This window comes from Dromaius novaehollandiae, chromosome 1 (genome assembly GCF_036370855.1).
Source record: "Dromaius novaehollandiae isolate bDroNov1 chromosome 1, bDroNov1.hap1, whole genome shotgun sequence".
Taxonomy (NCBI): domain Eukaryota; kingdom Metazoa; phylum Chordata; class Aves; order Casuariiformes; family Dromaiidae; genus Dromaius; species Dromaius novaehollandiae.
The window spans coordinates 133,357,025-133,420,398 of NC_088098.1; the positions used below are offsets into that span (position 1 = coordinate 133,357,025).

Consider the following 63,374-nt stretch of genomic DNA (forward strand, 5'->3'; position numbering starts at 1 on the left):
GCTTCCCCCAGCAAAGCTCACTGTCAGGTCCATTTTGGGGCTCCAGCAGTGGCTGTGGAGCTATATGTGGAAGGCCTTGCATCTGCTGGAAGCTTTACAGCATCAGCAAGTTGAGCTTGCCTCAGGCAGAGGCTTGTCTTATGCCTTAGTGTATGGAAGATGGTCAGAAAAACGTGAATGAAAGATCTTTGCAGTGGTAGGGTAAAAGCAGATTGTGGGAGCATTTTAGTGATAAGGGAATAAGATGACCCCCTTTAACCACTAAAATTTCTCCTGAAATAAGTTTAGCACTGATTTCATGACAGAACATAGTGGTTTCATGAGGCTTGGTGTAAAAGTTCCTTTTAGGCAAACACTCTCCAGGTCATCGTGTTTCCTTCCCAGTCCATTATTATACTAATTCTCTGACTTTATGCCCCTTTTGGTCTCCCTCTTTCTTCTCTGGCATGTCTCACTGTTACTAGAAGTAGGACAATGTATTTTAGTTGCCATGAGGTCACTAATCGTGAGACTTGATTTCTCAGGCTCTTTCTAAGCTAAAACACTTTCACTCAGAGCTTGAGCACTGAAACCAAACAAGCACACGTATTTTGCAAAGGTTAAAGAAGAGTAGTATTTATTTACCTAAAGAAACTATGTGAATTGAAACCAAACAAATACATGCATTATCATGTACTGAGTTTTCTCATTATTTCCAAAGATTTTTCAGGAATCAAGTTAGCAGTGGTGAGGGGGCTTTCTGCGGCTTATGGTTTCCAGTCCACCTTTTTCCTTGGTCTCAGTTTGTCAGAAATTACTCAGAAGGACTCCTCTGTACTAAAAAAGCTTATTCCTTCCTTTCATTAGCTCTTATGTGTTAGTCTCTGGATTCAGAGATGGTTCTTCCAAAAGCAGTGATTGGACAAAGAGAAGTGATTGGGCAAAGCTGGAACTACCGTTAAGAGGAATGTTTGAAGAACCACAGCCTTTCTTTTCCACATGCAAAGCTGCCTAGAAGTTGTGTTTTTAAAGACCTATATCAACATGTGGGCTTTGAATCAAAAATTATGTCAATCCCTCTTTTTGCTAGAATTTAAATTTTTAACACTTTTTTTAGTTGCTTTTCAGATTTTTCAACTCTTAATTTGTCCCACATATCCTTCTTTATCCTCATGTTCTTCCCAGATCTGTTGCTGGAAGTTCTCCTAATGCTACCAATAGGAAGAAGAAAGTCTCAGCTCTGAACTTCACAGCTCCCCTCCACTGAAAAATGCTAATATGGAATTGCTGAGGAGAAGCCGGAATAAAGGGCTGTATGCCAAAAGATGAGTAAATCAAGCAAGCAACTAAGGGAGAGGGAATCTAGATTTTATTGCATCTTTATAAGATGGACTTCATGCCTGGCCAATCCCTCATGATTGGCTGTTGGAGGGGGAAAGGTAAGAACTGGTAATATTTTACCTGGTTTCTTTTGCTCTCCGTTTGGTGAATTTCATTGGCTCTCATCTCAAGTTGGAGACATTTTTCTCCCCAAGCTTCAGATCTTCCATTGCCCTCAAGTCCTTACACTTTGATGGGAGCTGCTCAGGTTAACTGATGCCTTATGACAACTTTGGAAAGAGTTTCTTTCCAACATAAAAGCAGAAGAATTAAGAAAATGTATCCAGACCTGCCAATGATCTGAATAGAGTTTGCACACCAACACAGACAAGTTCGACACATCCCCACCATCAAACAAAATTCATAAACAGAGTCCCGGGATAATCAGATCTTGCTATGGCTTCTCTGCAGTGGTTCCCGATCTACCGTATTCAATTGAAAATCATTGAGCAACCCTGCAAAGGTGTTTAATTCTACACTTTATTCATTGAAAATTCAAGTTGCTCCATGCACCAAGATGCACTTAGTGTAAAGATACAAAATGTATTCTAACGCTAGTCTTCGGCAGTAATAAGGGGCAATCTCATTCAAACATTTAGGAACATGAGTACATTTACTAGCAACACAGTCCTGCTAAAATCAACCGTAGTAAAACGAGCACTGTGCCTTGCTGTTTAGAGGATCCAGTGGATAAATGGTGTCTGAACATTATTATATTTTTCTTTGATGTTCATTTAGTAAACCATATATAGAACCAAATTGAATTTGATTTAATTGGCATAGAAATTAGCAGTGCGGATAAAAAGGAATGCAACTAAAATACACATTCTGTATTTTATTGCTAGAAAGTCCAACACAAGGAAACAAAAATACCAAAATCAGAGTTTTCTAGAATGCAGAAGTAGACATCAGAGTGAACTGGAACACTGTTAGCCCCATTCTTTCTGCTTAGTTAACTAGTAGATGTTGCTCATGATAGGCAAAATTGATCCTTGTCACAGAATGACACTGTTATAGAGTAGTCATTATGGAAGAGATTGCATTGAGTATTTTAGAAGTTATGGTATCCAAGATTAAAGATGTCCATTTTAAATTAGTTCAGGAGCTAGTACATGTACACAATTTTTAATACCGCTTGTTTTTCCTTACAGCTGCATATTAAGCTAAAGCAGTGACTAAAGCAAAATATCATATAGTAATTAGATCAGTGGACAGTATCCATAAATTTTGCAGAGCAGTCTATCATAGTTTTAGAAGTCACGGCTGAGCTCTGGGTTAATGGAAGAGCACAGGTGGACCTCAAAAGGGCAAATGTCTAAGAACGTTAGAAAAGGATATGTATCAGTCATCATGCAAGAATATCTAAATCCATGTAAAATCTTAAGACAGAAGAAGAAGAATCTTAATAAGAGTATTCTTAATATTCTTAAATACTAATAGAATAATATTAATTAAATATAATTTGGCAAGTAAATACCAAACAATGTGTTAATAATACATGAATTAAGATATTATAAAATTAAATTGGTGGCTTAATATTCTAAACATCTCTTTCTAGAAAATGAAACAGCATATACATTTCTCTTAAGATTAATTATTAACATGTCTAATAATTATTCTCTTCAGCTTTGATCTATTACTGAAATAGATTTATGGTTATTCAGATATTACCATACACGTTCATGATACATTGCAAAATAAAAGAAAGAGCAGTCTTAACAATGCTGTCAAAGGCCCAAATGTTAGAAAGGTTTGCAAGGCTTCAGGGAAATGCTTGCTCACAGTTCATTGTGGGCTCAGACCGAAAACCAGCTAAGAGGTGGATTTTGACATGGAGATGTTGTAAATTATGCTAGTTTGAAGACAAATGCAGTCAGAACAGGACTTGGTTTAATAACTGCTTGAAAATAGAGGATTGCAAATGGGTTTTTAGTTGTGTTTTGAGTAGTATTTGTTACTAAATTGTTGGGTTTTGAGAAATAGCTAAACAGAGGAAAGGAAAGCTGGACCAAAATATTACTTTGATTCTGCCAAAGTTTATGTGCATGCTTAGCTTGAAACAAAGGGTTGCTTCCTTGGAATACATGAATGTTTGCAGAACAAAGGCCCAAATCCAAAACAGAATTTCAAGCATAAAGTTACATGAAAGAAGAAATGGATGGTTGATGATGAAATGGATGGTCAACTGAACAGTTATGCGTGTCAGGATATTGCTACTGGAGGAAATAAAAAGATCAGAGTAAAGAAGAAGTCTGAAACACAAGAGAGGTACAGGGAGTGGCACACTACAGAGATGTATATAAAGTTGATTGTAAATGTCTGAAAGACAATACCATCTTTCCATTTACCTTACTAAAATTATTATCTAAAAATGTCAGTATATGGGAGAAGTTCAGGTAATGAGAATTATGCAGACAGGTAATTTGTCTGGTCTTTTAAACTGAAATCCAAACAAAAACAAACAAACCTTGGATCTTTTGCTGCACTTAGAAAACAGAAGAGCAACATGTGATACAATTTCCTCAAGAGTTTTTTATGTCCCTCTTACAGTTCAAAACAGTTTTGTGTTATTTAAATACAAATGCGGTCAAAGTATTCTGTTAAGTTTCAGGATTTGCTTGCAGTAGTTAACCTGGTCACCAAAAATACATGGTGGAGAGGGGGGTTTTGACTTTTAAGACAAATGAAATTTGTTGTTAAGCCACTGTTCATATGAACAATGTAAATAAAATAAGTTCCCAAGCATTCATACAAACATGCCTTTACTAGGTTCATCTGCTACAAAGAATAGTTGTACATAATTTTTCAAAAGTTATTAATTGCCAGTGCTGTAATAAAATAGGGGTCTTTCTGAATAGCTATTATCACTTTTCAGTATTTTCCCATCTATCCTAATTCTGCTAGGCATATCACAACTGAGATTATGTCTAAAAGAAGGCCTTCCAAAGCTGTTGCACTCCAAGGAAAAATGGGTATAAAACTAAAGAAAAACAAAGGAAAAGAAGAAACTTGAGAGACAGTTGTGGCTCAAATATTCTAGAATCCGGTTCTGTGAGAATATATTTTCTGCACTTCTACTCATTTTAGCTGACAGTCTGGAAGCTTGCTTTCTTGCTGGGCTTTGTATCCTTTGTAATCATTGACAGTACACGAGAAAAAGCATGGAATATCTAATGCGGAGTAGCTATGCCACATGAGCTCCTCTGCTGGAATGCTTTTACACCACTAAAAGCCTCTCTCTGAAAATGGATTTACGTAAACTTCAGGAAAAAAAAAAAAAGACTCAGGCAGTGAAGGAGGAGAGCACACGAGAGAAGCTAACGATGAATAGCTGTTGTGCTTTGTTGTGTTTTAATTTTCTCATGAAGTCCCTAGGTACACTAACTCCTATTCTACTGCAAAATAAATACGAAATAGTTCCATTCTAATGGATATTGTTTCATGCTTACTATAACCTGTAATACACATGATAGCATTAGACCTATCTATATTGAACCTCAAAACCTGTAGGGAAACCTGAACCCTAGGAGAAAAGTGCACTTAGTTTGAGTGAGTCAAAATGAGATAACACTCCAAAGACGTCAAAACAGTTTAGCAGACTGTAGCACTTACATTCACCTAAGCATATATGGCATTTAACTCTTCTGACTAGTAGGGATGTCTTGCACAGGAACAACTAATGAGGTTATCAGCATAACTGTCTACCTTGACTGTACAGATGGTTGAAGCAGCTCTTGAATTGCTCCAGCACATAGCATAGCACTTGGTGAACCAGCACTGATTTTGTTTTGCCTCAAGGACCAAGCTGTAAGGAGTAGCTTCATGACAGCTTGGCCATCCGTGCAGGAGATCAACTGAAATCCTGACGGATGTCCCTATACAACCCCTGCACACACTTGTGAGTCAGAACTCCTATAAATTATCCGTGGTAAAACCAGGGTTTTACCTTATACAGATTAATTTATGTCAGGAACCTTAGCTAACAACATGTCCTTTTTCCTTATAAAAATAAATTCTCAGTATGAAAGTTGGCTGCAATAAGGGTGTGAACATCTTCACGTGTGCTGTAATCAGAGTATGAAGATTATGCTCTAGCACCTCACTGCTAGTTGATAGGCACAGGAAACACAGATGGAGCAGCCTGCAGTTCTCAAAAGTCATTTTCAGGAAAGATGATTTTCAAGCACCACTTTTGATTCCAGCTTTTGAGAACTGAACTGTACTTCAGAGGGCAACCCCCTGTGTTACACAGACTAATGTGATTGCATGGAGCAGCTTAATATTTATAGTTTCTTTTTCAGATTCGTTATTATCCTTGGACAGAAGATATTGCCAGTCCACAACCCAACTTCGTGTGGGTGTAAAATAAGATGTAAAGATTGTAAAAAACCTTTGTATAATTTCCTAAGAGAAACTGTTTATACTATTTTTAGCACTTGAGATTTGATTTTGTATTGAGAAACATCATTCAGAAGTTATCAGCTGGAGGATTGTGCTGGTCTTCCTGTGCTGACACTGATTTCTTTTATCAATTTATCTCTAAATCGACACAATATTTATATGGCAGGAAACCACAAATGATGGAAGAATGTTCCTGTAGCAGATCTGATTCAAAAAAAGTAAGGGTTGATAAAAACCATGTTTGACTATTTGATAGATGAATATGACTGGTAGATTTATTTGTATCTTCACCATAGAAAGCATTCATGCTTAATTGTTTGATTTTTTAGAATGCTGGAAGTATGAGAGGCTAAGGATTTTTCTCCTTATGACTCATGGGAATGAAGATGAGTTTCCTGATGCTGTTTCAAACTTTAAAAAACTTTACACTCATAGTTTATTAATCTTCAGCTTTTATTTTCTCTGTAGCAGATACAATCCAAAGATAGCAATTGGTCAATCATGTGTGATTCAGAACATTGGTGCAGCTGTCCTAGAATTTGCCTTTTTTTTTTAATCTAAAAGCATTAATTTCTTTAAGGTGTCCTTGACCTTCTGCTTCTTCCAATCCATTGATCATCTTCTTTCTGGGTCCATCTTTCTAACTGGGCAGATTTTTCATGTCTCAATCAGGTCTTCATTCCATGCCATTTTGATGAAGAAGCATTGGAAATTATTCTTTGTTCTCTTTTTTAGACTGGATGATTGCTCTACTCACGTTTACTACATTTGTTCCCACGGCTGGATGACAGCTAGATAGAAACTGTGGATATGTGAGACCTGCACAGCTACAGTTTCTTTTCATGCTTTATCATAAGGGATAAGCACTTCATTTTGTGCAGCGCTGAGCCCCCAGTACCTAGTTCTTGCATATATTTGGTCAGATGGATCCCACAGCAAAATTCATTCCTGTACTACCTGAGGCCTCCTAATCTGATCATTGAAGACAAGAGCTAATATTGTTCAGCAGATGTAATCAGCTGATGGGGATGGCCTTCATCAAAAAAAGTCTGTTATGGGATTGAAAAAGCAGTAGGTGTTTATTTGAATTATCCTGATTTGTGAAAATTATGAGCAGTCTTTCTGTTCAAAATTTCTCTGACAATTCAGGTGGTTCCTATTTTGTCAAACTTGTTTGTGCAGAACAAAATGTGATGGTGCAATGTCATATTGTTTGTTTCTTTTCCAAATGATGCTGAATCATTATAGCAGATAGGATGTTTATAAAATCAGCATGTTGTTTAAAATTCATATTCCCTTCAAAATCTGCCAGTACCCTTGCTCACTGTTATGGTACTTGCCAGCTTCGCCAGGTATAGTGGCTCCAATTTCCCAGAAGGAAATTGGAAACAAATTTGTTGTTTGTACATCATCACATTTCAGTTGCTCAAAACGTTTTGGTAAAGTGATAATTTGATTGCTGTGTGCACAGACTACAAAGCAACAGAGAATATGGCTTTTGGGTAATGCAGTGGTCAAAGCTATAATGTTCTAACATTTGTGTGGGTTATATTCATAATGCAATTTTTAGAGCTTAATAAAAATTCTTAGAACTCAGATGATGCTAACAGAACTATTAAAAGATGCTGGAACTCTGGAATTTAGAACAAGGTCACTGGCAGCCTCTAATGAGACCATCTTCTTAATACAAGGCTAATTATTTCTTGATGGAACAGTCTGTGATAATAATCACCATGCTTTTATATGGAAAAGAAAGAGAGCATGCAAGAGTTGAATTAATACTTAGCAGCTCAGAAATGTCACAGAAACAGAATCAGCCAATTTAGATATGTTTGTTGATTTCCTGTCCATTAGATAATAGCAAACATTTTTGCATGCTATTTTCTGCCATTCATTATTTAAATAGCCTGATGTCATTGTTATTGGCATAGCTGTACAAGTAGAAATTCAGGAAAAAGTGCTTGGATTTTTCTTCATATTAACAAGCATTCATATAGATTGGGGAAAACTGGGAGAAATAATCACCTATGTTTTACATGATACTTCCTCAAACAGCATTTCTTTTGACAATAAAAGCTGAGGTCTGATGTTCTTCCAACACTCTAGGATTTAAGGTTATTTTCAGTTTAAAGCAAGAGTAAGAATGGCCTCTGGTGCCCTGGTAATTGCTACTTCCAGTGTATTTTAAATTTCTGTAGTCTGACTAATCTCATATGACTGGGTACCACTACTAACATTTTATCTCTTTCATTGAGTGTAGCAGCCAAATCGTTGTTAGATGGAGTAGAAACATCTTTACTAATAGAAATGAGCCCAAATAAAATATATGTGAGTTGGAAAATGGATGGCGTTCTTTACTTTCCAAGATCCTCTAATCTTAGTCCTTTGATAATCTCTCTGATAGCAGATTTCTTATTTTTTAATCTTAATTACAATTGTGATTTTTTTAAATGTCAGTAACTCTTTCAAACATAAATGTGTTGAATGAAGTGAATAGTTTATCTTGCACTGCAACTTAAATTTCCATCTTCTTTGCAAAACAATTCAAGTGATAATAGTGATAGGAATTAATTAACCAAACACTTAATATTCTGAGGCTACTCTTTTTACCCGGTAATAAACTATAATTTAATGAGCTAAAATTAGGACAGGAAAGCAAGGTTTGCATTGCCAAAGATCTGTAATATGGTGCTATTACCTGGTAACTTGAAGCAAAACTCCAGGAATATATTTTTTAACCTTTTATTTTAAAGAAATATTATTTCAAGTGAGCTGAGATTGTGACTACTCCTTTGTTGACTTGGTTTTTCAGTTGTATTACATTGCTTTCATTACACTAAAACATTTTGGGCTATAATAGAAAAATCATTTTTCTTTTGGGAGCCTCAGGAAAGTGGTGACTGGGCCCATGAGGATTCTCAAAAAGAAAACATTTGAGCATATTAAATAGTGACAACTGGGAATGTAACAACAATATGTTTTGAACTATAGAGGGATTTTCCTACTTCAAATAAATATGTTGTTACTATCTTCTTCAGATCTCAGTCCATTTATACAACATGTAAATGTACTGTTTTTGGCCCTAACAGGCCAGGCTTTGAATCCTTCACCTGAAACGCACATATGCCTCACTACTTACTTATTAAATCATCTGCTGTTGTATTTAGTAGATGAATCTATAGGTCATGAGGCTGTGCATACCAGTGGCTATCCAAGGACAATGATACTCTGCAAAATAATTGTAAAAATGTCTATTTTTCTCTTAACGAATGTACTCAGTGCTACATTTTCTGATATTAAATAATAAAATCTGAGTTTATTCCTTTTGTCCCAACAATTTAATACAGTTTAGGTGTGATACTTTATGGATGTTAGGTGTGGGACACAGGTAGATTCTCTTCGTATTTAGGCATCAATAAGTTTATCTGTTAGATCACTTGTCACTGCCATGAAAATCTGTTGAAGGAGACTGTTGAGCAGGTATTACTCAGGCATATTTGCAAGACAGTGGGATTATAAGTGTAAACAATGGCCTAATTTGAACTGCAGAACCCTTATTGAGTTAATCGCACATGAAAGAAAGAACTGTGTATGCTTCTCATATCCCAAAGTTGATTTGTAATATAGCTATTGTAATATAAATTGAAATAAATCCATTTACAAGACCATGTTACAAATGTATCTCATCTATTTTCTTTCGTTCTCCCCTAAAACTTTTGATGTAAATATGAGCCTTCAAAAGGGAGTATATGAAGTCACTCATCTGACCCCAGCTTTAAGGTAGTCTCAATCACCTGGAAAGCACGACCTTAGACCATAACAAGGCAAACTCCTCCATTCTAGGCAAAACACAGGTCTGTGAGCCCTGTTAAGAGGTCATCTTCCTCCTTGAGATATTTGAAATGAAAAGAGTGATGGGACAAATAACTTGACATCCAGGGAAGTCATCCCTGAAAACGTTATCCCAACTGTTAGTTGTTATAAGTATCTTTGGCACTAATTTTGAAAATTGCTGATCTCTTAAAAATACCGCTGAAACAGACAGACCTGTCCTTGTCCAGTAAGCAGTGCAGCAAGTAGCCCATATGGTGTCACCAATAATGACACTGCTGCTGTCACCATGAGCATCATGGGTCACATGGAGAACAGTTTCAGCAGAGGAAGGACTGAAGAGTAAAGCCCACTTCTCTGAAGTGGCAGCGAACTGGAAGCTGCATTTCTGGGAACAGGAACCAGAGACCGTGTCCAACCCTAGACTTGTGCCATGCCCCACACGAGACTTGCAATAGCTGCTTTCCTTCAGTAGCCCACACCAGAGAGACAGCTCACAGCGTGTGCAGCACAACTGTATAATTATGGTTCACTTCCCGTATTAACTATAGCAGCTTCCACCACACACACTTGCTTAAGCTTTTCCTCACCCACATCCCCTAACATTCAGGTAATAGCAATTATGGCCTCACATTTTCAGGACTCCTCCCTATGAGCATGGCTGTCCTGCACAAAGGACACTACGCCAAGACCCTGGGGCTGCCGCTGAGCAAGTTCGCTCCCAACCCAGCAGCGAGACAGTTGCATCAGTGTGGCATTCGCCTTGCTAGTTAGTCCCACCGAGGTGAGTTCTTCATAATTACGTCTTCGTAATTACTTCCTTTGCCAGCGTGGCAGTAGGGAGGTACGCTCTGCCCCAAACAGTGCAGGAAAAGTTTCAGGTTATCCATTACCTTCTACCATCATATGCTTTACTCTTGTGAAAAGCCCCAGAACTGCAGGGAGAGGGAGGGCAGGAAAAGGACCCAAAGGTGTGTTTCTTCAACACCTACTGCTTGACACTTGAGCCCTGGTTTTACGATGGTCAAGTGTCACAGGGGACCAAGTTACAGGGCGAATCAAAGGCTATATTTAGGAAGAACAACTGGAAGCTATGACAGGAATTCTCTTTTACACTTTGCTTCTAAACTGAGTTCCCCTCCAGCCTGGAGCAGCTCTCAGTGCCATCCAGGCTGAAAGCATCGGAGCTATTTCAGACACATTAAAAGGATCACAGTCAATATCTCAGCTGATAGAAGAAGGTACCTCTTTCAGCATCAAAAGGAGGTGTATATACTTGCTTGACGGTTTGGAACTTTTCTTATATAAGTAAATAAGTAAGCTAATCTTGAAGGGGTCGATTACAAACTTGAAAGACTCTTATGAAAATTCTTTAATAACTGGCTGTGAGGTGACTGCGGTAGTTATGAGTTTCTGCTTATTTTAATGTCGTGTGTTCAGAGCAGATTGTTATAGTTATTGCTTTATAGTCTGTGGGGATCTTAAAAGATTTAAAGCAGGAAGCGACTTAAATACCTAGTGACTCATAAGAAGCATAACTGCGTATTAGCTTGAGTACTGTAGTACATACATATATGCTTAGTGTTTTCTGTATGTTTGTTATAGCTAGTGAAATATTACGTTGGGGTTTTGGTGGTGAGAGGTGTTCTTTCACTGTAAGCTTAACATGTAACTGTAAGGGAGACAACTACGATTTAGAAAATAGTATTGCATTTGCCTAGAGCATGTAGTAAGTTTTTGTATGACAGTCTGGAAGCTGCAAAGTGGGGGCTTCTCTTCCTTCTTCGTAATAGCTGGGTTTCACAGTAGTGCAGTTCCTGTCAAAGCCTTTTTATAAGATAATACACTGCAGTTCTTTGTCCAAAATACCCATTGTGCTTGATGCCGTAAGTACAGCAGTGGGGGAAAGGACAGCTTTCAGCTGGGGAGAGGGCTCTTTCTGTTGCCTATATACTAGTGTACATCTTTTGTACAGATTACAAAAGATGGTATTGTGGTATCACATTGAATTTAAAGCAAATTGAATAAGCGTATTATCTTTCTGCACCCTTTTCAGAAATTATTTTTAGCAGAGGGAGAGAAGATAGGTTCTTTGTTTTTTAAGGGTTCTTCTCAAAACACTGATTTCTTTCAGTCTGTCAAGTAGTCCTGTTCATGTGTATTTTCACTATGAAGTAAAGAAAGCAAGTGCATTTGCATTGGAAGTCCAGCATTAAATAGCTCCAAACTGAAATAACATTGCCATTGCTTTCTAAGTTTGGCTCTGCATGCAGACCATAAAAGGTAAGAGGTCAGGTGTGGGGAGGCCAAAAAGACACTGGGGAATAAAGCTCTGTGTGTATGCATTTCTGTGAGTGTGTACATGTGAAATTCTGAGGTGGAAATTACTGTGAGAAGTAATTTCTTCAAGTTTGCAGACCTGATTGGGATGCCAGAAATAATATAAGCAGCGTCGTGCTCTTGACTCTCTCTGAGATGTGGTGAAAGAAAAAAGGTATTTAGAAAAATGAAGCAATAGGTGCATTTGTAATCTAAGGTTTATTTTCCTATGATTGATGGTCAGTGCTGTTCTAGAGGGAACCTCAGGAAATGGAGAGAAGGGAACAGAGCCAGAGAAGATTGTCTATTTTTACTCAGTAGCGTGCTGTTGTCCTGATTTCTGTGGCAGTAATGAGGACAGCATGAACCGGTAGGAAAATCACCTCCTCCAAAAGCAGTCCTACACAATTGTATCATACATCTGTCTTTAGGAACCAGTGTCTGATTGCAATCATTTCGAACACAGCCTTCGTGTGAACTCTGAGCAGCTCACTGAGGAATGCTATCACTGTGCTTGTTTTAAAGCTGGGATTCGATGTAAATCCTTGCCCATCTAGCTCTAGGTGGCCAAAGAAGCATGTATCAGTTTTCTGAAATGCATAAACACAGAAGACGGAGGAGTACATTAAGCACATAGTAGAAATCTTAGCTCGAATTTCTTTGTGGCAGTGTTTATAAAGCAGATCCACTGTGTTTTAAAATGTTTTATGTTAATTTCCTGTGCTTTTGTTTCCATTCTTCATTCTGATTAGAAAGAGGAAAAGATTATAAGAAAAATTAATTAAACTTTTCTGTATCATGAGTCCTATCTTTCCAATAAACTGGGGGATTGTTTTGTATTTAACCTTGGAATACAACCACTGATTGGAAGCACCACGCATGAGTATAAGCAGTGTAGCAATCATGAGAAAATGCTTATTTCTATGCATATTAGAATTTTTAAAAAGGAAAGAAAGAGAGGGCAATAAATACTTTTGCTGAAATTTTGGCTTATTGAAATCCACGTGAGTTTTGTCATGAACTTCAGAGGCCAGGATTTCAGCCCCAGAACTGAATTCTGAAGTTGTTTAAACTGCCTCTAGTTTTTGGTTATTACTACAATGTAAAACTCACCAGAACCATGCTGTTTTTGTTTTGTATGGTGGGATTTTGTGCCGATTTACTGATTTAGCTGAACCAATTTAAACCTGAAGGCACCTGTGAAGACCATGTCCTCTGCCTTACGCTGTTGTGGTTTGGACAGCAAGCCGAGAGTACGATCAGAGAGAGACCTCTAATGGCAGGCCATTTTTACTTAAAGTTCTCCTGTTCAGAATCATGCACAGCTTTAAAGCTCTTGTACAAAGCTGAGAATAGAGAAGGACATATCTTCCATGCAGCTGGAGAGATACCATTTCAGACTGTTATTCCAGGCTGAAGCCATCCTGCAACAAACAGATCTATACTCTTCTTTGACACTGCTTCAGTATACTTTGCTGTACCAAAGTCTTTGACCCAATTTTGATTTCTCAGTATATTTCTGCTGTTCTCTCCTATGTCATTTTTTGCTTTTCTCAGACATCTTTCTGATCTCAGGTAAAATATTGTAGCCAAAATATGCTATATTGTCGTCAGTGAATTCTCTGGTGAACATATTTCTCACCTTTTAATATTACTATCTTGTTTTTCATTATAGTGAGATGGGTTAGATACCCAGACTTTGATGAAAGGCTAGTCCAGTTAAAGTCTTAAATCTCAGTGGAAGACAGTAAAAGGCCCAGGGGATATTTCAATTAAGCTGCTAGTAAAATCTTGTGCTTGCTTTTTATTTGACCTTTATGGAATCCTTTGACTTTGGTGTGTTTGCCTTTGTTAATGTATATTAATTCTGTATCAGTCTATAGTTTTACCTGCATAAAGTGTTATGACAAATTTTGTTATTTTTTATCTTATTGCAAAAGAAAATTAATGACTCTATATGATAAACTTTGAAGAGAGGCTACTTTGTGCCCTAGCAACTGTCAAGGAGAACTTTAGAGTTTAACCATCTTAATCATTTTCAGTCTGTACAGATTAGAGATATTCAGGGATCTGTGAGTCAGAAGATGGTTATGTCTGCATTTATCAAGGTACTTTGTAGTGAGTTACATTTCATTTGAAAGAAGGTTTAGAGTTCTAATAATTCCCAAATGCGTGGTGTGACAGAGTCATACATTGTTTATCCTCAAATATTTCCTTTAATTCTTGCTCATTTTACAACACTATTAATATTTGAAAGATTTCTTATCTCTACTCATTATTGTTTTTAATGTGAAAGGTATAGCTCCATTTGTGGCTATGAAAGATTAATTGGGGAAGCTCAGGTGTTCTGTCCCCTTCAGGTATTCAGGAGGAATTACTAAGCAACTCTGAAACTGAGCCTGAAACAGGAGATGGGCAGGTGAAATGGAAGCCTCTCAAGAAGCGGCATGGGTTAAGTTCTAGCTTATCTCCCTTAGCTATCAGAATGTCATAGCCTGTAACACTTTCCCATTTTGCTTGCAGGGATACGACTCTCTCTTAAAAATGTCAAAACAGCCAGCATCACATGTCAAAGCCATTCAGGTAAGAGACAGTGTTTATGTTTCTAAAGTAAGAAAATAATAAACCTCAGCCTCTGTTGCTTGACAAACTGCATTCTGTTTGTGTAAAACAGCACAGAAATGCTAACTGGACATTATTAAGTGAAAAAGCTGGGTAGATGTGAAAGCACTCAAAAATGTTTATCTGAAGACTGTCCTATAATCTGAGCTGAGAAAAGAATGGGTCAGTTAGGTTGTTTGCTTGCTTGTTTGCTCATATGGTGTCTCCCATGTTAAGTTATGTTTGTTCATGGATGGACTAAGTAAGACGTACATCTGCATAGCCATTCAGCATTATGAGTAATACTTATTCCTGCAACTACTGGATTTTCTACAGAATTAATATAATTTTACTGGAACTATAGGCTAAAAAGATGGCATATCTATTAATATTTTTTATGTCTACATCTCTTTGGGAATAAATATATATCTCCAGTATTTGCTTAATAAAGCATTTTATGTAGAAGCCAAAATAAAATGTTGATATTTTGATAAAAAAAAATTGTATGTCTCATATCCCCTCAAATGATGTATGCTTATATGGATGAAGTTGGTTGTTATACATCTGTAAAAGGAACAGTTGGAGAATTTTCCCAGCATCATTTTGAAATAGCTAAACAATGTATTAAACTCATCCCATCACTGATTCTTGTCAAAAGGACAAAATAACTCCTGAATTTTACAGTGTTTTTATGTATTTTGCTAAATTCATTTGCAATCCAATTTTCCCATGAGTTCAAGTTCCCTTGAAATTACATAAGAACCACAAAACAGAATTTCTGAAGTCTGATCTGCCCTCTGTTACCGCAAGATAATGTCAACTTAATGGATTGGGGTATCAAGAAGATTGATTACCTAGTATGTTAGACAGCATACTGAAGTTGCAGAGCACTCTATAAATGCTAATTCTGATTGTAATCATCAAGTGTACTGGAACAGGCGTGCAAGCTACTGCACTCCAATTCTATCGAAATTAGTGAAAGTTTGCCATTGATTTCACTCAGTTCAAAATTTTGTCGCTCTTATATACTGACTTTGGAAACATTTGTATGATTAGTGAAAAACTGTAGATAATTTATAACTCAGAAGTATTTACATTTTACGTCTAAGGTTCATGGACACATACAACCATTTTTAAGGAATGAATTTGGTTTGCTTTTTTACATAGAAAAAAGAAATAGATATTGACTCCTTTCTCAGATTTATGATGACTTTCCGACTTCTAAATGTAAAAAATGCTTCTAGTTTGTCCATTAAGAAAGGTGCTTTTAAAGCATGAAGTTTAAGCATGAAGCTGGCTATTTTAAGAAACTTAAAATTTTTCAATGAAAACTTTTTCATTGGAAAATAAATTACTTCACAGATTTGAAAATAAATCTATTAAACTCTGTGTCAGAGGTTGCTCCAGCAGGGACACTTGCACTTGAATAGATGCCTATTGCACTCTAAGTATTCTCAGAACCATGACTCAAAATGTCAGATTACTTTTGTACGTTGTGAGTCATATATTATGATCCTTTGCTGTTATGTGCTATTACAGTAGGACCTACATCCCCTGGAGAATATACATCGTGCTACAACAATGGAAATATAATGAATCCTTATTGACTGAAGTATCTCTGGGTAGTCTGTGTCAGAAGTGGCTCCTTTCTGACCCTATGAGATAGACACGAACATCTTCACGTGCCGACAGCCGCTAGATACAAACATGGGAGAGTTAAGGGTAGCGACTGGTTCCCAGGAGTAGCTCCTGGGTGATAAATAATCAAAGTAGTACTGAGTCCTGGTAATACTCATTGCTGCTCACACAACACTGGAGCCACACCTGAACTGCCCTCTCCCCCTCAGGGGGTGAAGGGTCTGTATAGCTCCAGCTGACAGTTATTCTCCCTACACACGCCACTCTCATCTTTCCCCACAGATAAGGGTGAGGGGCTTCTTTGTTTTTTCTCTGAATTATACTCGGAGCTCTCTGTAGTTCCCTGTTTTCCCTACTTTGGACATGATTATACTCAAGTAGCTTTCCAGCTTACTCCGTCTGCCTTGTGGACAGTTAGGAATGGCTGTGACTGACGCTGAGAAGATTTTATCTGTAACAGTCCTAAACTTATGCATGGCTGCTGGTAATACAGCACACAACAGTTCCTAGTATAGGTGTCTTGTGTCTATTAAACAGAAGGAAGAACTTAAACAAATCTCTAAATAACCCTTTAATAAGTCAAGCCAGCAATATATATTGTATTTCATGCTGACAAATATTTTTCCTTCAGTCCATTCAGGAAGATCTTAGTACAATATATCACTTCCACTCATGCAAAACTGCAGTGACATCCAAAATATGGTAGGCACTGTCCAAAACCAAAGGAAGATGCAAAAGCGATAATTTTAATAATTAAAAATAATAATAATAATTAAAAACAATAATCACACCTACAAAATCTGTCTAAAGCAATCATAATTTACATCTTCAGAAGTCCGGAACAAAAAATTTCCTGTTTAGCATTTCACTGGGTCAGGGAAGAAGGGAGAGATCACTGAGACTTGTATCCCCATCCCAGCAGACAAGTGACGAGGACGCCAAAGAGGATTTTAAAAATAGAATTGTAAGCTTGTGCTGGTCTCAGCACGACACAGTCTTTACAAAGCTACATTTGCCAGCAGGATTTGGTGCAGTATTCACCCATTGCATGGCTGCTTATCCACAGAAAAGGAAGAGCAGCAGATTAAGAGGGAGAGTTATAGCTCAGGACTCTAGTATCTCTTTTTTGTAACTCTTAGGAAATTAGTCACACTTTTATGTCATACTAGAAATATTTTATCATATAGCATGTGTTATCAGATCCAGACAGTGTGAAACTGTGTTTTAAAGGCTGCTCGTTTTACCAAGTTAATATTTAGCATCTGTGTACATCTTGTCCAAACTCGGAAGTGAATGCACTTAGAGCAGACAAAATACTTCAAACCACTTTAGTGTGACACAGATTGCTGTGAAAATGCTGAAGCAGACCAAAGAATTAATTTAATTAGCAGTCTGGCACTTAGTGGCTCATTTTTGTTTGCTGGACCCTTCTTAGTCACAGTTGGTCTGTCAATCACAGTAGTAAATGCAAGGAATAGGTATCAGAATTACAGTTTTGAGTTATGTCCTGGGTGGCTGTGGGAAGCTGACTTCTACTACTGACTCCAAGGGGATGGAAAGCCTGAATTCAAAAGGAGCACCAAGAGGAGAGATGTTGCTCAGAAATAACTTCAATGTCTCAAGTCTGCAAGCTTGTACAACCACACTAGCTGTAAGGTGCATAAAAGTTTCTTATTCCAGAAAAAGTAGCTGAGTCAATGTACAGAACCTGCCTGGGTATAAATTAAGAATAGCAAAGCTGGTTTTTTTCCACTGGAAAATGAACTAATGGGTTAAGTACTGTGATGCTGAAAATGCCCCATCTCCTGGGAATTTAAAAAGTGCAGATGAAAGGTTTCATAGTACCTAAACTAATGCTCAGTGAAAAAGCATATGAAATGAATACCCGGGTTGTGTATAAAATACTTGATCTTACAGATAATAGTCAGGCCCACTGAAATAGCAACATTACCTTGCATTAATATTAGTGAAAAGAAAAGGAAAGGTGCATATTTCTCAGCAAATAGTTTATTTTATTTGTGTTTGATTACAGCTTTCAGAACATTTGTTGCTACTAAAAACAGGAGCTGTTTTTACTGTGGTTACCCAACATGGGGCGCGATCTGCAGGACCATGATTTAAACAGAAGGATGGGATTATTCATCTTCATTTTATGCGAATCAGTCAGATGGCAAACTACAATAAAACAGCTCACTGTTTGAAGTTTCTCTGTTTCCGCTCAATAAGATTACCAATTCACCCGCTGGTTTTACAAGTGGGAGTCATGACATTTTGATGACATTTCCTAGGAACAGCCTCTTCTGAGATCACGAGATAAGAATAGGTATAAATTGTGCATTTAGTTGATCATGCCATTTGACTTTTAAAATAATCCAGGCTAGGTCACATCAGGAAATAGATACATTTTGACTGCTCTTTCATAAGTAATGCTTTCTGTCATTCTTTTTTCTTTCAAATATTTTCTTTGAAGATATCTATTCTAAACCCCATTCTTGTTAGGGCTACTGGCTGACCTCCCACAAAGACAACAAGTTTACCCCATTCAGTCATACTGATATCATTCTGGAGAGAGTTTGTTAAGACCCAAAGGGCTAATGATCTGTCAGGTTTTTGACCAGGATCAGCCTGCTTTGACTAGTGACCCCCATGGGACTCCTGCTGCAGATGGGGCCGAGGTGGCGGGGCAAAACCCAGCCGAACCTGGAGCTTCGGAGAGCCTCCCTGCCTTTTCCCACTGAGGGATCCTCTCTGCAATGGAGAGACATTGCTAGGACAAAGTGATTTGTACTTTGTAGCTCCTGTGGGTCAATTTTGCCCATAAAATCACATTTTAAACACTACTAGCTTAAGCTGGCTCAGTACAGCTTTCCTTCCCAACTACTTATGATTAAATGAAGTCCAAACTCGTGTCACTGCTGAGGAAGAGTGTTCCAGTGGTTTGGATGTTACTGTGGGATTTGGGTGATTTATACTTAAATCTCCATTTTGCTACTCACTTTCTTTTTGACGTTGACCAGATCAAGTAGGCTCAGACCCCTAAAGACACTTTGCTGTCCAGCACTCACTTATTTAAAGTCCAATGAAGTCAGGGAGCATTAGGCTAAAAGGCAGAATTTCAAAAGCTTTCTAGGTAGCTTTGTTTTTTCACTTTGCATCTTTAAAGTGGAGATGAAAGCATTTCCCTTTCCCATGGGAGTGTTGTGATGATGCATACACTGAAGGCATAAGTTCTCAGGAACTATGATAATATCTATACTCTTTGTGCATCCCTTAAAAGTTTTGTCAGTTACCAACTATACACTTATTTGTCGGTCACTATTATGTGTATCATAATTTCCTTCTCACAGGCTAATATTAACATTCCAATGGGAGCATTTCGACCTGGTGCAGGTCACCCTCATAAAAGAAAAGAATTTACACCTGAAGTGGAGGAGGTAAGAAAAGACTTTTTTTTAATTTTTTTTTCAGGAGAATCCCTGAAGTTGATGTACGAAAGCCTTTTAAATCAATCTTATAGCACAATATACCAGTCCTAAGTACCACAGCTATTCATGCACTGATGACTCATGGAAATAACTGGCCACCTACAAAACACTTTGTATATACATAGTTCTGTTTCTGAAGCCAGAGCATCTATAGCAATTTAAACCGTTTCAAGGATGTGTAGCTCCACTTACTAACAGGGTGGTAACTACTGTCAGGAAAGAGAGCCAGGTATTTACCAGCATTATTTATCTATACTGGAGTTGATGAAATACAGAAGGAAAAGATATAGCAAGGCATCTGAAGAATCCTTTGCTGCCTGCTGCCCTGTGGTGTAGTTTCTTATTACAGATTACCAATATTGCAACAGGTTTTCAAAACCTGACATTTGGAGAGCTTTTTGGAATATGTATCAGCAAGTAGAGTGTGATGGCTGTAAATTTGCAAATTAAAAATAGAAATTGCAAAACCATTTACCTGCATAGGTGTGAAAATACTCATTTTGTAGATTGAATTCTGTGTTTTCATGACTGTATTTTATAGGGAGTACTGAATACAAAGCTGAATTTATGCCTGAGCACTTACTCCCATTGATTACAAAGGCTGTTATTAAACACAGATATCATATTTCTAGATGATTTAAAGCATCTTATTCACCATGGACTTTTATAATAAATAAGAACCAAAACCAACTGTGGAGAAACACAGTAGAGGCATACTCTAACTAAAGAACACCCCCAGGTTAGCATGGGTGCTCAGTTAGCTTAGTTCGGGCAGCCCTTGTAATCTCCAATTCAGAAGAGGTCCTGCTGGGCCAGAGGTGCCTTGCACATCTCCCATGGTGCTCCTTGGAGCCAAGTGCAGGGAGCAGTCAAACTGATCCCGTACAGCCAGGCTGGCTCTGGCAAGACTCGGTTGTGTGGACTCATGGCCATGCAGATGAAGCTAAACAGACTTGGTTGGAGGGGAGCCAGCCCCGACGCAGAGCGGAGCCACAAAGACCAAGAAGGAGGTTGTAATTAGCCACTTTTCTCCAGCCACGCAGCAGCAATGCTGGTGATTCAGCCCCAGATAAGGAACAGCCAGATTAATTTTGGACAAATCATTGGCTCCTTCCCACCTGTTACAACACTTAACATGTGCAGTCTTAGTTACACAATAGCTAATTCTTCCTTTGCTGTCTAAATAAGACAGAATTTTTCTGAAATTGAATATACTTCTTATAAATAGTACTCTGTTTACAGAGACATTTTCTGGACAAATCAAAACCAGACAGATTTAACTATTTTCTTAAGAAGATATTTTTTGAAGAAAGAGCTTACAAAGTGACCTTTAACACATATTGTGGCTTTTTCCCCTGGAAAGAAATCAAAGCGTATTCTCTCTGCAGTAATTAAACTGGTGAAGGAATGCATGTTATTAAGCAGAAATTAATATAGTATGTGTGAAGTCTGGTGGTATTTGAGAAATAAAATAAATGACTAGTGAAATGAAAGGTCCTGGATTTTATAGCCAATATTCATTCAAAGCAATGGGAGTAAAGACTACAGAATAAGATCTTATAACAGAAATAGAATAAAAATGCTACCAGCAGACTTGTCTTTTCAGCTTCATCATGTTAAATTTTTGCAATATAGCCCATGATTCTTTAGATCAGCTTTTGACAAACATACCTTGCTAACAGTCCTTAGCATTTTTCACTGCATCTTAAAACCTTGGCAAAGGAAATGAGGGAAATGCAGGTCTTATTCAAAGGTCTGGTGTAGTCAGAGGGAATGCATATATCTGAAGATCAAGGGAGAGGACATATTAACACGTAAAAGAAATGGGAGGGGGGAATTTCAGAAAATAACACTCCTTGTTCCATCAAAGCATTTCCTTGCATGTATTTGCTTATTCTTGTCACATATCTAAGTCCCTCTTCAGACTTCCTTCAGTACAACTGAAGGCCAAGTTCTAACCTCAATTGTGCATTGCACACATAGTGGGGGACATATGCAGGGGCACAGTTTTAAGTCCCACACATCTGAGATTAAAGCAGAAAGCTAACATGAATTTATGGAGTGTAAGGTCTCCAAAACATGGCCAAAGTTGAAACCATTTGTACTACAGGAAGGAAAGGTATAGTAGATGACTTGAAGCAGTATTTTTAACCAGGAATCTGCTATGTGTTAATGAGAAGAATGGGGTTTTCAGGTTGATTGGTTTTCCTGATTATTCAGATTACCAAGCTGTGCAAGAAAACTGTGGAAGGAAACAATACAAGCTCATGGCATCTTTGACTACCGATACCATTTTGTGCATTTCTCCAAATGCATTCTGTGTCAGTTTGCTTACTCTCCTGCTAGGCTTTGCTACCATTCCAGCTTGTTAGCTCATTAAGCCAGATATTAGACTATATATAGTATACATGATATATATATATATATTTATACACGCACACACTATATATATATATATATATACACACATATAGTATTTGGGGCTGGATTACTGGGATCTTAAATTATTAAAATAGAAAAATGTTGGGTGTTAGCATAATGTTATTAATTAATAGCATAATAGCATAATGTTATTAATTAATAGTAGCTTGTATTAAATAAAATAATATATTAGCTAAAAAAATGTTAAAAAGTTAATATGAATTTACTAAGCCAAACAATATAGTTGTTGACTTAGTTTTCTCCCAAATGGTGATTTGGAGAAAGTTCTTAAAGATCAAATAAGAACAACCTCACAGTTTTCTAAAATTCCTTGTTTACTTGCTACTTGACATTGCAAAAGGTCTGCTTCCTGGTTAACATGGAGTCCTTTAGTGAATGGGAAAAAAAATGTCTTACTGGCCAATAATAACTGACAAATAACTTTGAAATTTTAAAAATGAATTTTCAAATATTAGGAGTTGACTATTTACAGTCCATACACAGTAAAAACCTCTCCAAATATGGTGGCTAATAAGTCTAAGTACTGAGTTAATTCAAAACCCCACCCCAAGTGGACATTCACAGAGTAATTAAAAAAGAAAACAGAATTTAATTGTGAAAATTATTTCCAGAGAAATATTCATTCTCCTCTAACCCTACATGATTGCCCCTATATGTTACCTTTTAAAAATATGGAATAGGCTGGATAAACATTAAACTCCCTACCGGAAACCTACGCCTTCAAAATATTGCTCAGTCTAGAATGGAAATTGTCTAAAATACATGCCCTCCCTCACCCTGGAGCAACAGTACGATTCAGCAAGTACCAAGAGGTGAAATACTGTGGTCCATCAGAAGGTTAGCTGAGATGCTCCCTGTTGTGTAATGACTGCTATTTAGCCTGCATTTTTTACAGTGTCAGCAGAACAGCTTTTAGGCATGACCGTAATTCTAATACTAAATGACAAAAATCCTTCTGGTCTTATGACTGAGGTTAAGAAAAATTAAACATCATTTCCAGCTGAGCTTGGATGGGGATTTGGGGGTCCATAACCTACAACAGTAACTGGTCTCCAAAGTTGCAGAGGTGCATGATATTTTTCCTCCACAATTAGCCAACAACTATGAGACTCTGTAAGAGATTACATGATAAAAATGTTTCTTCTGCTTTTTTCCCTAAAAAATGAGAGACCTGAGAGTTGCCTTTAACACTCCACTCAATTAACTTCCTGCTAATGGTTTGACACTGTAAATTCTTACCCATTTACAAAAAGATTCAGACTTCTCTGCACCAAGCACCTTCTAATTTTCTTTCAGAATGTGTTTAGACACTTTAAGGCAACAACCAACAAGATAATCCACCCGTTCTCCCCCTCTTGCACGCTTGCTTTTGTGACTGCATTTAATATGAAAAAAATCCTTTTGTGTTTCCCAAATAAGAAACCTATGTTTGTGCTCAAGGGATTTTTCTAGCAGCAGCGAGGTGACTCGTTTCATTTTGTGCAGAGTGTTCCTGCTTCTACAGAGGAGGAGAAAGACAAGAAACATCTCCCAGGAGCTAAGAAACTTCCAGGCCCTGCTGTCAACTTATCAGAGATTCAGAACATAAAGAGTGAGCTGAAGTTTGTCCCCAAAGCTGAACAGTAGCTGAAACAAGCAGGTGAGTAAAACAGATGTTCTTTGCGTGGCTCTAGCAAAAGCAGGCTGATCTAGAAAATTTCTATGTCAAAGGATGGCTTTCCAATGGCTCCAAAGGACCTGGAATTGCATCCCGTATTTCAAAGACAAAACATAATTTGTAGAGGAGAAGCTCATAATCCTTGGAATTCTGCATTCTTTCAAACCCAGAGCATGAAGGAAACTGTATCTGGTGATATATGGCACCCACCTGCCCTCCTAACAAAAAATGTATTTGGCTACTATGACTATTGAAGCCAGTTTAAGATTTTTGCTTCATGAGCACAAGCTGCAGTTTTACTGAATATAGGACTTTTATTTGTACCACAAACTACAAGAAAATTTATTACAATGATGGACAAGTAGGTTAGTGTTTTTAAAAAGCTCCTTTAGAATGTTAAACTTCAAAGATTTGATCTTATTTTTACTTCTGCAGTTCAGAACTGACATGCTAATGGCTTCATGCACTTGACCACACAAATGTGCCTAATGCTGCTCGCAATGACTGAGGACGTACAGTATATCTGCATGGGGGGAGATCTGTGCTCACTTGGAGTGGCATCTGGAGACCAGACAGGGATCCTTAGGCATTGCAGACAGCACCAGACACCTATGGATTGAGCCACTGGTTTATGACAAGTATCACATATTTCATCTTATTTTTTTAAAAGGAAATATTCATCACTTCATCGCAGATTGCAGAATTATTTTCATCTGATTTCAAACAAGGCCTATAAACCTCTGTTGTCCTACGTTCTGAGCCTTAAAGCAATTAATGGTCATCTCTATCAAAGAAGTTATCATCTAATTCTCTTTGAAAAGCCTGAGTCAGTGAAGATGCATTAAGCAGTAACAATGAAAGTTCAGCTGTACAGATAAGTGGCAATACAAAAACCTGGCTACAATAAGAAAAAGATATTTGTGTCACACAGTAATCATCTGAACTGCCAATTGTGGCTATTGACACAAGTCCTCTTTATCATGAAGGGAGGCAGAGGAGTTAAGCTGAGTAAAAGAACATCATCTTGGATTTACTGCACAGAAACATAAAAGAACAAAGCAAAATAAAAATCCAATGCAAAAGGATTCTGTAAGAACAGAAATGCTATGGACTAGGGATCTCAAGAGCAATGGCATATAATCAGAGTGAATTTCCCTGATACACACTGCAACATTAACTTATTTTTATGTACAACATAAATCTGTCATTTAGAAGGAAAAATGATCAGTTTTTTTCTTGCTTTTACCCTGCTGTGTCATAATGTTCCTGTTATTTTAAAGAAACAACAGAGTCTTTCTCTTCGGAAAACTTGGGAAAAGGAGAATTAACATTTTGTAAAATGTAACATTGTAGTCTTTGCACTAAAGTGGTGCCCAGAGAAATACGAATTTTTAATATGAGACTTTAAAGAGCTTTTCCTCTGTAAGAGATATTTAGACATAAATATAACTCCATATTTAGTTTCAGATTACTGCTATTCTCAAAGTTTACAATTGTTATTTTATGAGTAGTTTATTGAGAGTCTGATGGAAACATTATGGCATGCACAGAGGTTCACTCTAAGAAAAAGATTTCCACGGGAATGGTTAACCGAGTAGAGGGCATCTTGAACGTTGTGAGGTCACTCGGCAGTCCTTTCCGTCTGTCCTTCTTATGAGGTTGCCTTGGTTATCACAACCACATTGCTTACAGGAAGGGAGAGTAAGGCAGAAAGGAGGAAAGGGTGAAGACAACTCTGAAGGGAAGGTAGTTCCTCCTAGGAGGGAATGGCTGTATGAAATAGCATTGCTCAGCTGGAAGCAGTGAGTGATCAGAGGGTTTGCATGCTCAGCCATTAAGCGCCTGTCCATTGTAAGGGGATAGGGAGTGATTGACTGCCGGTCTCTGCCCCAAGGGATTAACATCTGGGCATTTTTGTGCCCAAATACTCCTGCAGTGATTTACATGCAATACTAAATGATTGCAGCATACCTGCTCATCTGGTTAGTGTTAGAAATATTGCTTTCTAGATTTTAGATAGTAGAGTCACAGATCATATCTGAAAAATTAATTTCTAGAAGAATATCAGACACAGTACTCACTGGAGACTGAGAGTTTGGTTTTAGTTGCTGGGCAGCGACACACTGCACATTTTTTACGTAGTTCTAATTTCCAACAGGGCTGATAGCCATTACTGTTTGGTAACTATAAACAAGAAAATCTGCAAAGCAATTTAAGTTTTACAAAGTACGGGAGCCAGCTGGTAAGTCTAGCTTTGAAAGGAGCTCAAATACTGATTTCCTGTTACACAGATATTAGGTTTACAGTCTTTATATTCAGAAATGCAGTAAACTTCTTTTAGGACACGGTGGCATCCTTCTATTATTTCCCTGTTGCTTCTATCCCTCAGTGCCATAAAGAGACCAAACAGACTGTGGATGAATTCATATCCTTCTTCACTTCTTGCTAAATTATCAGTGAGCAGGTTGTTAATGAATAAGAAAACTCTAAACTTCTGGCTTGCTTGAAGAACCCTTTTCTCAACAGCTCCTTAGAAATCTAGTTGAGTATTTTTTGTTTCAGACACACCTATTGTAGTTCCCATGATTGGTCACTGGAGCTATTTGCATTGCCTTGCTTTCAGTTTCTTTGATTGTCTCGAATTTTGCATATATACAGCTTCAAAGAATTGATGGTATTAAAAGAGACCAGTCTTGCCCATCCGAAACAGATGAGAATTTAATTCCAAAGAATGATCAAAAAAACATCTTTGCAATCTATCTGTTAAAAAAGAAGCTGAGACTTGGAACCTCATGCCTTAGCTTGGTTGGCTGATTTTGATCATTGCTCAAAAATCAAGTGCTACTTTACTCACATTATAGTTCTCACTGAGCCTGGATAGTCAGGATGAATTGACCATGAAGGGTTCACAACTTGATGATTCAGGCCTAGAGGAGAAACCAATCAATTTCAATGCTAAATAAACTGAACCAAGCTTGTACATAAGTTCTAAATAAAACTGAAATGTAAAGCAATTGCTTGCCTCATTCAGCAGCCTTGAGAGTTACTAAATCTAAGGATTGTGCCCTGTAGGGAACATTGGTTAGTTCAGTTGTTTTAGCCATAACCTGCAGCTGTGTACAAGTCCTGATATAGTTAGGGAATTGTTGTATGACTGACCATGCCAATACAGTGAAGATTATCTTTATTTACAAGAAATTCACAGTCACATCTGCCCAATAGTTAGCTTCATCACCAAGACAAGGTAACTGATCTTCCTTCGTAAAATCGTAGATTGAGTCATCAATAAAATATGTCTGTGTAGAGTCCATACTGATGGATGAATGCATTCTTTGTTATTCATAATTTGGAAATAAATTATCTCTCACATCAGTACAATAAATTCTTTTCAAACATGCACAGTTGAGGGATCGCCTTTGCTGGTATTTTTATATTTCTTCAGGTGCTCTGTAGGAAATATCCACCAAAACTGGTAGAATAATTCCAATCTAAATAATTTCCATTACGCTATGATCCTATAACCTGCCCTAATAAAAGTATCAAAAAATATACCTAAACATATCAAAGGATTCCAAAAGTTAAACAACAGCAACAATTGTTTCTAACACTTCCTCCTAGTATTGTTGTTTGTCATTGGATTGCTTCAGTAAATTGCAAGTCAACGTGGTCAGTTTTATTATCATATATCATTTTGGTCCATGTTTTCTTGCTCAGAAATATGAGTAACTGTGTACTGCCAGTCACTAATGCCAGTTGTACACAGTGCAAACCCATCAGCAAAAATAAGGAACATGCAAAACAGGAAGTTGGTCAAAGTAACGCTGAATGCCACAACCCTTAATTATTTACAGATTCATTGCTACCTCATTTGCCCGTTAGAATAACTGTATTAAATATCTTTAGTTTTGCTCTTTCACCGAGTTGGATCACCAAACACGGATAGACATGCTAAGATCATAGTTCTGAGTTCAACAGGTTGTGGGAGGGATATAATTAATAAGATGTCATAAAACTGGATCCGTTGGTTCATAAAGTGCTTATCAGTTAAGATATTCCTGCTGTCATCCCTTGCTGCTGATCTGTCTTCTATAATTAATTAATTAGCATACTTTTCTTTGTCATAAAGAATTTTTCTTCCATAAAACTGTAGGTGATGTGTTTGATGTAGCTAATTTTAATATAAAAAATGAGTTCTGTTGTGATTAATTTTCCTTTTATTCAGCTACAATTTTTTTTTCTTTTTGTTGCTCCTTTGGTACGCCCACATTTCTACATGCACAACAGGCCAACATACACAAAATAAAATAGTAACAAAATAACATCTAATCAGCTAAATATACTTCCTATTGAATAAGTAATGGTAGGAAGCATTTAATCTGTGACAAATGGAACATGAAATGGCTGTGGCTGATTGCTGATTGTTGTGATATCTCATGCGATAACTAGCATGGTGATTGCACCTGCAAATGTGACTGAGAACATCTGATATTTCACCTACTTGTTTATATTAATTGCAGCAAATTTCTAAGCTCACGATTGGGTTCCCTCCTCATTCTCTACCCCTTCATATTGGTGTCCTCAAGTGTGGGGATTTGTGTAAGAAACCCTTTTACGACTTCAGTTAATGTGTCTTGAAGAGGGCCATGGAGTCTGCATCCTGGACTACAGTTTGAAAGGGCCTAAATCCTCAGGTAGCATAGTCCAGTCTTTTCCCATTTAAGGTCTATTCTTTTCCTTTTAAGGACTATCAAATTAACAGTTACTGGAGGAACTTCTCCAAAGGTGAAAAGGGGAATTTACTGCCTAGTTTCACAGTGTGGAGTTACAAAAAATCTTTGTTAGGGACAAATGGGCAGCAGGCACAGGATCGTTTCCTGGTCACATTTGAAAAAGCTCCCATCATGACACCAGTAATGATTCTAGTTAGAATCTCACCAGAATTTGGTCAGACAAGATTGCTAAGCCAACTGCCCTGACTGTTATTAACATGGTGCCCGTCTTGTTCAAGGTATGAGAAATTTTCATCGAGTAGCTGTGGATAAGCTGTTGGCTTCATCTGGACCTTTAATAGTGAGAGTGGCTTAAATCCCTAAGCATAAGGTTAATTCTGTTGTCAAGTTGTAGAAGACACTGAGGTGTATTTTGAGGGCATAAGAATAAGCAGCTAGCAGAAGCTTTCCAGAGTCGCTTAGACTTTGCCTTGCTTGCAGCTCTGCCTCCTCTGTACCATATTAGGAACCTTGCCTTACCTAAAATGAGGAACCTTGTCAGCAGAGCAACGTCAGAGATTGGCAGCACTTGGAGAAGAGAGAAAAATACAGAGGCCCCTAAAGGACAGAGCACTTAAATCCATACTTACAAGATGTTCCTTGGAGTTACTATTAATTATTTACAAAAAATGTCAATCAACACAGCCTAAAAATACATATTGTAATTTTTCCCATTGAGTTCTGTGGAAGTTAATCATAGTCTCATGCTATATACTGCTTTTAAGCTGCATCTCAGTTGAAAAGGGGCCATCTACCTCTCCCTTTGTCACTATTCTGATACACATTTCAGTCATTGTGTTTTATTCCCATGCTCAGATAGACCAGAAGGATATGAGTGAACAGAGATAGAGATACAGTGAGAAGCAAAGTCACTGGCATCTTCTCCAGCAAACACACCCAGTGCCTTGCTTGTCAAAGAACTCTGATAGGTATGAGCTCTTGAAATTGCCCCATTGTTTTAAGAAGATGTGTTCATTTGATTAAGCCCAGGTAGCCTGCCTTCATGTGACAAAAGGGAATTTTACGTCCAGAGGATATCAGGATGGTCAAGAGTTAAGGCTGACTTAGCTGGAGTGGAAACAACAGGATGGAGAATGAGGACGTGACTGCAAGAATTTCTACCATTCTCTTTCTACACAGCATCCATCTCTGCACCCACTCACTGTTTGGCTTGTGTAAATATCAGATTAGTTCTTGCCTTTTTCTACCCCTGGTTTCCTAGCATTCTTCATTCTTGAATTCAGAGTTCCCAGATTAGCAGTGCTCAGGAATTTCATGGCCAGTTATCGATTTTGCCTGGCCCTTTCACTTTGTAAAATTGTCTTAATAAACCAGATAGTTGAGGGGTTTTAGGATTTTTTAACAGCATGCTTAAGGTTCGTTTGGTTTGCCTTACAGGTTTTTTGAGTCCTTTTACATCATGTTTTCAGTCTTTCTAAACCAGTACATCTAGAAATTTATTTGAAAGAGAAAACTAGAATTCCCAAGAAATAAGATCAGAGTAACCCTTGGAATCATGTTATCTCTTTGAGCAAAAATAAAATTATTCACAGTTTGTTTCCCAGAGTTTCTGGATAGTGAAGAAAAAAGCTAGCTCATTGTCTCTGAAATGGCCAGCAGCTGTCCATTGTCAGGTGCAAAATGAAAGGGTATTCTCTGCCATTGAAGAAATGCCATGGTGAGCCTCAAGTCTGTCCTTCCTCAGCCCTTTGCAACTCAAGGAGAGGTTTCCTTCCATATTCTCTTGTTGAACAGTGGAAGTGAGGACAGCAACAGACTGGAGACACTCTGGCTTACCAAGAGAGCTTGAAGGCATATGTTAGTATTATGAGATTTACTCTACTGAGTAAAAAACAGGGCATGTCCTTGTGAACTCCAGATGCTCCCACATGAACTGGATAGACAGAAAAAAAGATTGTGTTTTGTAGTTTTGAAAATGAACTAATAATTTCAGAACAAACTCTGAAAAATTGGACAACATTTTGCTCCAGAGCAAACGACAAGAACAGATTTTTTCAAAACATAAAATAGGCAAAACAAATAACTGTCGTTTACCAACTATATCTGCAAACACTGTTTTTACTACTGCAAGAGAGAAGTACAAATTAATTACTCAAAGAAGTGTCATTTTTTAAGAAGCCTGGAGTGTGACAGGAAGCCTTTACAGGTTTTTAGAACCTAAACCTGCTATGTACTCATCTACCATCACCATATTTGGCGTCTTATTTCCAGAGAGTTTGCAGCCATGTATATGTGAACAGGCCTCTACACATGTACAGAAGAAGTGACTTCATTTAGCCTCTCACTCTGAAACTTTAATGCCCTTAAAGTAAATAATATTTCACACAGTAGAAATGTGATCCCACGAATTTCTACTCCATTCCAAAATGAGAAACTCAGTTTTTAGACTGGGAGAAAGTTCCAAGTATTTTGTTTGAAAGCAGAAAACTGTCTACATTTTTTTTAATGAGTCACTATTTAATAACTGCTTTCCTTTGAACATTTCTACTTTGTTGATTGCTTAGCCTTGAACTTTTATTTTCAGACTGATTTATATAGAAACGTCTAAATTCCATCAGTGCTCTTCTTGACAAGTTTTCTAAAAACTAAACTGTCTAGTCATTTCCCTGAGCTGGATGTAACTGCTGGGGTGACATGTCTCAAAGGAAGCTTAGAAAGGCATGTGGCCCCCTGAAGATATCAGATGTGGAGGCATCAGTGAACTGTGAAGGAGGGAGGAAGTCAGTAGGTTATTTCTTCCTTGCCCCTGCTATAGGTATTAAGTAGTATGAATGAATTGCATCACTGAAAGCTAATTACCCTTTAAATGCATTCCTCTTAGAAATCTCAGAACAACGCATCAAAAATCCCTAAAACTTTAGACCTCGATTAGGGCTATTTGCTATGCAAACAGATCTTGATGCTCAGAGAATATCCTTTGACTTAAATGGAGCTTGCCCTGAGGCACACACATACGAATCCAGGCAGAACTAATTGTAACTAGGGAACCACGGGCATTAGAAAGTATGTGGACAGAAGGAAAGAGGTGGTACTCAACACTATTAAAAAGTTGTGAACCAGGTGAGAACAGTGCTATTGCTCTGTACCTGGGAACTGTCCCAGCAGCTGAAGATGGCAGCACTCAGACATTATCATGACAAGCGTCATCAAGAACCCAAAATAATAAGTAATTCCAGTCATTAACCTTAAACAGTTCAAAACATGTTCAGCACAAGTGTTTTCAAGTACCTGCATCAGAGTTAAAAGGCTAACTGCTTTTGAATACATAAAGCGCGACTCACTGCATTATTAACAACTCAGCCAGTTTTATCAAATCTACATAAATTGTAGACAATTAAGCTGACAGTGTGATCTGAAATATTATGGCTCTGATGTGATAATCAAATGAATTTTCGTCTCCTAAATTTAGTGCCTCATCATTTTGTTTTATAGTTTTTCTTCGTTGCATTTGATAAGAGACTACCTAATTATGTTTTCACAACCCTGTGCTCAAGAGCCACATAAATTACTGCAGTAATGTACTTTGGAATTTTTGTCATCTCTTAGAAAATTTTGGCTCAATATTGCATGGATCTTGTGATCTATGTCTGCGAGCAGGCCATTTGCACGTGCCATGAAGCCTTTTCTGTAGTTAGGATTACGCCTGCTTCAGCCACCAAATTACCCCTCACGTGCACCTTGTTTGGAAAGATGTTGCTTCTTCCAGTGCCAAGGCTACCTCTGTTCCATACATGAGTGCAAATTCCTTGTGATGTTGAATAACATCATATAATGGTAGAGGCTATAGGTAGAGCTCACCAAGGCCATGGTCCCACCACTGATGAGGAAATATTATGCTGCAAACAGTATTGTTTTTTGCTCTCCCTACCTGCTGCAGTTTTAATGTTCTTATTTCTCTTTGACCCACAGCAGCAGTCCCCAAAACAGTGTATTTTCATGCACTAAGAGAGCAAGCCACACAGCATAAATAAGCATGTCCTACAGGTATATATTTTTTTTACTCTCAGTGTTGGTCATACTTTATTTTTCACATTTGATTTGATCAGGTCAGAACTAGTTGAAGGGAAATTCAACTGAACTAACCTTTACTTGAACTTGAGAGCAAGTATGAACTCTGGCTTTCTCCGTCTCCATTTAGTGGTTGCAGTAGTAAGGCTGTATATGTTTCTGACCACAAATGGCTGAGCTCCATATACAAACACAGATTTAATAAAAGCAGAATAACACCCTCCCCTCCACCCCGGAATCAGTGCCCAGAATTTACTCTCCCACTTTGGAAAAGTTGCCATAATGTTGCCTTTAATTTGATAATTTTGTTATTCAACTTATAAAAAATAAATCGAGTCCTTCAGCTTTCAGTTCTCCTGGGTCTTTGTTCCTGTTTGTTGCCTTGGGGCAAACCTCATCTTAAAATTGCTGTTACGCCTGCCTGGCCATACAGAGCCATTCGCGATTGGAGAATGTAATCTTGGAGCGAACAATAGCTGCGGTAGTGAATGCCCTTATGGAAGAAGTGGGCTATAGCTGTACTTTCCCCATTTCCTAACAAATGAACCAAGGGAGAAGCAGGCTAACTGCTCTATGTCAGCTGCTGTATTAGTGCATTTGAACAGCAGGAGTAGCAGTAATGCCGGCATACTCACGAAGAGAGCAGAACTGGCAAAATAGCTTTTACAGAGGAAACATCAAAGAAGAAAAACTTCCCCCAAAGCCAAACTGCTCCTGTTCAGAGGGAAGGACATCACAACAATAACTAAATGGTGTTACTTCAAGGCTTTTGAAAGGTGTAGCCTTTATATTTAAGATGAAAACAGCACAAAGCGTGTACTGAAATGGAAGAAAATATACATCTGAAGACTTAAAACCACATATTTGAGCTTAACTAGGCAGAAGGCAAGGAAAAGTAAACCTGCAGTTGTTTCTCTGTTTGCAAGTCAGGCTGTTCTTGAGTACAGTATTCTTCCCAAAAGACAGTCAAAGACCAGGATAGGGTATATCCTGTGCAATGCAGGACATTTAATTAAGAGTCTCAGCTCTTTTAATCTTGAATTTCTAAATGTCCTTCCTTTTGTGACTTTGTCTGAAAACAGATGAACTGATCAGTCCCTCTAGGGTTCAAATGGGAACTTTTATTTTATTTGATCAGGACAAAAAAACCTGAAATCTCTTTCTCTTTTACTTTGTCAGAGAAGAAAGGTTCTATCTGTGAAGGATAGAGACATATTTTCATTTTTTTCACATATTTTCACATATTTTTCTATTTTCAGTAAAGTGTATCTCACATGTACTTCTTTTTAGTTTAAACCTTTTGTACAAAAGTACCAAATTAGGCAGTGACACAGAACTGTAGTCTTTCCCTCTCTTCAGATGATTTTCCTATTTTTCTTCTTAAATTTGACAAGTCTTTCAATAGATTTGCTACTAGATGTTATGAGAATAATTAATTTGGGTGTAAATCTCTTAAGCCCATTTAAGGAACAGTTAATTTTTACCTCTGTAGTTACTGTAGTTTAACACATTAGTAGACAACATTGGAGCCACTGTTGAGCATGTGCATACTTCTAAGTCTTTGACAAACCAGCAGAAACCTCAATGAAAGTTGTGTAAGCCTGCACGCTTTGCTTCACACGTCTAATGAATAAGAGTACGGACTTGGCAAAACACCACAACTCAGCAGACAAGTAGTAACTTGCTGAATCACAGGGTAACTTGATTACGTGTCCAAGTGCGAAGCTATTTGCGGTTTGGTTGAAATTAAAGAAATCTATTTCCCTGAGGCAGGATAAGAGGTAGACTAATTAGCTCCAACTTCTAAAATGCCTTACTTTAATAGAGGTCATATATGTGGTTGGAGACTGGCTCCCAGAGAAGCTTGTGCTGACCTGAGGCTAAAAGCCTCATTTTTGAGCTAAAGGTTCATCATCCCTAAGCAAAGGAAAGTCTTCAGGATCCTTGCTGCAGTGAGAGCTTCAGCATCTAACCAGTTCCATCAGGGCAAGCCGCAGATATAAAAATCAGGTATACTGGTATTAGAGTGCCTTGAGGCAATGCAGCTTTCCTTGATGTCCCTCAACCAGTGACAGGGGTTTTATGAACAGCACAGGGATCAGGTATGTTTGGGCAGAATGATGCAGGCAGCCTTCTGAGGCAGCCATCAGCTGGAGGATGGCAGAACTATGCACTGCTGTGAACTCAGGTGTCATGGAGAGGCACTGCAAGCCCTGTGCAAGCTTTCTCTTTACCATGGGGGTGATCCTCTTGTAGGATCTACCACTAGTTGCACCAAGCCCAGTTCAACACCTACTGGCTGCCTGCCTGAACTACTGAAGTGCGGAGCTGATGGGGAACCACTGCCCCATACTCGTAGGGTAGGACAGCTGTGAGCAGACAGTAGACAGCCCAGAGCATATGGCACCTACCTGGCAGATCCTGGTCACATCTGCCTTGATTGCTCTCTTCCAGGGGCTGAACACAGGCCAGCACTGCCTTGATGCAGCGAAATTGCTCAGGGACAGGTCCTGGTCCCTCCAAAAGGGAATTGGCTCCGAAAAGAAATACAGAGAGGAAAATGAGGGATGGAGATGCCTGTTCTCATCCACAGCCCCCAGTATCTCCAATCACACAGACCTGGGATACTTAAGGAGTCACTGACCTTCTGCCCCACTCAGAAACCTGCTCTCCTGCCACCTCGAAGAGACAGCACTACATACGCTATTAAGAAACCTGAAGCCACTTCTGTAAGTGGTGCTATGAACCTTGAACAGAGAGCAGAACAGAGACAGCTAATAGGAAAAGATGAAAACAATCAGATGGTCATCTTCTCTGGGACTTCAGCAACATCCTGAGTACAACCAGGAGCTATTTCCCTTTGCACTGGACTTACAGTTTGAACCACCTCCTCCAGATTTGCACTGGAGTACTTTCTTTAAAATAAGCAGAGGAGGAATCTGAAAACCCAGCTAGAGAAGGAACATGCTGGTGCCCCCCTTCTGCATTGGCTCAGCAATTATCACACACACCCAGGATGCACAAATAAAGCAAGTCAAGTCCTTCTTTTCTTCAAAAGGATTAAAACCCACATTTCTTTCCTCCTTGGAGACTGTAGACTACCTTGGCAGGGGGACATTTTCTACACTTTGAGCTAAAGCTAGGCTGCTGTGCAGAAATGAATCAAAATTAATCTGTAGACAAGTGATCCTGACTGCAGCTTAGCAAAGTGCTCAGGCATCAGTGGGGAAACATACTTCCGCTTCCTGTAGCCTGTGGATTGCCACGTACCTTGTCTAATGTAATTCATGTAGCAAAAGTGTCCACAAATTATGCTTTAAAAGAAGCCTGGGTAGCTGCTGCTGCATTTTGTACAGAGCCTGATTCAATTAGGTAGGTGCTGAAGTGAAAAGTCTTCTCAGGTGTGGAAACCCACCAAGTTTCCAGTGCTGCTCAGGGTTGCAGGTCACCTAAGTACTGAGCTGACCAGGCTTGTCAAAACTCAGGTATCTGTAGACATATGCAGGAGCACAGTTTAAGGCCCATAAAATTTTTGTGCCTTTGAGGTTATGATGTAGCTGAGCTGCAGTTTTGAGGATCACAGTTATGGAGTTAAGCACCTAAGTCAGTTTTGCATGTTAGGCATGTAAATGACTCGGACCCTGGCCCCAAGTGCAAAGGAACACAGTTGCCAGTCATTGGGAACTCTGCTCCTAAATCACTTCAGTGCTTCTGAAAATCCTGCTCCGAATTTGTATGTGCAAATTACGTATTGTTCCTGGTCTCTCCCAAAAAGGAATTGGCTAAGAGTAAATAGACCTCTGTGTCTCTCTACATGCAGATCCAGGACATATACTGACACAGCTGCGTAAGTGCTTCAGAAGGAATTGTTGTATGTAGATTCTGAAGAAAAGATAAAGACTTCTATAAAGATAATAAAAGATATCTATAAAGATAACTCAGCAAAATAATCTTTTCCACAGAAATTTTAGACCATGTTGGTGGAAATCCAAAACTAAAAAATCACTGGTCTTGGATGCATAATTTTTTAACAGCAGCTGGTTCCTCTCACTTTTTCCTTCTATTTCATTGTGGAAAACATACTTTCTTTTTTTTCCAGTTTATTTAGTGAAAAAAAAATGTTGTGAAACAGGATGTGTGGAAAAGTTAAGCTTATGTGTATAACTTCCAAGCAATCCTATACCTCATTTTTAAAAGCTTGCCTGTCATAGGTTGCAAAATCAAGGAACATATTGACAGTATGCTTTTCTACAGACAGCATGCTCTAACACCTTCATTTATGTTTTGAAGAAATGTCTTTATTTCAGGTAAAAGTTGGATTTATATTTGAAGCTCTAATAAATGGCAAAACCCTTTAAACTCAACATGTATACACAGGTTAATGACACAAAAGAACTTTGTGCGTACTATAGCTGTATGTATAAACTATTTAACAACTCAGCAATAAGATTTCCAAAGAAGAGGTAATTATCATGCTACCAGCAGTAGCTTCAAAGTAACAAGATAATGTGAGGAACTAAACATATCCTGCACTGACCAGATGTCGGAATACACAGTTTTCTAATATAGCCAGTTATATGTCAAGTTAAATTAGCAGCATGCGTATGATGTCTTGCCTTTGTGCTTATCCATCTCTGAAGAGATACTGTGGGTTATGTAGAGGATGGCTGTCAAAGTTCCTGAGCGTATCAAGACCTCGCTTTTTCACAGTGCAAGGAGGCCAGGTAAACCAGGACAGGAGTGTTAAATATTCAAAAGAGGCTGCAGAAAATGTGGGTTAGAGAAGGACCAGATGCCAGTTTTTGACAGTTAGTAATCGCTTTCTCACCACACTTTTTTCCTCCTGTTTGCTATATTTTTTCATATTAAGTGCTAAGCATTTCAGAAGAAGTATTTGCAAAGTGCACAGAGACCTCCCAGTCCTTATTTGAATATTTCAAAAATAATACCATAGCCATCTTTCATCTCTTCTGTATACTTACTGGCAGGGATATGAATGTTGACTCAAAGCCTTTTTTTATTGCACATGCCAGAGTTATATTGAAAGAAACCAAGTAGATGAATAGTACCATGAGTAATCACAGTTGCATCATGCTGCAATATTATGTGTAAACCTATCAGATGTACACTCTATGGAATATAACCCCTACATGATGAATCCTGTTGAGAACAAGCCATATGACCAGGAGAAAGTGGCATTTTTAGAAACTGTAACTAGCACGGATAGTCAAACGTGGGCTATTTGCAGTGCTGCCTGCAAGGTGTCAGAAGAGGCAGAATTCGTGATGGATAAATTGGGTGTCACTGCCCAAATGCAGAAGGCTGAGCTTGCTGGTTTCCCTCTTCTGTTTCCTCAGGGAGAAGCCCTGTGTGAGCGTCCCTCAGATCTAGAGCTTGCTGTTAATCCACTAATAGCAGTCAAGGCAATCTGAGAGAGCTGGAGTGGTGACATGGATGTTGTGTCAGGCACAGCAGTGCTTGCCCTGCCCAAGCCCCACCGCTGCCCGGTCCCCATCCCTGCGCCCGTTGCGGGGCCTTGCTGGACCTGCGAGCCACGCGACGCCGCACCTGCCTCCCCGTTTTGGAAAAACAAACACTCCTGCCTTCGCTCCTCTGGAGGGGCTGCCAGACAGCTACTTAGCTGAGAGGTTTTGGCATGGCACGAGTATTTCTGGGCAGATGTCCTCTTTTAACTGAAGGGTAGCAGGGAGCACTGCGCCTTGCTGAGTTTCAAAGCCTCTGAGTGCCAGTGAAATCCCTCAAAAATCCCAAAAGAGCTGAAATCACAGCAGAGCTACATCCCTTTGCTGAGACTGAAAGAAATCAGGATCTCGGCAAAGTGCTTGTTACAATATATGCCTGTGCGGCTTCTAAAATCATCTACCCAGCTGAGACGGTTCTCTCTGCAACTTTAACTGCAGTTTCATTTTCAAACGACTAGAGCACAAAGTGATAGCTGAGGAGCATTTGGAGAATTGTTCCCACTTCTTTCTTAACCCTAGCGGGAAATGTTGCCTCCATCGCCAGGCTTTTGGGCTGCAGGTCGGCCCCAGAGCCTGGAGCTGCAGGTACAGTTTTCTCCTGGAGGAGGCAGGGAAGCTCCATTTGCTGAAATATTCACGGGCTTCCCAGCCAAAAAAGCTTGTGCAAACACACCAGCATAACCTCATTTAGACACCACGCTCATTTAAGGACTTCTTTCTTTTTTAAGTGTCAAAGAACTTTTTTGTGTTTACCAACAAAGGCCTCTGGGCATTTCACATCATCTCTGTTTCCTTCTAGGAACAGGATTTGGACCCAGTTAGCTGCTAGTTTCCTCCCTTAACTATAAAAGCAGACCCAAGTAATGCATGCTGCTTGGCGCTTGCCCTTGTGGGCTTCTCTGGCTACTGAAGAAATATACTTTTTTATTTCCCCCACCCCCCTCTCAATAGTAATGTAAATGAACAGCGTGTCCTGCTTCTCCTTCAGCAATCTGAAATGATAAAATGCAGAAGAGTCTTTTCAGGCAGTCATTTCTGTTCTTGCATTTACTGGGTTTATCATTAATGAAGGCTACTTTTCAAAGCATTAGTTTTCAAATTAAATTCTGGTCCTACCAATGCTACTTACACTATGATTCTAGTACAAAACATTGCCCAAAGGGTTAATGTTGAGTCTAGTTGCTTTACACATTTAGTAGTATTTTTCTGTGGAAAAGAAGAGGGAATAATTGTTTTAGAGAGATTAATCACAATCAAAACGGATATGTAAATACTGCATCGTGACCAGTAACTCTTATGGGAAACTAGAGGGCAGACTTTTAAAATAGTTCAAGCTCTGTAAGATGCAGACAGGTACCTCATCAGCTTCCCAAAAACACATACATGCCTAACTCCTGAGGCTTGCATCTTTAGTGCCAAAATACTTTTAAAATAATGTCCTGAGATGGCTCAGGAAACCTATTAAATAAAAGTAATGTTCATTGCTGGGTGTCAGTAGCCAAGTAACTGATATTCTAAGTCTGCTAATTATTGTATCCAAATATAATCGAGTTGCCCTTGACTTATCCCCTTCCTTGTCTCAACTTGTTATGTTCATGAGTTGTGTCTTACTGTGTACTAAAAACCACTTGGGGCCCTCAGCTGGACCAGGGGTGCAGGAATATTTAGGGTTAAACAACACTGGAGTTTAAAATTAGAGTTTAAAAGAGAATAGTTCTCCCCTGATTAGAAGAACTAACTGCCTCCAGCAGCTCCTGGACAGTGGGAGTGTTGAGCAGACATTAGGGTTTGCAAGTCTGGAAAACCTGAAGTTGTTGGTCCTTGGAAGACCACGTGAAAGAGTTGCTCCGGTGTCTTGGCAGACTGCTGGGGAGCTGCTGATAAGAAACTGCCTGGATCAGTCATGCTTAGTGTTCAATGTTGCACCAGGAGAATTGCTGAAAGCAAGACGTTTCCATAAAAAGTTACACTTTCAACGCATAAACCTTTCCCAGTGGAGATATCTTCCATCAGAAAATGTTGGACCGGTTTGAGTCTTGGCATACTGTAAGGTACAAAAGCTCATTGCATTTTAAATAAACTTCAGCCGCTTCAGCCCATGCCAACTCTCAAACAACAAATCAAGCAAACTCTGCTCTTTCTCCCGTAATTATCTAACCTAATAATTCTCTTGTCATTTTCCCCTTTTGCTTCACTGAAGGAAGAAAGGCTGTCATTGCAATACACCCAGATGCTGTTTGCTTTCAGTTTCATTACCCTGGAATTTGATATTGATAAATAGTCAGGATATAAATTTCTAGCAGCTTTAATCCCAAATTATGTTTGTACAAATGGCACCAAAATTCAATTACCTTCAGGACACACATGATCAGACTTTGCTTTATAAAACATGTTTTTGAAATATTCCTTTCTAAAAACAGCATGAAGTGCAAGTTTTCTTCAGAGACAAACGAAAGGCAAAGTCTGCCTTGCCAAGGTTTGAACACACGGCTTTTGAAAGTCTAACAAATGAACACCTAATGCTTAGACCTTTCCTCTGAAAAATAAAAGTTCCATGAGAAACGGAGAACATTCGTGATGAAAAATGAATGGCAGAACTAGCATCCTGAGGGATACATGAATTCTGAAGGATAATGAAATAAAAATATTCAGACAATGTTAAAGTTTGGTAGGAAATGAAAAACCTTGAAAGAAGTGTGGTAGCTAAGGAATGTTTGTGTTTGTCTGTGTAGATGAATTAACATACCGTACAGTCTATTTTATATTGGGTTATCAGAAAAGGAGCATTTATAACAATTTTCCCCTGAACATCTCATATCTGCAAAATTATATGTGATTACAAAACTAGTACAGTGATGCTGATTCACCTTTCATTCATGCTGTTGTATCTCTGAAGTAACTTTCCTGACTTCAGGTATAAGCGAAGAAAAATTAGTATCTATATCTTAACTTTTAGATAGAAATATGCACAATTAGGCTATGTGCTCAGTCTTAACTGATTAACTGATGCTTGTGTGACTCATTTATTAACTTAATATTGTTTTAATAGGTGCTTTTCCGCATTCAATTCCTTGACTTTTTTTGAAAAGGAAATAGCCATCAACTTCACAAATGTCAGTAGGCAACACAGACCAGTGGAGCTTTAGAAGTGCCATTAGCGAGGGCGCATACTTGTGGGCCCTACAGGATTCAGCAGACTGCCAGATATTTTACAGTCTGCAGCCTTTGCCACCTCCTGCAACTTCACCACCTCCTGCAAAATAAAAACCCAGAATCTCTTTTTCAATTTTTTTTATTTAAAAAATACAATTTTTTTTTAATGCTGCTCAGTATGTGAAAACAATGCAAATACCAAGCAGTGCTGCCTACCATTGGACATGCAGTCTGGAGAATATGCCAGTTTACCAAGAGTATTAAGTGGCAGCCAGTATGACAGTAACAAAGGACATGAGCATTCGGGTGTGAAATCAGAGAACCTTTCCAGCAGCAACATTTTGCTGTATAATATGTTGCATTCAACTTTGCAAGAAAGTTTTGTACATAATTTAAACTAAAGTTTTATTATTTCATTGGAGAGCTAGCACCAAATGAAGCGTGAGGGTAAAAGAAGTCTGAGGCAAGTGCCTTCCTCTAGAATCTCCTTTGTGTATTAATACAACTTACCTGAAAATCATTATTCATCATTTAATTATTTAGCACAATTATACATTTTAGAGTTTGTATGGCATGAAACAGCATGATCTTGAGGCTGATAGCCTGTTCCTACAAAGACTATTATTGCAGTGTTTGACTGACTACAACGAGACTACTGAAAAGATTTAACTGAAAGATCCTTCAACCACCTCATCATAGTCAGATTTCTCCAAATCTCAGCCCTCAAAATCAACTATTTCTCTAAAAGACCAAAACTGAGTGGCCTGAATTTTCAAAGAAAAGCACAGAACATCTGGATTTTTTCCATTTCCAGGGAGAAGAACCAAAATTTTTAAACTAAATAAGGCACTTTCCATGGGACGCTCCGTTTTGCTAGAATTCCAGCTTCCTGTTCTCCCTAAAAGAACAGAACAACATTTTTAAGTATTTCAAACATTTTGCAATGTCAAAGCCAGTAGATGGCTGATGTGGGCTGGAAATGGTACTTGGCACTCAGCAACTTTGAGCCTTTGACTCTGTGGGCTTGGTGCAGACACAGGCCATTAAGATTATTGCATGCTTTTATAGCCCAAGCTACTAGATGAGGATTTACAAGGCTGCAAGGTGCCACACCAAACATCCTTCTTTGATGCTGGGTGCAGTTATTGGCAGTTGTTGTAGCTGTTTAGAGCTCACTCTGTAAGCCATGCACCTGGCCAAGGCACACACAAGTCTGGCACAGGCAAAACTCTTGCGGAAGTGAAGGGAACTGTCAGGAGAGCAGGCGACAAGGTTTTGAGACGTGCCAGATGCCTCTGGTCCCTCAGCTTGCATTGCCCTACATGGCACATGAGAGGGCTTGACGTTTGTGAGCTGCGGGGCTTGGGAGGGGTTGGCTTATGACAAGCCTCAAAGGCCCTGGCCCCCTCGATCAGTGGTCACTTTTCACATGATCCAGGAATTCTGTATTTTAGCTTTATAATGATGTGACCGTGTTTAATCCAGGTTGCCCAGAGCAATGACAATCATCGTCTTCTTTCCTCTCTACTTCAGCTGCAAATACCGATGATTTCCCCTCCAGTGATCTCTGTGGTAGGCCTCCAAGCACTGACTACAGGGATTCTCTGCAGCAAGAACACTCACCACCATATACATTTTCTCCTAGCTGGAAACACTGAAAATACTTGATTTTCAAAGACATATCCTGATTGAGAAACCCCAGTCATGCAATTAACTCTCAGTAGGTGCATTTCATACTTTACCAATGAGTGCCTCCTTACACAGCCTTCACCAATTTCAGTACAAAAAAAGATGTCCTGTTGTTTCAAATTGCACTGCTTTTCGGGAAATTTTCCATTAGTAGCCGATTTTTACTGCTGCCTGTCTTATACTGAATGTCCTACCAGTCATCATTGTATTTCTAATAGTGCTTAGCCTGGCCCCTTCTGTATATGTCTTCATCCTGTAGACATCAAGACTGCTAGTTTAATTTTTTTCCATAATGGGACCTTGCAACATGTTTTTATTTCTGTGATGCAACAAAGCCAAATTGCACTTCTACTATCTGGTTTTTCACAATGTACCTGAAAGCTGGTAAGTGGTTTTCGTTATCACTGGAGGAATCAATGGGATTTGTGGCACCTCTAAGGAGGCAGTATGCACTTTGCAGCATCAGGTCTTAGGCCTTTGCTACCTTACTGATGGGTTTGCTATGACATTAATTTCCAAAGTTTGACTGTTAGGCTTTGTCTTGAGAATCTGAGTTGCTATTACAGAGAATGAAAATGAAATAAAGTGGGACTATCCTGCAAACTCTTTTCTAACCTCAGCACCATATTTTTTTTCACTATTTAAGCTCTTTAAATCATGTGGCTTCATTAAAGACTATGTCAGTATACTTGATAGTACAACCAGGACGATACCTTAAAGAGAGGACCAAGTCCTAAGCGCTGAGTGGTGCCTACATAGAGAATCCTAGTGCTTTTAAAACCAGAGGTGGGCTTGATGAATGAGAATAGCTTAACTCAAAGAACAAAGCAATAATTATAGCTAGACACCTGCATAAACCTAAGGGGGTTCAGTAAAGCATCACTGAGGAAAAATATATTCTTCCCTCCAGAAAGCGATAGTTTCAAAGGCAGTAAGTATCACAGCATAGTTCTCATTAACAGAGGTAGAAAGGGCCATTGCACTATCTCATCAACAACTTTAATCAGACTGTTTGGTAGATACTGCTCAATCTTTGCTTTCCATTAAGAATCACAAATGACCTCATACATTACCAGAATGACTGAAGATGAGTGTGCAAATTCTGTTTATAAAGATGACATTTTAGATTATGAGAAGTCAGTGGAAAAGCACTAATGAAAGAAATAGAAAATTGAAGTGAAAAGCTTAATATGCTACATATGCTACAACCACTGTGTTTTAAGGCATATAAACTGTGGAGAGGGAGCATCAGGATAGTTCCAGAAAAAAGTCTCAGTAGCAGTAGAAATACTAGAAAGTATATCAGAGCTCATGTTTTCTTTGTGTTACCATTTTGAAATAAGTTGTGCATAATCAGGCCTTAAAAATTCAGTCTCTCTGTGAACTGTTTAGTTATTATAAAGCCCAAGGTATGCTTTCAGGATTTTAAGAAACTGTTGATTCTTATCGCTAAACCTGGCATATATATTCCAGTGTCTGTAGTGAATGCATATGCTAAAAACTGTGCTCAGTAAAGTGCAACTCCATCTAGCCAGTGATGACTAGCAGCCCATAGCGTATTGCTCTAGGCAGCTTTCAGACCTGAGTCAAGAGATCCCCAAATAGAGGGAAAAATAACTAGCAAGACTGAAGACTTACAGAAGTGCAGAACACACTTCCATGGTCTAGAGATTATAAGATATGCAACACAATGCAAATCCTAGACCTTTTGGATTAGTGCTAGTCAGAAAGTAGAGATATTTGTCATGGAAGAAGTTATTTCGTTTTCCTTGAAAATGATGGAATTTGAAACTGCTAATGCTTGCAACATCTTGGAGTGTTAGGAATCACATATGATGTCGTTTGGATCATCTGCATCTGAGTTCCATTTATCAAAGAAAAAGAAAGTGAGTACAGGTCTTTTCATAAAACCAAAATTGAGAATCCATGTTCTGTAAGAAATTTTGGGGGAAAAAAATGGTTCTGGTTCAGAATGAAAATCAGAGCTCTTGTTTCTGAAGTGAGAGAAATTCTAGGAGAAATCTTTAAGAAAAATGGAAATATTTCAGTTTGATTTCTTCCAATGACTCCAGCAGCCCTTACTCTTGGTAACTGTCCTGGAAGTGTCCTGGGAAGTGAGGACAAACTGGGAAGTTCCCAAGCATGTGGTGGTTGCTCCCAAGCCCCTCGCTCTAGATGTAAAGTCCAGGAGCTCTGAGAGCTCCAGCTCTACCTAAGGATTGCAGAGCTGCTGAAATCCCTACTGCAAATCCACAGCTGGGAGCTGGGAGCTTGGGAGCTCAGAGTTTCTATGGGTTTCAGAGCCTCTGCTTATATGTAAAAGCCCTGAAGTCCCTAAACACAGTTGGGACTCCCACAGGCTCCCGACTATCTGGAGCCCTGCTCTGCAGAAGATGACATGGATGTTTTGAGAGTTCCCACTTCTGCTTGGCTCTCTGATCATGACAGGCAAGAATTTTAAAGAAAAAAAATTCTAACTTGAGAAAAACTACAATATGCCATACCTCAAGTGAGACAGTGGTCTTCTCAAGATGAGAAGATGCCTGCAGCTGGGTAAGTGAAGAAAGAATCCCTCTTCTGAAAAATTTCTATGGAATTTTCCTTCTGGATAACGATTGTTCCTAGAGACCAGTATATCTGTCCATGTGTATGAATAACAACATGAGGGATTCTGCAGGATTCAATTAAAATTACAGTTTTTACTTTTGTTACCTGATTGATTCAACAATGACCAATGACGAATGTTGGTCCTTCAGGGAACTGATAGACTTCTGTGCTTACATAATAGTTGGCCATTTGCTTTAAAGAGTTTAAAAATATCTGCTCTATATACTGCCAAGCTGCTGCTTCAGCTGACTTCAGCCACAAATCCATGCACAAGCCTCACCATGAATAATATTCACATCTTTAACTTACTCATGTATTCTCTTATTCATGCTTATCAGCTCTCCATAAACTACTTGCGTAAATCAACTGCTGTGCCCCAGTAGCTGCAATCTCCAAATTACTAAGAGAACAAACTAGCAACCACTCAGAGCTTAATACTACTGCACTGAGCCAAAAATCCTCCGCAGAGCTTCAGACACATACCATTATCTAGTTTCTTTTTATACCACTTAAACTGTTATGGCAGCCAGTAGGTCAATGCAATGCCATTCTTCTTAATTGTGTTATCCTGGCTAAGTGCCCAATTTAGACCTTCAAAAATGTCATAAGTTTGTTCCTTATTTGGCAGGAGGTGAATTTGCTGCCATAAGATATTGATCTGAAAGACCTCCATTTGATAGCTGTCACTTCAGAGCCACCATGTACATTGTCCATCTTTTGCACATGCCTATGCTGACTAAGCTTTGTGTCAGTGTAGGTAACAAGAAATCATGACAAAAGTACAGTGCATGGAATGATTTTACTCAGCATTTTTTTGTCCTAAATAAAAAGACCTGTCACGTTTGACTAGGCATGCTCTTGCACAATACTCTGTTGTAGCTGCCTCATGCACATCCTAGAGAACCACAGCTAGTGGAAAGGATCAAAACTGTCCTTAGCTGCCCATGTTACACTATCTGAAGACACATGTAAATTAATTTGAGAAACAATATAAAGTGAGCATACCGCTTTAAATAATTTTTTTTATGGTAAAGATAAGCAAAGTTCCTTATCAAAAAGATGATTTCCACATTTCAGTGGGAAAAATGTCATTAGTGTCCAACCCTTTGTTGTCAGATAAAATTCTCAAAAGGAAAAATTCTGAGCTTTTCTGTTTTGAAACTCTGTGTGTGTGTGTGCGCGCGCGCGTGCACATGCGTGTGTAGTGTGAATCTCCTCTTTTTAGCTGCTCCCCCATATTTTTAATTGGCTGTAGGTAGAGAGCAAAAGAAATAGGAAGAAAAAATATCTTTTCAACATGTTTTCCAGTAGGAAAAATATTGAAAAGTGAGAGATGCTATTTTTACCCTGACAGAAATATAACAAACATATTGAAATAGTTTGCAAAAAGCATGCAACAAAGGAAAACATATTCTAATTTAAAATAAACTTTTAAATCAGTCAACCAGCTACCATTAGGAGGGAGACGAAGGATGAATCTCTCTTTGCAACCCCAATCCTCTCCCTGAAGTCTCATCACAATATCACATTTGGAGCACGTTTGGCTTCCTACAGCTTCTTCTGCCATCTGTGTGGACGGTGATTCCAGATATGATATAAATATTAAAGCAATTGCACAGGAGAAGGTGATCTTAGGCAAGTGGTGCCCACTGAAGGGAAGTGAGGGCAGACTAATTAAAGCAGATCCCTTGGGACTTCAGGTTACCATCTCAGGAAGGGCAAGGCTCTTGCCAGCTGAATGGTAGAATTAGGAGGCCCATGGAGATAGTCCAGCTTTATTTCATATTCCCAATTCCCTAGAATAATCTATAGAAGGCATATCCCTGGATTTACCTTTTTCACAAATTATTCCTTTTGAAGATCAGTGTGTTTGGAATTCTAGGCTAATTCTGCTCCAGACCAGCAGTTCATGAACTCTGGCCCCTTCTTATTTTACTGAAATGAATACCCTTTTCATTCCCAGGGTGTTAATTTGCTAGGAAAGCCCAGATGTCATTTAAAATTCTGGGAACAAAAGTGTCCTAATTTCTTTATAGGAAGTCTTTACCTTCATGTCTCAGTTGCACCTCTGAAGGAGTGATATTGGCCCTTTTTATCAAAATTTTCCAGTCAGTGCAAAGTTTTCTCCAAGTAGTCATACCTGTTGCCAATATGTAATGCCCAGTGTGTGTGATGTGTGCTTTCAGTTGGTTATAATCTTGGAAGCTTTTATGATTTAAATCATGTTTCAGTGCTTGGTCAAATGCTATAAGGAAAAGACACAGTTCTTCCACAACTGCAACCTCTCATCTTCTCCCAAATAGGGGATGTCTTGCTGCCTTTTCTTGAATGTTGCCTGTATGACTGTGATCGTGGTGAGTAATAGAGCTATAAATGGCTTCTGGTGAGGAGTAAACATCATGTGGTCACTCACTTTGGAAGCTCATGGAGTGGGAGGCATTTACTGAACCTTTGTGCACTTGCTATAATCAGTGATTTTTCTATGAAGTGCTAATGGTATATGTCTGTTCTCTCTTTTGTGAAGGTACTTCATGTAAAAAGGCTGCTTTAACAGAATCTTAGTGTTAAATATATAAAGCTAGAAACTGTTCAAATAAAGACAAATTTTATTTAGCCTGCAGGTGATTCATGCACAGTCTCTATTTATATAATATTAGCACTGAACATGGCCATTTTCTCCACATAAGGAGGTATGGCCAAAGTCTGGGTTAATGTCATGTTTTCTTTCCTCTTTCAAATGCTTCAGTCAGCTAAGGTGTTGTAGAAGAGGAGAAAATACAGACAGTCTGGAATTGCTGGTGCTTTTTTTAGACTAAATCTTTCATCTGCTTGCAGTTCACCAGTTTGAGAGTCAGGGATGAGCACATTTGGATGGAATAAAAAATGGGAGATGCAATGTTGAAAGCTGTAGTTTTAAAAAAAATAAAAGTGAGATTTTGCAATTCATTAATTTATTTAAGGTTATGTTTCCAGTTCTATCTATAGTGAATGGCACATGAATTCCATGATTTCTTATGTTAAAATGGCTATTACTTGGACTGTGGTTAACAAACTCAGGGACCCAGTATTTTTTTGTCACAGAAGCTAACACTGGCATCTTATTGACTGTAATCAGAACCTCGGAGATTCTCAAAGTGGGAATGGAGTCTTGAGGACTTGAAAAAAACACTAATTCCATGATTCAAAGAAGCACTTAAGTATGTGCTTAAATCCATCCTTAATCAGGACTACATTTAGGCCTGTACTTGCCTGTAGGTATGTACTTTTTTTGTTTTCTTTAGAATGGCAGTGTTGTGCAGTAGAGTAAGGTTGATTGGAGTGGCAAGGGAAGCATTGGTAGATAGGCTGCACCAGCTGAAAGAATAACCAGGGAGCATAGGTGTGAGAATTATTAATGTGCCATAAGTATCCTATTTTTGAGTTTACAGACTCCCATTGATCTCTGGAGGAGTTTGAGTTCCAAAAATAACACGCCTTTGGGAGCTGGAAGAGAGAGAATTGGAGCTGGACGGAGGGAGGTCTGAGTGGATTGAAACATCATGGGGAGATAATAGTGGGTCCACTGGCAATGAAGGGAGCTCAGGTAGTGATTATAAGCAACTGGAGAGCTGGGAGTACACCTGAGAGCAGGATAATGCTATTAGCAGATGCTAAAATAGCACTGCTTGCAAGCAGTGTGCTTTATCCAAAATGCAAGAACAGTGGGCTTGATTTTCCTCAGCCCCCTGAGCTCTGAGGCAAGGCTTACAGACATCTTGGTTGCTCCTGCATTTGCACTGCAAGTGGCAGGGTCTTGGGGGCTATAGTACTTGTTTGCTCCTCTTGTTGATTATCTAGTCTTCTATGTGTATGGCCTTCTAGATGACTGGGTTTCCTTTGACTAGAGCTACTGCCTCATGTGATTGGGAGGACTGGGGACAGCAGGCCTTTTGGTGGATCCCAACTGCCTAGTGAGAGTCCATGGCAGGGAGAAGAAGAGAGGTGCTTGCTCAGCTGGATGGAATATGATACCAGCTGGGGGCTTTAAGCCCTGAGGTCTTAAAAGTATTAAGTGATATTAATATTGATTTCAGTGAGAGCTGGGTGTCAAAGATCTGGTATCTAAGAGGAAAACAGATCATTGCAAACTGAGGGACAAGGGAGTATTTGAAGAAACTGAGCATGTGGCTAAAAGGAATAGAAGCAGACAGATTACTTCGATGATTAGCAACACAGTAAGAGAATGCGTAACCCTGTAATTTTAGTTTGTAAACTCACTGACAAGCCCACAGAGAAGTAGGGACAAGTAGCTACCTTGCACCTGGCCCACAAAACAACCACAAAACAACCATGAGTGGAGGATATGTTCCCTTGGGACTAACAAAGGCTCTTCACACATTCAGGATGGCTGAAGCGGGAAGGTACTTCTGGAGATGTCTAGTCCAACCTCCTTGTTCAGAGCAGGATCATCTAAAGCAAGTTTCCGAGGGCTGTGTCCTGTCAGGTTTTGAACATCTCCAAGGATGGAGACTCCACAGCCATTCTGGACAACCTATTCCAGAGTTCAACCAGTGAAAAAGCTTTTTCTTATGTTTAAATGCAATTTCCTGTGTTTCAGTTTATGCCCATTGTCCCTCGTCCTGTCATTGGGCTCCACTGAGAAGAGCCTGGCTCTATCTTCTTTGTAGCCTTATCGTCAAGATTGCTGGAGGCTTAGTGGGCGCAGCACAGAATGATTGGTATTAGGAGCTCAGGAAATAAGGAAAGGCTAAACTGCTCAGAAAATAAGGTAGGGGAACATGAGCATGGAGCTCCCATGCTGGATGGAAGAGTCTTCTGCAGGATGCCACCTACAGGAAACCCAACCTTACTAGCTAAGATGATAAATCTGCTAAAATGGTATAAAAAATCTCACATAAGCTCATAAAACAGAATGGTAGGTTACAGCTGTTGTTCACTCTGTAACCTGCCCACACTGTATTTAGAGAGAGAATCTGATATTGGCCTCTTTCAGTGGAAGGATCAGAAAACATTTGTGACACCAAGGACTAAATTATGCTTACATGTGCCTGCTGCGTTCTGCACACCAGTGCTAAATAGATACTCTCTATTCTGATCCAAGACTTGAGCATTAGAGTTTAATCATAGCTAGTAATGTTTTATCCACCCACCACTGAAAAACAGTCACCTTGTGATATTCAGGAACAGTCACAGAACAGTTTGAAAGCGAAAGAGAATACTCAATTGAAACACAAGGAGAGTGTGTGTAGGCAGGCGGTAATTACATAGGACAGAATTACACGTGCATGCGTATCCTGGGAAGCCATCAAATAGAGCTTTAAAGTTTGATTTTGTTTTTGAGATCAGAAAGATAAGTACATGCAATTACCTGATTTGAAGGAAATTTCAGCTGAAATGAAATAGTAGATTGCCTTACTGAATCAGGTTAAGGGATGATTAGGTTGTTTGATTACCAAAGGTCAAAGTGTGTTAGTGCCATGAAATGTGGTTTTATGACCTCTTTCATTTGGACAATGGCATTTCTCACTTTTTTAAGTCAAGTTCATTAACTTTGACTTCTTTATTCTGAAGTCTCCAACATTTTCAAGAAGTTAGTATAAACCATGCAGGGCTTTTCTGAATAGCACTTTTTGTCTCCAGTGAAGCGTTTCTTCTCAAAGCTAGGCAATTCTAATCTTCTGAATGTCCCTTCAATATTTGTTCTAATGTGTACAGCCTCCATATGTTCAAGAGCGTAGCAAAAACTCAATTTATGTAACACATTGTGAAATATAGAAGGTTGTCATTTTTCTTTGTTTTGCTTTACTTTCTGAGCATTCTTTAAAGGCTTTTGCCTAAAAAAGTTTGTGCAAAATTTGCCAAAATTTACAAAAATAGAGATATCCCTTCTCCCCCAGATACTTACATTTTAACTAAACATATATCCTGAGAAAGTTAACGTCTTGAATTTCAAAACCTGTTTTCCACATTATTGAGCTGACTGGAACCATTAATATCATCAGCAAAACTTCCATTAGCTTCAAAGGGAAGAGTAATAGACCCTATGCTGCGTTTCAAATTAGCTGTGCCTCCTCAAGAAGGAGACCTGGAAGTCCCTGTAGGCAAGTCAATGGAAATTGCTTCTCATTGCTCCAGACATCAGCTTAACATCCCCCCACAACCCTCACCCCACACTTTACATAAGTAGACAAATAAATGCTGATAGGATATATACAGATAGGGCAGAAATTACCATACTACCATGTGTTGGAGTACTGTGTTCAGTGCAGGTCAGTCATGAAAATTAAAGCAGGCATAGGGGAAGAGTGAAGATGTGACAAAAATAGTTACAGGGACAGATACATTTCCATAAGAAAAGCAGCTGGAAGAAAACTGGGACTGTTTGATTTGGAAAGGAGACAAAGAAAGAGGCTTGCCCCCAGGATACGGTCTAACAGGCAGAGCAGAGAAAGCAAAACAGATGCAAGAGCAAGGGGATTATCAGTGCAATTGAAAACTACACATGGATCTATCACTGATAAAAGCAAACACTGTTTTGATTTTTATCTAACCAATGCATCTTTATTACCCACACCATGACCACACCATAGGATTTTGTTGCCCGGGCAGCAGCCAGCTTGCTGGTGGGGGTCAGTGGCACAGTAGAGGCCCAAGGCTTGCAGCCACCACATGCGTGCCGAGGGCAAACCTCGCACTGAACAATTCCCAGGACTGAGCATCTGTAAGAGCCGCAAAGTTTCTGCAGGCAGAGATTTGGAGAGTGTGTGGCAAAAGCTAGGGAATCGAAAAGATGTATTTCAAGCCCACTCTGTATTCCCCGTGCTCAGGTGTAAACAAGTACACTCAATGAAAGCAAAATTGCAGGCGCTAGGAACATACTCCCCCTCACAACTTACAAGTGCTTTTATGCTTTCTCTCAAAATATCTGTGAGTACAATGGTAAATGATTAATTTCTGGTCTTGTATTTGACACACAGGTCTAGCAAGAGAAACCGAATGGATTCCAATGAATGGAGATCGTTTGAAATATTTTATACATTTGTATGAAGACTATGAACTTCCTAAATCTGCAATACCCCATAGGAAGCATCTTCTTTGTACATTTACACCAACACTTTCTTGTTGTCCATTTTGCTTAACAGGGGAAAGTACTGAAGAAATAACACAGCACAAAGCAACGAGCAGTGAATGTATATATATTCAGGAATGATTTTGATCTAAGAACAGGGAGCAGGAACTTGCAGTTTGAACAAAAGCGCAATAAATACTTTTTCAAAAAACGAATTCATTACTTGTAATGAATTTGGTTTTGTTCCTTTTGCAAAAAAAATCAATACAGACAAAAGAATTTTTAAATGATTTCATGAAATGCAGATTGAATGAGGAATATAATGTCTAATTTCCTGTTATGTATTCCTAGTTATAGAACAGGCTTGGAATCATGTAAAATAAAAGAAGTGCAAGTATTTAAAGGATTGGTCTTTATGGTAAGTTTAGCTAAATTCTTCTTTCATTGTAGAGCCAAAGTATTCCTTTTTCTCGAGAATCTAAAATACACTGGTATTCTGATTTTTATGCATCACTTCTACTTTGTACAGTGAAAACACAAGATGTGAGGTAGGTGACAGAACTCCTGCAACCTCTATTCAGATAAACAGGTCAGTCAGGCTTGATGAAATGTACTCCTGAATATACGTTGAAGGATCACTATCTTCAAAAGCCCAAATAAAAAGATGACACTGACATATTCATGCTGAGCAAAAATCATGTATGATCACACTCTTACATATAATGATTAAACCCTGACATTGTTTTATATGGACTGTACATAAATGAAGACTGTTCAATGCATATTCTATTTTTGGAAACAAGAACTTATTATTAGAGAAATTTAATACACTATGTTTCCTTGGTCTCACTTGTGTCATTTACTGTGAAAGGATAAGAGGAGCTGTTTTGTAATAATGTTCTTCTACCATTGATTGAAACTATTCTACATGCTTTGAAACTCTGCCTGGCTCATGTTTATTCGGTTAAAATAAAGATAATTATTCTGGTTAGAAAACAGATTTCAAGTTGAATATTACTAACAATGACACCCATTTAATTCTTGTTTGCTACATGACACAATGCAAAAGCTAGTTGGCAATATTATTAAATTTTAAGTTATTACATATATTTGCATGGCTTTATACAGGAAATTAGAAAGGAGTCTTACTCACTGCAGCTTTCAATATGCAATACCAACATTGCTTGCTCTCTTGCTTCGTTCTCATATGCCTAAGGCTGATTTCCCTTAATGCATCCCCTGGAGGCGAACAGCCCAAAAAGACAAGCTGAAATGAAAGTGTCAAGAGGCAGAATGCATCAGAAGCACCTTTCATTTACAAGCTGATAAGATCAACATGTCTATTGAATTGAAAATGAACAATTTTCCCCCATACTGCATTATCAGTCATCGATATTGGATTGCTTTGTTCCTGCCCATATGGAGGTGATAAAAAGAGGAGCAAACACAATGCTTTCAGCTAAAAGCATGTTGAAGGAGAGATGACTCAGGGACTCAGCTTTTACTATCCTTTACTCAGTTTAAAAATATTCTCTACAGAGAAGTGTGGAAAGCTAAAGCTATGTTTTTTCCCGCCTTCACAGTTAGGAAAGTTCGTGGTCAAAATTCCAGGAAACGGGGAGAGCTGGGAGCAATGGGAAAACCTTTTCTGTGCAAGCCTAGGCATCCAGTCCCACCTACCGACTCAGTGAGCTCTGAATTCTCTTTCCCATGGCAAAGCTTTCGTTTATCATCACCCTTATATTGTCTTTCAGTTAGTAGATGCTGATTACTTCCTTCTATTAGTAACACAGCACACAAACATGAGTGAGCGATGTCCCAGTAAACAGGCCTTCTCTGTTGTTCCAAGGTTAGGCCTACACCAGACATATTTAAAAACCACAATGAAGGCAATCCCATTCAACTGAGGAAGGGAATATACCTTATTTCACAATTGCTTGTTTTGGAGAAAGATGGCCTTTCAGCCTGTAAAACCTACAGAGCTAGTAAAAAAAACGCAAAGACTTCTAAGACTCATCACATCTGAATGTGTAAGTGGAAAAAAAAAAAAAACCATCCTGACACAGGAGCATGCCTCTTCTGACTAACTTCAACTGCATGATCCAAAGTGGAGAGGTACCGCCAGTGACTATCAGAACTTTTTAATTGGGGCTGGGGGGGGGGGGGGGGGGAGGGAAGGGGATGGCAGAGAAAAAGAATACTTTTTCCTAACTTCATTTTTATTTTAACTGAAATTTTAAAATATGTATGATTTTAAATCATCCTGAGGTTGACAACTAATGTGTCATGAGGGCCAATGAGAACCCTGATTTAGGTCTTTGTATTATGAGGAATCTTCAATAAAACATAAAGTCAGTTACTAAGTGCTGTGAAAAGGAGCTTGTGAAGGATCTGTGTGTCTTAGCTAGTGGACTGTTAAAAACTGGTCTGAACCAATATATACTAGTGATGTTACTTTTCATCCAAATCTTGCGAAAGGGCCTGACTCTACGGCGTACAAAGATGAGTGCAAGATGTCCTATTAACTCTCCATTCTGTTACTTCTGGCATGGAAAATGTTGGCCACAAATGTTACATTTTGGCACAGATTTAAGAAAAGATCAAGGTCTTATAATGAATGATGACCATAGATGTATATACAATAGGTCATGCTAAAGTCATACTTATTTCATTTGTTTACCTGTCAGCCTTTGTGGGTATGAGCCACGCTCACTAACTGCGTGTTCACACTTCATTAATGCGCTGATACATGAGCATTCCTAGACAGTGAAGCTATAGCAATGGTTGTAGCAAAAACAGCAGTTAGTTTTTTTGAACCATGGAGAAATTAAACTCCCTTCCAATCCCCAAATCCCAACTTGCTTTATGAGGGACCCATGAAATAAAGCAAAATACCTGGATTTCAGTGTCATCCCTGCACTGTTCTCTGGGTCGTACTGGAGTGACACTAATCGAAGGTTCAGTATTGCACTGGCACCACTAAGCTCAGCGCATGTAAGATGGAGGAAGCGTTTTCTTTGCTGACTTTCCGCACAGATCTGTATACTATACTTTTTGCCATTGCTGAAAGAAGGACTCGTTTAATCTGACCAAATGTATTTTTCCAAGAAACTACTAAATGATATGGTGGAGACATCTTCTCTTAGAAAAATAAAAGTAGTTATTGCGCTGTGTCCACAGCAAAGGATTTGGTCTAATGAGATGCCAAGATGCTAGTACATCATGGAAGAGACTTTTAACCATCAGCTGCTGAACAGAAATGTGCTCTAAGGATTATTCTGATCTTCTGCACAGAAAATCCAAATACATTTAACTTCAGAAGTAGACAAATAAAACAATCATTTCTGTTACCTGAAAAATTTGGACAACTTTGAGTATATTTCAAGAGACAATTGTATTTTAATCAGTTTCAATTAAAAGATTATAATGCTTCTGCATTATTAGGACAAGCTATGCTACTTAAAACTCAGAAATCTTGGTTTTCTGAACTTGAATTCTAAAGCAGGCAGTTTTGCATTTTCTCTGGTGGTGTAAGCTCGTATCTTTAGTAGCCCAAGGAAGGCCCCTTTGCACCATTCTCCTCACAGGCATATGAAGGGGAGCTGCCTCCCAAGCAGAAGTGCTAACTGGTGAAGGATTAAAGGCAACACCTGGACAAAATACAAAACCCCCCTAAACGCTGAGAGGATAGTCTCACAGCTGGTGGTCAGCCTCAGGCGAAATGGGGAGCACTGACAGCCCATCTGTAGTTACATGCAACTGTGCTTATGGAAGTGACTTCCCCAAATCAAAGCCTCGGGATGCAGTTCACTGAGTTCAGTGGCATCTCACCATGACTGTGCTCAGTGCAATCACGTCAATGATGATGACCATTTTATTTATTTATTTCTCGTTACATGTTGTTAGTAAACTTTTTATGGTGATACGTAATAATAGCTATGTGCATTGGGTATCTCCTTTTATAAAAACTGACTTATTGTTGAGAGAAAGATCCACTGAATTAGAGAAGGCTGCCCAAGGAAAATAGTTTTATTTTTCTTAGTAATAGCTTTAGAGCCAAAATGCTGAAACTGTTTTCTTCTGTCCTTGTGACTAAATTCTGGTTTCCCTAATGTGTGCACATTTCACATGAAAATGAGTTTTGGCTTTAAAAGTAAAGCAAATTAACCAATGTGCGTTGCAAAAAACATCCCAATTTTTGTATATGAGCTATCTAGTACATGAATAATTATGAGCAAAACTCCCACTAATGTCAATTTTGCACCCCCAAAATGTACTGCATCTTTGTTCTTTGCTTTATATACCCAGATAAAATCAGTTCTCTAGAGAAAAAAGTTAGGTCTGGATATAAGATCAGTCAAACTTGATAAAATTCCGTTTTCCTGTGTCTTTTATAGTAGTCTAAAACCATTTAGAAAACAAACAGGTCTGTTCAAATGTTATACTCACCTCCCACTATGTTACTTAGCAGCAACTCTGAAGTGGCTGTTTTCAAAGCTATCCTGCAGAAGACCCGTGACTAACTGCCGACTGGACACTCAGCAGTGCAATAGTAAAGTGACAACATGAATATGAACTGTGGATTTCATATGCACAGGTGGTTGGTAAATCTTGTCTCGTAATTAATTAAATTTGATTTTGTCTAGACGTCATACTGTGAAAGGTGACCTAATCCTTCCCTGTATTTTTCGTGAAACTGGAATTTGATTTAATGGTAATTTAGAACAAAACCAGAGATTTCTTTTTTAAGATCAAAACAAGTATCTAAAAGCATCAGGTCAATCTTTTAACAATGTTGAGAGTATCTAATTTATATGGCCTCATGGTGTAGCTGCAAGCAATCTAAAACATAATGTTAGCCCCTTCTTTCAGCTTTAATTTTAATGGGGAGATAACAAAAAAGAGAAAAGCAGTTTGGTAGGTGCTCTGTTGTACACAAGGAAAGTTAGTTTATGAAGAAGGGCTTTTTCTGAAGTGTTTGCAATAATCCTCAGGCGCTGCATTTGAATGTGGGGGCAGGCATGCTTCTGCGCAGCCCCTGTGCCGGCTGGGCACGGCAGCTGGGGAGGCAGAGCTGGGACGTGCCCGGCCGCCCCTCTAGCCACCACACCAGCTGCTGGCCAGGGCGAATGTGGGTGCTGTACCTTGGGCTATTCCCAATAGGCAGCCTATGCACCACTGAGGTATGCACTGAAAGTGGAGCTGCTGTTGGATCCCACCATTTTCTCAGTAAAACCCACAGTAGTGTAATACATCTGTCTGGGATTTCATCGGTGGGATGGCTGGCTGCTCTCTAGCGCGTGCACCTGGAGCTGTGGAGACGTCAGAGCTTTTCTGCTGCCTCCTACTCTTTCAATGCTGTGTCTCTCTCAAAGATGTTGCATGTTTATTTTTATACAAAGATACATAAACATATATACTGCAGTACCTGCAGTAAATGTTTACTACAGGTACTGCAATAATTTTTACTGAGATTACTCTTCATCTGTTACAGTGGTTCTTCACCTTCATCTAATATGATTTTCCTACCTGATCATTTGCAGGCTCTGAACAGGTCTAATAGATCTCTCTTCTATCTTCTCTAATGCAAGCGAAACCAGCATACAGTTGAACTGGACATTATAACGACACAGCACACCACATTTTCTGCCCTTTTTAGCACATAGCTGTTGACCACATGTGACAAGCTTGGACACAGCGGGTAAGCATATGGCTGGTTGGACACAAGGAAGATTCATACAACCAGACAGACTCTGTGGGTGCCAGAAGAAGACACAGAAAAAGATGGACTTGTAGAGGTGGAGATGGGGACTGTAGGAGTGAGAGGCAGAAGAGGGCTTGGGGGGTAGGGTACTGCTTTGGGAAACAGCTCAGGGAAGAGTAGCAATTTCAGGACTACCAAGATCCCTGCTGCCATACTGATTCTCCCTTGCTCCTATTCACATTTTCTAATAGGTATCTCAGCAAGGACACCAGGAAGGGCAGGGTCAGGCAGTCTGAAAAAAGGTACGTCAGACTGATTTTGGATGCATGGATGCTTAAAGGAATGCCATAGACCAGAGAAGACATCTCAGGGCCCTCTGGATCATTACTGTTACTAAACCCAACAGCGCCTGGTGTTTGGTCAGGTGCTGATTTGGGAGTACAAGGTAAGTGATGGGAGAAGTTGGGGAGAGTGAATAACTAGGGCTCCACTTCTCAGCTTTGCTTGGTTGCCCTCACAGTTGTTCTCAAGGTTGGCCCTGGCCTAGTGGCTGTATCTAGAATTAGGAAGGTAAGGAGAATATCCAATTTCATGGATTCCTGCAGAAAACAGGAAAGCGGCCCAAACTATTAACCTTTCTGCTGCACAGTCAAGTAGCAAATACGCAAAAAAAAAGTCAAATATGACAATCCACCCTGTGAGACATACAGCTTCTTCCCCCTATCTCTTTCCGTGACGACCGTGTGTCATTGGAGCTGGGGTATGGTTTACCAGCCCTCTAGCTTTCGCTGTGTTCTCAGCGCTTCTCACACACTTCCTGCGTGCACATCCATGCACTCATCCTCTTTTTTTATGACTGAAGGTTAGTGAGGATAAATGAAAGCCTCCAATGCTACTTTTTATGATCAGTCTAGATCTCTTAGATAATCCCTCATGAGGTCACCCACCGCTTCTAAATGTCATGCTGCACGCATGTGATCTGAAAGTCTTCACAGGCTGTCCTCACGCCTGAATGACATCCCAGTGACTCAGGCACTAATGTGTCCGAATGAGGCCATATCTTAATTCCCTGCTTTGACTGGTTCTCCAGTAAAATGCCGCTGACCATGCTAGTATTTGCAGGACAGCTATCAAGTGCAATAGCGTGAGGGACAGCGATTTTTGTAGGTCAGGAAAATGACACCAGGCACTTGGTACCACATGGTTGAAAAAATTCAGCCAGCACCAAATTCATATTGTCGTTGTGATATAAATGGGGCTTCTGTGCTCTTCTCTAGCGCTTGAGAAGAAAGGAGCACACTCAGCCCACACCATTTGTCCGGCAAGGCAAGCAAAAGCCATGAGTGTTAGAGTCACATGGCTGACCTAAAACCTGATGGCCAGATCCTCTGCTGGGGCAGCTTGGCATCAGGCCGTCAGAGTCACTGAGGCTACGCTGATTTGTGCCAGCAGTCATTTCTGCCTGCAGCCTTTGAGAAAGAGAGATGCTTGGAAGAATATATGCTGCAAATAATATCATTAAGGAGGAACAAAGACTAACAGCATCATTCACCCTGTAGGAGGGCAGACCTCACTCCCTGAATTGATATTTCACCTATAATGCTCATAGATTACCAGATCTCATTTGGATAAGGATTGCAGCAGAGGGTGGGCCCTAGAAGAGCCTCAGAAAGAGCATGATTCAGAAAGGTATTAAGCTGCACTACAGGCTCCCAAGCCCTGTCCTGCTGGGGTCACAGGAGGACAAGGTCACAGGGAAGGATGCTTGGGAGCTCAGTGAGCACACGTAGATCAGCCTCTGGTGAAGGGCTGCTCCATTCAGCACCCGAGCTCTAATTAAGCAGTGCTGAATATTGCGTGTGTGTCTGGCACCAACCACCGCCAGTTGTGACAGCTCAGCCCCAGGACAAGAGGCAGCTAAAACTAATGGCTATACCTAGTGGTGCTTTAGATCAGCAGAGCAGATTTCTCAGGGGAGATCTGGCAGTCCCCATGACAGCACGGTCAAAGGGCACCTAGGAATGAAGTGGACATTGTCCATCATTTAGTTGTTTTCCCATAGTTGAATTTCTGCTGAAGTTTTCTGTGTAGTTACTGCAGTTCTTAGGTTATGTCACTGTTATTGCTGAATTTTCTGGGCCAGGCAGTGCTTTTCTGCATTGGTTCTCTTTCACACCAAACCCCCTTCCCTCCGACAGGCACCAAAATCTGCCAGTTTTGCCTCTTCTATGGTTGCTCCTTTCTAGATGGAGCTCGGGGCCTTCTGCCTAGCTTGCTCTGCAGCGAGCTCACCCCACCAGTGGGAAAGCAGTCCAGGTACCCGGGATTTGTAATCCTCCTCAATATTGCAGCTCTCAGAGGCCCTAGCTTTCTTTAGTTTGACAATGTTTTCCACTGCAAAGTCATTCTGGCCTGCTTCAGAGGTGAGCAAAGCAGCATGTTGGGGAAATACTTCACATTGCAGGATGGCACTGTCATTCCAGGAAACGCACTTCTGTGTCAATGCAGACACATTATTCATCCCCAGTTTGGCTTACTGTTTCTTCCGTTCTTCCAAACACACATACTTATGTTGCATTACACAGCAGATCTTTACCAAGAGCAGCTTTCAACACCATGAAGAGTCTCTCCCTTGCACCAATATTTACTTGGTTCAGGACCAGATCAATCAGACAAGAGAACCTGGCCATCAGATTCTTGCTTATTTTTTGACTCACTGCTGTTTTACAGACCCTGCTCCTGCACTTAGACGAAAAACAATCAAAAGAAACTGTCATCCAAAAATGCAAACTCCTGACATCCAGAGCAAGAACATTTCTATTCTTAAACTTTAAACTAAGATAGAAAAACACCCACTTCATTTTTCTTTACGTGAGGCAGCAAGCAAAAAAAAAAAAAAAAAATCTAACTTCAGCCTTGGTGGAATTCATTTTTATACTGCTCCAATCAGTTGTCAAAAATGCATTCTTCAAGACTGATCTCAGCAGAAGTGCTAAAGTTGTGACATCCCAAGGAGCAGGTTTTTAAACAGCAGGGATGCTGGGCAATGATTTTTCATTGGCTTTTCCCATGAAGAGAGAAGGTGCTTTCAGACAGCCACGCTGCACACCCTTTGTCCTGTACATTTTCAGATTACTGGCATGCTAAGTAAATTTTCCAAATGGAGCAAACATGATGTCTCCAAAGCATTACTTATCAGCACGCATCCCAGGCTTTTTCCTATTCAAAGATTTTGTTTTTCAGCAAAGCATGTCTGTTTAGAAATCCCTTGTGTAAACCACCAAGGCTCGACAAGACCAAGACTCCTTGTAGTTCAGCAGACTTTGTGATTCAAGCGTGTCATGAGCAGAAAATACTAGAACACAGTCCTCAGGGGGAATCTCAAAAGACCATCTAATCCATCCCCTTACCTCCAAACCCAAGCAACTATACTTGCCTAATTCCAGGCATATTTGTATGGAATTTTACAGCATATTTTAAAAATCCATCCATGATGGTAACCCTACATCTCCCTAGGCAGTCTATTCTTGAATTCCATTATCCTTACCATTAGAAAGTGCTTCCTCATGCCTAATTTAAAGACGATACTACTGGTCTGCATAAACATAACATATATGTGTGATACTACATGTGATACCTATGCAGGAAATGTACAGCACTGGGTAAAGCAATCAAAATAAGAAAATTATATCATTTCTATAAATTTCTGTGTTAGGGGTGAGGAAGAAAGCCTTATATTCCCTGGGGCATTATTAATGTGCATGCAGAGGGTTCTCAAGCCAGGTCCTTGGTCTCATACCATTCCTCTAGGCCAGATAAGAAAAATATCAGCTCTCAGGTAAAAATCAGCTGGTTCTTGCTGAACTCAAACAAGAGCTAAATGATGCTGCTCAGAAGGAGAAGAACTGGTGTTAGAAATCACTGAACCAGGCAGAGGATCTAGTTCAGCAGACCATTTACTGCTTTCACAGGCAAGAAGCCCAGATGGCTTCTGGTGGCAATCACAGCCTCTTTAAGAGACAGAAGAAATTGCCTTGGGAAGAACTGGGACCAGCTCCTAGACTAGTAAAAAGGAAGGCTTGTTGGGCGCTCATCTGCAAGTACCTCAGAAGGGAGTCCAAAAACCCAGTGCTGGTAGAGACCCCACAGACCCTGCTGAACTGTATGCTTTTCGCTCTGTCACAGCAAGTGCTGGGGGCCAACTCACCCATGTTCCCATGCTGGACAGGCAAGTGAGTAAACGTGGAGCCACTCTAGGTCAGGGCATTCTCCCCGAATCAAGAGACTGAGGTTCTGGCCCTGTATTAGGAAACTTTGAATGTGCAGATGATGGGTGTCGTTAGAAATTGAGTAATCCAAATGAACAGTGTGAAAAGAGTCAAGACATAAAGTCTGATAATAGCTTCTCTAACAATTGCCCTAGTTGGGATTTTTGGTCATGAAGGAATGAAAAGCAGATGTGAGAAATAACTGCCAGGGAGCATTTCTCATCTGAATAATCTTAGGAAGTTGAGATGATGCTAGCGGCCAAGCAGAGAAGCTTTTCTGGAGCTACAGATACATGTATGGCAGAAGCCGAATGGCTATAAGAGTTCTGGAAAACCTAGACTTTTTTTTCTTAATACTTAAATAGTTAGAACTTCTGCTGCTAATAGGAATCATAGTAAAATCCTTTTCTCACTCCTACATTCAGATTTGTTATATGAGAGAGTAATTCTAACTTCCCAGCAAAGCGTTAGCATCCAACACATCATCCCCATCCGAAAGGGTAGGCAGAATGAAGGTGGCTGTTTCCATCACTGAACGCATAAGCTTTTAAAAATAACATGCTGAAATGGGCCAAGAGGAGAAGAACTTTACTCCTCCATCCTCACATATAAGTCCCATAGTGATGGCGACTTTTATGGCAGTACTGGCTTTCACAGAAAGCCAGTGTGAAATACTTTGGCTCCCCTTGAAGCTAGCACCTGTGACCTTTAGAAGGCTGTGCAGACCAGAAGCTGGCAAATATTTGTTTCCAAGAGAAACTCAAACAATTAAGAGCAACAAGATTTATTGACAAGAGTGACTTACAGCTCCGGGAGTTGTAAGAGAGTTCATGGGAGGGCAGTTGCTGGCTTTTCCCAAATGTTTCTAAA

General features: G+C 39.3%; 1 protein-coding gene across 4 annotated transcripts; it reads left to right on the forward strand.

The window, feature by feature from the left end:
- The first annotated feature begins 10,515 nt into the window (after positions 1-10,515).
- Positions 10,516-53,378, forward strand: SMPX (small muscle protein X-linked). 4 transcript variants are annotated; one of them, XM_026120678.2, is made up of 5 exons: positions 10,516-10,562; positions 14,434-14,493; positions 19,497-19,583; positions 23,562-23,715; positions 52,441-53,378. In XM_026120678.2, the coding sequence occupies exons 2-4, from the start codon at positions 14,455-14,457 to the stop codon at positions 23,700-23,702; spliced, it is 267 nt and encodes an 88-aa protein (XP_025976463.1). In that variant the 5' UTR covers positions 10,516-10,562; positions 14,434-14,454; the 3' UTR covers positions 23,703-23,715; positions 52,441-53,378. The 4 variants fall into 4 exon arrangements, with proteins under 4 accessions (XP_025976463.1, XP_064355049.1, XP_025976464.1 ...); XM_064498979.1 differs by lacking the exon at positions 10,516-10,562 and adding an exon at positions 10,642-10,877; XM_026120679.2 differs by lacking the exon at positions 10,516-10,562 and adding an exon at positions 10,644-10,832.
- The last annotated feature ends 9,996 nt before the right edge of the window (positions 53,379-63,374 follow it).

Excerpts from the sequence above, each read along its gene's own strand:
- SMPX (XM_026120678.2), top strand. The coding sequence starts at position 14,455 with ATGTCAAAACAGCCAGCATCACATGTCAAAGCCATTCAG. Across the intron at positions 14,494-19,496 it reads CACATGTCAAAGCCATTCAG|GCTAATATTAACATTCCAAT; the intron begins GTAAGAGACAGT and ends TCCTTCTCACAG. Across the intron at positions 19,584-23,561 it reads TTACACCTGAAGTGGAGGAG|AGTGTTCCTGCTTCTACAGA; the intron begins GTAAGAAAAGAC and ends CATTTTGTGCAG.